This window comes from Nicotiana sylvestris, chromosome 12 (assembly GCF_000393655.2).
Source record: "Nicotiana sylvestris chromosome 12, ASM39365v2, whole genome shotgun sequence".
NCBI classification, from domain to species: Eukaryota; Viridiplantae; Streptophyta; class Magnoliopsida; order Solanales; family Solanaceae; genus Nicotiana; species Nicotiana sylvestris.
In genome coordinates, this window is record NC_091068.1 from 132217616 (window position 1) to 132289704 (window position 72089).

General features: G+C 37.9%; 4 protein-coding genes across 4 annotated transcripts; all 4 read right to left on the reverse strand.

Moving 5' to 3' along the window:
• Positions 1-18648: 18648 nt before the first annotated feature.
• Positions 18649-19197, reverse strand: LOC138883759 (protein FAR1-RELATED SEQUENCE 5-like). Its single transcript, XM_070164470.1, has 2 exons — positions 19087-19197; positions 18649-19038 (listed from the first exon to the last, which is right to left on the reverse strand). Exons 1-2 carry the CDS (start codon positions 19195-19197, stop codon positions 18649-18651), a joined length of 501 nt encoding a protein of 166 aa, XP_070020571.1.
• A 398-nt stretch (positions 19198-19595) lies between these two features.
• Positions 19596-20009, reverse strand: LOC104227500 (protein FAR1-RELATED SEQUENCE 5-like). Its single transcript, XM_009779748.1, has one exon. The coding sequence runs from the start codon at positions 20007-20009 to the stop codon at positions 19596-19598; it is 414 nt and encodes a 137-aa protein (XP_009778050.1).
• Positions 20010-28411: 8402 nt separating this feature from the next.
• Positions 28412-31448, reverse strand: LOC104227497 (probable protein phosphatase 2C 4). The gene is made up of 4 exons (XM_009779745.2): positions 30013-31448; positions 29678-29791; positions 29187-29451; positions 28412-28918 (listed from the first exon to the last, which is right to left on the reverse strand). The coding sequence occupies exons 1-4, from the start codon at positions 31225-31227 to the stop codon at positions 28803-28805; spliced, it is 1710 nt and encodes a 569-aa protein (XP_009778047.1). The 5' UTR covers positions 31228-31448; the 3' UTR covers positions 28412-28802.
• A 4283-nt stretch (positions 31449-35731) lies between these two features.
• LOC138883760 (uncharacterized mitochondrial protein AtMg00810-like) lies at positions 35732-36588 on the reverse strand. Its single transcript, XM_070164471.1, has 3 exons — positions 36295-36588; positions 36053-36130; positions 35732-35860 (listed from the first exon to the last, which is right to left on the reverse strand). The coding sequence occupies exons 1-3, from the start codon at positions 36586-36588 to the stop codon at positions 35732-35734; spliced, it is 501 nt and encodes a 166-aa protein (XP_070020572.1).
• Positions 36589-72089: the final 35501 nt, after the last annotated feature.

Here is a 72089-nt window from a genome sequence, read left to right on the forward strand (position 1 = left end):
ACGATCCAAAATCTACTAAGGGTCGTGATGGCGCCGGACACCATTGTCAGACAAGCCAACAACAAATTAGTAACTTCTCGTTTTAAATATTTCTGAAATCACTTCTTTTATTCGTTTAAACAATATATAATAAATTCCACTCAATAAATAATGAAATATTTAACAATTTTAAATTTCTAAATAAACCTATAGACATCCCAGAACCCGGTGTCACAAGTGCATGAGCATTTACTAGGGAATGAAATAAAATACAGTAACTATCCGGTATACAAAGTGGACAGAAATGAAAATACAGTACAATACTCTAAAGGAGACTCTGCTGGCTGCGGGTCGTCTTGATAAGTGAAGCTCACCTAAGTCTCTGTATCAACCATACCGCTATGCCACTAAGCCACTAGTCACACATAAACCTGTACAACAAAAATGCACAACAAGTGTAGTATGAGTACGAAAACAACGTGTACTCAGTAAGTATCTCGTCTAATCTCGAAGAAGTAGAGATGAGAGGTCGACTTCGACACTTACTAGTGGTCCAATAATATTATATCAAGAATATATTAAATCGTGGATTTTTATAAACATGATTGTAATTCAATAGAATGAAGCAAGTAACCAATTCATTCTTTTATAGGAAATTTTCAAATTCCTTTTCGTTATTTATATATTTATTCTCAAGCCGGGAAGGAACAACATCACTTCAATAAATTTCAAGGCAAGCAATACAAGCATGCGCAAATCATGCCGAGGACGTACGACCCGATCCAATAATATTTAAATTGTGCACTGCCAGAGGGTCGAATGGCGCAGACCATAGATGCATCTATTTAATCTACCAAGGCGTTCGGCCCATTCCACAATAGATAAACACATTCAAACAATCAAATCAATAATTCATCAAGGAGCAAATATTCAGGAAAAGGCAAATTTCTCTTTTAACAGTCAAGAAATGATATCTAGCCTTTTTTAGAAATTCATTCACATGTTCGATATGTTTTAAGTATTTTAAGTTTGTCAACAAGGTTGCAAGTATTACAAGAAAGCATGCCTTTGGGCCCTAAACCACCCGGACTAAAGCATAATAATAGCTACGCACGGACTCTCATCACCTTGTGCGTACGTAGCCCCCGCAAATAGGAGCACATAACTAATTAACTCACCTATGGGGACAATTCCCTCTTACAAGGTTAGAAAGGAGACTCACCTCACTCCAAAATTTTCATAACCGGCTTCCAAGCCCTTCCAACGACTCCAATTGATGCACAACGCCCCAAAACTATTCAAACAATGGGTAAACCAATAAAAATTCACTCTAATACTTGTAACAATTCAAATTATATAAGTTCCCAACTCTGCTCGAAAAGTTGACCAAAATGCCCTCGGGCCTACGTGCCTGGATTCCGAAATTTCTCGAAGATAAATTCTACCCATAGCTTTACTAACTCAAATATACAATTTGCTCTAATTTTCATGCTCAAATTCAAGGTAAAAGTCCAAAATTCCAAATTCTAAGTCTTCCCCAAAAATTCCAAATTTATACTAATTTTCCATGTCTAAATCCATGTAAGATCACATATTTAACTCAAAAATAGGAAGAAATGACTTACCTAGTGTTGCTTGGTGAAAATATCTCCTTGACCTCTCCAAAATCGTCCTAGCCAAATGAAAGAAATGGGCCAAAACTCGTGTTTAAAACAATCTGCCCAGGCTTCATCGAGTTGTACCTTGCGTTGTGCAGGTTGTACATCCTGTTACAATTTTCCCCTGCTGTATACCTTCTGTTAAAATGCTCATAACTCCTTGTAGATATATCCAAATGACAAACGGTTTGAATATTTAGAAACTAGACTCGAAGATCTTTCATTTGATGGGTTGCACACCATATAACACTATATATATTCCGAGATATGAGCTTCTAAATTCGGCTCCATGCATTAGAAAATTCTGTCAAAACTGCTCCACCAGCCATCTTCAATCGATCATAACTTTCTGATAAGTCCAAATCATGAATGGTTTAACTTTATGGAAACTAGAATGCAAGGGCAACAACTTTTATGTTTTGCAATTTTTCAGATTAATTATAGATTTCGAGATATAAGCTTCCAAATTCAGCTCCGCGATTGCACTAGTTGCTATCAAAACAGCTTTCTGCAGAAAATTTCAGCAACTCTTTGGTCCGAAATTCATTCCGTTAACCTTCCAAAATCCACCCGAGGCCCTCGGGACCTTAACCAATTATACCAACATGTCCCAAAACATGATATGAACACATCAAACAACGTTGAAATCATGAATCACACTCCAATCAAAACTTTATGAACTTTGAAATTTCAAACTTCTACATTCGATGCTGAAACCCGTCAAATCACGTCCTATTGACCTTAAACTTTGCACACAAGTCATATTCGACATTACGGACCTGCTCCAACTTTCGGAATTGGAATCCGACCCCGATATCAAAAAGTCAAACTCTCGGTTAAACTTCTCAAAAACCATCAAATTTCTATCTTAAGCCAAATGACTTCAAAATGACCTACGGACCTCCAAATTCACTTCCGATCTTGCTCCTAACTCCAGAATCACCATACGGGGCTACTCCCAGACTTGGAATCCCAAACGGACATCGATAACATTGAAATGTACTTCAACCCAAACTTATGAAATTTCTTCCAAAATGCTAACTTCCACAATAGGCGCCAAAACGCTCCCAGGTCATCCAAAACCTGATCCGGGCATACGCCCAAGTCCAAAATCATCATACGAACCTTCTGAAACCTTCAGATCTCGATTCCGAGGTCGTTTAATCTTAAATCCAATCTTAGTCAATTCTTTCAACTTAAAGCTTCCGAAATGAGAATTCTCTTTCCAAATCAACTCCGAATTCCCCAAAATTCAATTCCGACCACACGTACAAGTCATAATACCTGAAGTGAAGCTGCTCATGGCCCCAAACTACTGAACGACGCGCTAGAGCTCAAAACGACCGGTCGGGCCATTACACTTAGTCGGTGGACTTTTATGGTTGCCATTGGCCGATATGTATGAGCTTAATGAATGAAATTAATATAAACGGCTATTATATAACTGTGAATCGCAACGATGTAATTATCATAGGTCATACGACAACAACCTTAGTCGGTGGACATTTATAGTTTCCATTGGCCGATACGTATGAACTTAATGAATGAAATTAATATAAATGACTATTATATAACTGTGAATCGTAACGATGTTATTATCGTAGGTCATATGACTACAACCTTAGTTGGTGGACTTTTATGGTTGCCATTGGCCGATACATATGGGCTTAATGAATGAAATTAATATAAACGGCTATTATATAACCGTGAATCGCAACGATGTAATTATCGTAGGTCTTATGACTACAACCTTAGTCAGTGGACGTTTATGGTTGCCATTGGCCGATACGTATGAACTTAATGAATGAAATTAATCTAAACGGCTATTATATAACTGTGAATCGCAACGATGTAATTATCGTAAGTCATATGACTAAAACCTTAGTCGGTGGGCTTTTATGATTGCCATTGGCCTATATGTATGAGCTTAATGAATGAAATTAATATAAACGACTATTATATAAACGTGAATCGCAACGATATAATTATCGTAGGTCATATGACTACAACCTTAGTCGGTGGACATTTATGGTTGCCATTGGCCGATACGTATGAACTTAATGAATGAAATAAATATAAATGTCTATTATATAACTATGAATCGCAATGATGTAATTATCATAGGTCATATGACTACAACCTTAGTCGATGGACTTTTATGGTTGCCATTGGCTGATACGTATGAGCTTAATGAATGAAATTAATATAAACGACTATTATATAACTGTGAATCGCAACGATGTAATTATCGTAGGTCATATAACTACAAACTATTCGTAAAAATAATTTTCGAGTATTCTTCAATGTATTTTTGTATATCTTAAAAATATTGATAAAAATATTTTTGTATCTTTTTTTTTTAGCTTTCTGTTAAAAAAATATGCATTATTCTTTGAATATTCATAAAAATATTTTACAAACATTATTCTTCAATATGTTTTATTTTCCATGTTTAATTCGTAAAAAACTAGAGTGTTTCTTACCTCTTTTCTTGTTTTTTTATATTAATATTTGGTCGTGTATATATATATATACACACACAAATTCACACACACAACTCTCAATACAAAAAACTAAACGACCCTCCCTCTTACCCAAACCCTAGAAACCAACCATGAACCCCTCTCCCAGTGCTCCTAAATGATCCCCATCCGCCTCCTATTCTAATGATAATGGTGGAGAGTGAAATCCAACATTTGAAGTGCTTCTGAAAGATTCATACATCAAACAAGACTATATGGTAAATGAGATCCTTTTCTTTTTTTTTGGAAAATTTGGCTAATCAACAATCTGCCTTTTTTTTACATGGGTAAGTTTACATTTCATTCAGTTAGTATTGTAAATACTGTTATAAAACAAAGTTGTTTCTTTGTCCTTGTGTTATTTTGCCAGCATATTCCAAAATGCTTCTACGAGCACATTCCTGAAGCACATACCACCGCAGTTCTTCAATATGGTGGCAAAGAGTGGTTTATGGGATTGCAAGTTGGTGAGCATAGATGGCTCAAAGACAGCTGAAAAAGTTTTGTGATGAAGAATGATATCAAGTGGGGTTGTTTGGTTAAATTTGAGTTAGTTGAAATTGCACAAATCCTTGTTGTCTTAAAAGTTGAAGTGAAAAGACAAGGAACTCACGAAGATCCTGTCGAGATTAATTAGTTTTTTTTAAGAACTCATGAAGTGTTTGAATTGTTTCCCCTATTGTGGCACTTTGTTATTTTTTCCCTTTGTTAGATGCACGTTTTAATTTCATCCAGTTATGCAATGTGTTTTTTTTATTTTCTGTTGATGTATTAATGTTATGAAATTCAATCTTCATATTGGTCTTATTTACTATAATTGTTTTTTAAAATTATCATTCAAAAAAACTAAAATGGAAGAGATGGGTTGGTATGTTATTTGTATTCAAAGAGGAACGGTTTTGAACTCTTGGGATGTTAATGTAGTGTAAGAGTAAATACTACATAGGAAAGTTAAAACATTAATTAGCACTATTTAATACACCCTTTTTGATTAGGAGGGTGTTTGAAATATTTTTTTGGACTGGGTTGGCCCCATATATATGGTCACATACTCTAACCTAAAGACCTAAAATGCACTCACATACTCAAATCCTAAACTATGGATGCCTCTCCTACCAAACAAGCCTTATCTTGCTCTTCTACTAGCACTATTGCCCTATCTTACTCTTCTACTAGCAGTGATAATGAAGAAGAGAATCCTCTGTCATTTGAAGTGATTTTGACTGAATCAGACATCGACTACAACGATCTGGTAAATTGTTATGTCTTTTTAAACTTTATTTCTTTGATTCAATTTCATATTTTCTAGGATGAAGGGAGAAGGAACTTCATACGGTTGAGATTGAATAGTTTCTAGGATGTATTTGTGTTGATTTATCCTTTTATTATTTTCTATTTTCATGTATGTTGCTTTAGTTATGGTTGTTGTGCTTTATTTTGTTGATATTATGTTTAAAAATTTCAATCTTCATATTGATCTTGTTTACTATAATATTTTTCGTTTTTAATTATCATTAAAAAAACGAAATTGAATCATATTGGTCTTCTTTGTTTTTTTCATTTCTTCCGGATGAAATTATTTTCAAAGAATATTTTTAATTTTTTTAAAATCAATTCTTCTCTCGGATTCTTTTGGAATGGAGAAGACAAAATAACACATTTATTTCATCTAACACCATTTATTTCAACTAACACCATTTATTTCTACCAACACCATTAATTTGCCAAACGGAATTTGCCAAAATTGAACCAAAAAAAGCCGCTCAAATTTGAAATATTTTTTGGACTGGGTTGACCCCCCATATATAGTCACATACTCAAACCCTAAACTATGAAAAACACACTCACCTACAAACCCTAAATTATGGATGCCTCTCCCTCTACTAAACGCGTCCTATCTTACTCTTCTACTAGCAGTGATAATGAAGAAGAGTGCCCTCCAACATTTGAAGTGGTTATGACTGATTCATACATCAACTACGACGATCTGGTAAATTATTATGTCTTTTAAACTTTATTTCTTTGGATATTACAATAACTTCTTGAGTTAATCCTAACTGATTTTGTTTTTACATAAAACACTTTTGTTTTTATACCTTAACTCCAGAAAATATATATGTGTCAGTATTGTATATGTTGATTCAGTTTCATATTTTCCGAAACTTAATAGTAATGTTTTTTTAAAGTATATTCCAAGAAAAATCTACAAGCATCTCCCTCCAACAGTAGACACCGCGCTTCTTCACTATCATGGCAAGAGTGGTATGTAAATATGAGCGTTGGTGATAGAAGAAGGTTCAAGGCAGGCTGGAAACTTTTTGTTTTGGACAATTATGTCAAGCGAGGTTTCATCGTCAAATTTACGTTGGTTGATGTTGCACCACTATATGTTGACTTCAATGTTGAATTGAAGGGAGAAGGAACTTCTGATAATAATTCGGTTGAAATTGATTAGGATTTGTATTGTTTTTTTCTATCCCTTTACTATATTTTATTTTCATGTATGTTGATGTGTTAATGTTATGAAATTACAATCATCATATTGGTTTTCTTTACCATAGTAATTCTTTTTTAATAGAATGTTTAGTAAATACTTTTGTTTTTTGTTAATTCTGCCTTATGGTGGCAGTGTCCTTTATATCTACCCTTTCAATATACAAAAATATTGAAAGGGGAATAAAGAGCAAAAATACATAAAATAATAATAATATAAAATAATAGTAAATGCTTCATAGGGAAGTTAAATAGGTTAATGTATTGTAAGATCTAGTAAATGCTACATAGGGAAGTTAAATGAGTAGATTTTGTATTTAAAGAGGAACGGTTACACTAATTTTACAATAAACTCATGGAGTATTTGGTTGAAGTTAGGGTTAGAAATTGGTTGCAGTTGAATGTTGAAATTTTCTGGGGGGAAAACGTGCAATGTAAGGGTTGAAGGTAGGGATAGATAACTGTTGAAGGTAGGGTTTTAAGTTGAATGTTGAAAGTAGGGTTGAAGGGTAGGGTTTTAGTAACTGAATGTGAGTATTTTAGTTCTTAGTTTGAACTGATTATAATGTTCTGAAGTCTTTCACAATCTGTACTAGTTGCAACTAATCACATTTTGTTAGTCTAGTCCTTCAAACTAAAATGAAGTAACAATAAAATGATTTTTTTTACAATGATAATTATAATACCACACGTTTAAATTATTACAAAACAAAGTCAAAAAATTCAAAAAAATTTATCTCAAATCAAATTAAATATGATTCAAACTTAAATCATCTCAAACTAAACGGACAAGTCTTCTATTTCCCAGTTTGCTTCATCGTTTAGATCAGGCAAGCTACTCTGTGATAGTATTATTGCATCATCTTGCTTTATAAAGTAAATAACACTAATAAGCAATGTATTTTTCGAAAAAAATATAATAATAATTTATTATACTTTACCTCAATTCCTTCGCTATCCCGGTATTTCCACCACCTCTACCACGGCCTCTACCACCACTTCTACCACGACCTATGCCACCACTTCTACCACCACCTTTGCCAACTTCTCTACCACCACCTCTACCCCTCCTATTACCTCTAACTCCACTTCCACCACCCGTTTGTGAACTTCTAAAGTATGAATCAATTCGCCCTCTATATCTATTCAACCTTGGACGTCCACCAGAAGCTGCATATCTAGGATCTCTTATATTTCTTCCTTCACCCTCGCCCTTACCCTCATCTTCACTCCGACCCTCACCCTCACCCTCACCCATACCATCATGTGTATCTTCCAATTCCCAATTTGGAACTATCATATGATCACCATCCCAATTCAAAAGTTCATGCTCCAATCTGTTCAAATGATACTTAATATATCGCCTCATCACTTCAGTGACAAATGCAATATCACAAACCCGTTCAAAATGCTTTAATAGTTCCCTGTACATCATGTATTCAGAAGTCATACGTTGGTAACCTCCAAGAAAGAAACATTTCAAGTGCGGACGAACAACTTCTTTTCTCCACCTTCTCAATATATACCTCTCATTACCGTTTTTAATCCTCTTATGAGACAACACCTTAAGTATATTGTAACGACCCGACCGGTCGTTTTGGGTTCTAGCGCATCATTCAGTAGTCTGAGGCCATGAATAGCTTCATTTTAGGTATTATGACTTGTACACATGGTTGGAATTGAATTCCGGGAAGTTCAGAGTTGATTTGGAAAGAGAATTCTCATTTCGGGAGCTTAAAGTTGAAAGAATTAACTAAGATTGGATTTTTGAGTAAATGACCTCGAAATCGGGATCTGAAGGTTCTAGCAGGTCCGTATGATGATTTCGGACTTGGGCATATGCCTGGATCGGGTTTTGGATGACCCAGGAGCGTTTTGGCGCTTATTGTGGAAGTGAGCATTTTGGAAGAATTTCATAAGTTTGGGTTGAAGTGCATTTCAGTGTTATCGATGTCCGTTTGTAATTCTGAGTCTAGGAATAGCTTCGTATGGTGATTCTGGAGTTGGGAGCGTGATCGGAAGTGAATTCGGAGGTCCATAGGTCATTTTGAGGTCGTTTGGCTAAAGATAGAAATTTGAAGGTTTTTGGGAAGTTTGACCGAGAGTTGACTTTTTGATATAGGGGTCAGAATCCGATTCCGAAAGTTGGAGTAGGTCTGTAATGTTGAATACGTCTTGTGTGCAAAATTTGGGGTCAATCGGACGTAATTTGATAGGTTTAAACATTGAAAGTAGAAGTTTGAAATTCTAAAGTTCATAAAGCTTGGATTGGAGGTCGATTCGAGATTTTAGCATTGTTTGATATGATTTGAGGCATCGAGCAAGTCCATATGTGTTTTGGGACTGATTGCTATGATTGATTGGGGTCTCGGGGGCCTCGGGTGGATTCTGGGTGGTTAACGGATCGAAAATGGGATTTTTGAGAATAGCTGAAGGTTGCTGCTTTTGTCATAACCGCACCTGTGGTTGGTGGACCGCAGGTGCGATACCGCAGAAGCGGTCCTAGCATCCCAAAAGCGGCCCAAGCAAGCTAGGCTAGGAACCGCAGAAGCAACTCCTAAGCCGCAGATGCGACTCCGCAAATGCGGTCTCCAGACCGCAGAAACGGTCCCAACCTTCTCTCCCCATTTCGCAAATGTGGTCATCTTCTCGCAGATGCGGGACCGCAGATGCGATCCCCTGACCGGAGATGCGGTCCCCTGACCGCAGATGTGGAAATCGCTGAGGCAGTGAGGTTCATTTAATATGGGTTCTTAGGCATTTTTTATCACTTTTACACTCTTCCATTGGAGATTTTGGGAGCTTTGGAGAGAAGACTTCCACTTAGTATTGTGAGGTAAGTTACCCCACCCATCCTTAGTTTAATACTTGCATATTAGGTAGATTAAACACTAGAAATTAGGTAAAAATCAAGGGGGTTAGAGCAAAATCTAGAGTTTTAATAAAAGTTAGATTTAACTACGAAAAGGGTTATGGAATTGATTAGAAATCATATATTCTTGATCCTTAGATTATAAAGAACAACTTCCTTTGGAAAATTTTGGAATCCGGGCACGTGAGCCCGGGGATGAATTTTAGGAACCTTGCACTTAAGGTTGGGAAATTGGTTTAATAATTAGAATACTAACTTTTGAACATGTATTGATTAGTTATTACCCTATTTGAATAGTTTTGGATCGTTCGGTCCCAAATTGAAGGTTTGAGCGCGTTCTTGAACCGGAGCATAGGCTTCGGAGCGAGGTGAGTCTCCTTTGTAACCTTGTAAGAGGGAATTGTCCCCATAGGTGAGTTAATTGGTTATGTGCTCCTATTTGTGGGGGCTACGTACGCACGAGGTGATGAGAGTCCGTGCGTAGCTACTATTATGCTGTAGTCCGGGTAGTCTAGTACCCAAAAGCATGCTATACTTGGAATATTTGTAAACTTATTGACAGCTTGAATTGCTTAAATCACATCGAATTAGTAAATGAACTTCTAAGCGGGTTAAACTTCATTTTTCTTAAATTATTAAAAGAGAATTTGCTTTTATTGGAATAAACATTTCTCGATAAACTCTTAATTAGTTGTTTGACTGTATTTATCTATGTGTGCCCGCGTCGCATTACGATTCGCGAGTGGGGTATTTGTTTATTTAATGTTGACCGCGTCGCATGTATGTCGCGCGAGCGGGGTAATAGATGCATCTATGGTTCGTGCCGTTCGACCCTCGGCAGTGCACATTTTACATTTCTGTTGGATTGGGCTGTACGACCTCGGCATGATATGCGCATGCTTGTATTGCTTGCCTGAGAATGTTATGTGATAATATTTGCCTTCCCTGGCCAGATATAGATGATATGCATAATGAAAAGTAAACTTTCGAAATCCATACTTATTTGAGATGTTGTTACCTGTTATCTGGTTTTTTTTACGAGTTTATAATTGCTTTATAAAAATCCATAATTTCCTCACATTTTCACTATATTGTTATTGGACCACTAGTAAATGTCAAAGTCGACCTCTTGTCTCTACTTTTTTGAGATTAGACGGGATACTCATTGAGTACACGTTGTTTTCGTACTCATACTACACTTCTGTGCATTGTTGTTGCACATGCATATGTATCTCTAGTGGTCTACTGGGCGTAGCAACATGGTTGATACAGAGACTTAGGTGAGCTGCACTTCTCAAGGCGACCCACAGCCAGCAGAGTCTCTTTCAGTTATCTGTATTCATTTTTGTCCAATATTGTATTCCGGACGATTGTTGCATTTTATTTCCTTCTTAGTAAATGCTCATGCACTTGTGACACCGCGTTCTGGGATGGTTATGGGGTATCTTGTATTTACTCCCAAACATTCTTTTATTTATATTGTAAAGATTGTCTTTTACTATTAAAATTGAAGGAAAACCTTTGTTTTCAAATTGTTAAAATGAGAACTTTATCAAGTAACTTGGTTGGCTTGCCTGATAGTAGTGTCCGGCGCCATCACGACCCTTAGTGAATTTTGGGTCATGACAACATGGTATCAGATCACTAGGTTCCCTTAGGTCTCACGAGTCATGAACAAGTCTAGTAGAGTCTCGCGGATCGGTATAGAGACGTCTGTACTTATCTTCGGGAGGCTACAGGGCTGTTAGAAGTACTTCCCTTCTTGATTCCTCATCGTTCGATTTCATTCCTTGAGGCTTATGCCTTTGTTTCTTTCCTACTCAATCTTACGCGATGCGAACCGCTTTTTGTAAATCGAGAAATGAAGAATTGTAATGGTACTACAGATGTGGTGCAGGGTATTTCTCCCGACATAGTTGATTGGACTAATATTGTCGTCTTGTGGAAGGATATTCTATTGTTTCAGCTCAGTAGCGGTACTTATGAGAGCTCTGAGGCTAGGCACAAGTCGCCATGATTCCTATGAACAATTGTTCCGCGGTATTGTTATGATGGTAGGATGTTTACCTACGTGTTAGGGCAGTGAATGACTTGAAGGGAGGTTTACTCAGTGCATGATCTAGAGGTTCGGTATTTTATTCCTGGCAAGGGAAAGGCAATCGGGCTAAGAGTGTTCCAGTTTGGGTTGATGGGTAACGGGACTTGGCATTTTCGAGCGTGGTGGAATGTTCATCTACGATGTAGTGTCGTCGTCCTTAATGGTATTTGTTAAGTTCACCGGTGTTATGATCTTCTACAATTCGCCTTGGATTAGGACATTATGAAATAATATTGGAGAAACGACGGTTAGATATCGCGGGGTAAGGTGGTTCAGGGTTGAATCAGTGTTTCTAATATTGGCGGCTCGAGAAAGATGACCTTCAGAAAGGTTTAAAGTTGGTTGCGATTGTGGGTTCAAGTGCTATGAAGAAAGATTTTATTTAAGGAAACAATTGAGCAGCAAATGATGAGGAAAGATGGGAAGTGGCAGGCGGTGGCTAAGATTTATAGAAGGCTAGGTGTAAGAAGCAAAGGTCGAGTGGTCGATTAAAGGGATGAGTTCCGCCAAAGTGGGAGAGTGGCGGAGTTGGATATGGGCATTGTGGTAGGATGACTACGCACCTTAAGGAGAGTTTGGAATGATTTGAGAATTTTAGAGGTTAGTGATTGGGGCCTACAGAGTTAATTTGAAGCATGGGGACATTATGCGGCAGAAGATTTGATACAATGCTTGACATGAAGAAGGATACAACATAACTTTGAATTGGAAGGATATTGCCGCACATCTAATTGATGTCCACGAGGGGTGAATGGACTTGTGCAGCTATAGAGTGAGCTCGGACTCAGGATGGGTTATTGATGTCGTAGTGATTGTGCCCCGTGCAGCAACGTTGGAAGATGCCGGGAAGTGATTTCCACAGGTGGGTTATCTCCAGTGAGCAGATCGGTGGTGGCAGGGTTGGCGAAGCTTCTACGAAGAATTCTATTGGTTATACAGCAAAGAGATCGGTTGTGTGAATATGATTGATGATTCAGAGTATAAAAAGGGGGTTCTACAGAAAGATTCCAAGAATTTGGGCGATTAATTGCGCAAGGTTATGTCAATAAGAGATAAAGAATCTTGGTGAATTCCAGAGTTGTGTAATGGTGGCTTCAAGCTAAGTGGGAGAGTCTCATCGCCTATGATGTATTGCATGGTTAACTACTTGCAAGGTTTCTGGTTAGTAGCATATTGATAAGTTATTTCAATTATGGGAAGAGAACATAAGTGGTAATTTGAACAAAGGAATTGTTAAAGGTGTGCGATAGTTGGCCTTATTGGCTCATGTTCAGACTTGGGGAAGGATTCCAGATTTATGCCTTGTATAGATGCGGGTTTCAAGGGAAGTGATTCCGCCGGGTGCTTCGCCGTGAGGGTATTCATGTGCTATAAGGTTCGTAAAGTTGATCATATTCGAGGCCAAGTCAGAGCGGGTGGCTCTCAACTACGGTCCTAGTGAATTCAAAAGTTAAAATGTAATGCCTAATGATTTTGAGCCTACAAGTATGGTTAAGAATCAAGATTTTGTAGCAACTTATGAGAAGAGGCCCAGAATGCTCTATGATGTTTCGGGTTGCAGTGTAGCATTTGGGAGGTATGAAATGGTTCGTGGGATTTGAGACAACATGGTCTCGTGATTCAAGGTCATTCAGGGTGAGTGTGAATGGAGTGTGTTATGTGTTGAATGGAGTTATTGTTATTTCTAAGGAAATCAAGGTAAATCGAAAGAAGATAGATTGTTTAGCCATAGTTGAGTTGGCATGTTGGTGGTAGAGATCAGTCCCTTCAGCGTGATCAAGTTATGCATGTGATTTGTGGCATGTTCAGAAGTATTCTTCTGTTATGGTCTGTTATGTGTAGGCGGATCCCGGAAGTGCTATGGTGGCTTAGTCCACTACTTAGATATTTTCATATTCTATGGTTATGAGAATTCACCTGTGCGTTGCCATGGTTCTCCTGAAGGGAGTTAAGTGAAAAGTTTTTATATGGTGAAATGTTAACCTATTAGTGGTTCCAGAGTTATGATAAAAGGCGTGTTCTATCGTATATTGGCATGTTGGGTGCAGTGAGTGGTATGGAATCTGAAGTGGGATCAAGGTTGCAATTCGATGATGGCAAGGATGTCACGATCTCGGACGAGCAGGAAAGGAGTTTCGATGTTTAAAGAAAGTGGGTATTGTCTTCAGCATCACCTGAGATCGGTGTTTTGTGAAAACGACTTTGCATCCTGGTTAAGGATTCTTGATCGCTTTTCAGCGTTAGTGCGGCTGGGTGGTTTGGAGGTACAGCCCTGTTATCTGTTACGGAAGGTTTTAGGAGCGAGCCCCACAGGAAGGTTGTATAAGTGTGACATGTAATCACTTGATTGATTGAAGAAGTTAAACTGAGTGTGAAGATTGCAGTAATGTCGTTAAATTGAGAATTTGATGCCTGGAGGGCACTCAGCTTGTTGTGTTGTGGACCGTGGGGGATCACTCCGGTTGTGATAGTTGTTCTTGTGTGTTATGAGAAAAGGGAAGTTATTATGGGCCTTTGAAAAGTTATTGGCCTAGTTTGGTACGATCAGGATCGACTTGAGGTCGGTGGATGGATTTAAATGTGAATCTGGGCTCTATATCAGGCCAGATGTGTTTATCTTAGCAATGCTCTCCTTATGGAAGAGTAGTCGGGGTGTTATTTCATCGTCAGATATCTCATGTAATGATATATTGCGACGTATGAGTTGTGAGACGGCTTGGTGAATTTCTTATATGTTAAGGTTCCGCGTAGAGGTGAGGTTATATGAGCAGGCTAGCTCTTGAGATTCAGATCGTATATCGCACCTCAGTTGTGCTTGAGTTTGTAACTTATAACGCTATATGTCTCCCTAGGGAAATGGTATTATGCACCTAGCGTGCTTATGACCGATATTCGGTATCTTGCCGTAATGAGCAATTTAGCTCGATGTATATCTCCTTATGTGAGTTCTATGTGTAGATCGGGTGGCACGCCGCCATGGGTATGTATTTGAATAGGGTTGCATGCCGCAACAATGTCATGCTGAGTACAGTTCTTCGTATCTGTTTTTATGTGTTTTGTTTCCTATTTTATGAGGAAAACTCATATTAGCTGTGTGCCCGCGTTGCATGTATGGTTTGCGAGCGGGGTGTTTGTTTAGCATGTTGACCGCGTCGCATGTATGATTCGTGAGCGGGGTAATTGGATTTTCCTTTCAGAGTTCGTTTTCCTTTTGTATCGCGTTCGAATTGGTAGCCTATTGGCACATGGTGGCGTCATATGAGACTTTTAGTCATATCCGGTGTGACTTATTGCCTGAGCAGTTCGTACTGGGTGAGTCGAGGTCATCGGATTTAGGATCAGTGCAATCTGATCATATGAAGTATATTAAGGAACTATGACCATTATTTGGCTTAGAATGAGGTAAGGGTTCTTGTCAGGGGTATAGACCCAATGATTTGTTGATTCAGCAATAAGTTATGAATTTCTATGCCTATCTTCCGTCGTGGCGGTATTGTAAGAGTTAGAGTAAGAGCTATGTATGTCATGCGGTGCAATGGGAGCATCAGATTCGTGGAATTTTGATTAAATTGATCATAGAATGTTATTGTGGTCCTATGAGTAAAATGGTGCAAGGTGTGAGTTCAGCTAAGGTATGCAATCACGTCTTGGCGCTACGTGTAGTTATTGACATGGTGAGCGTATGTTGGAAACAGGTCTGGCATAGAATTCCGGATGTTGGAATTGGGCTCTAAGGCTTATTTGCTTGAATAAAAGGGAATATCTTCAGAATTGATCGAGCTAATGTGCTCAACTGAGTTGTGGTAGCACGGGAAGGTGCATGAGGTGTTAAACAGTGATGTCAGACTACTTCAGTGTAGTTCTCAACACGTTCGAGGACGAACGTATGTTTAAGTGGGAGAGAATGTAATGACCCGACCGGTCGTTTTGAGCTCTAGCATGTCGTTCAGCCGTCTGAGGCCATGAGCAGCTTCATTTCAGGTGTTATGACTTGTACGCGTGGTCGAAATTGAATTTCGGGAAGTTCAGAGTTGATTTGGAAAGAGAATTCTCATTTCGGGAGCTTAAAGTTGAAAGAATTAACTACGATTGGATTTTTGAGTAAACGACCTCAGAATCGGGATTTGAAGGTTCTAGCAGGTTCGTATGTTGATTTCGAACTTGGGCATATGCCCGGATTGGATTTTGGATGACCTGGGAGCGTTTTGGCGCCTATTGTGTAAGTTAGCGTTTTGGAAGAATTTCATAAGTTTGGGTTGAAATGCATTTTAGTGTTATCGATGTTCGTTTGGAATTCCGAGTCTTGGAATAGCTCTGTGTGGTAATTCTGGAGTTGGGAGCGCGATCGGAAGTGAATTTGGAGGTCCGTAGGTCATTTTGAGGTCGTTTGGCTAAAGATAGAAATTTGAAGGTTTTTGGGAAGTTTGACCGAGAGTTGACTTTTTGATATAGGGGTCGGAATCCGATTCTGAAAGTTGGAGTAGGTCCGTAATGTTGAATACGACTTGTGTGCAAAATTTGGGGTCAATCGGACGTGATTTGATAGGTTTAAACATCGAAAGTAGAAGTTTGAAATTCTAAAGTTCATAAAGCTTGGATTGGAGGCCGATTCGAGATTTTAGCGTTGTTTGATATGATTTGAGGCCTTGAGCAAGTCCGTAATGTGTTTTGGGACTGGTTGATATGATTGGTTAGGGTCCCGAGGGCCTCGGGTGGATTCTGGGTGGTTAACATATCGAAAAGGGGAATTTTGAGAAGAGCTGAAGGTTGCTGCTTCTGTCATAACCGCACCTGCGGTTGGTGGACCGCAGGTGCGAGACCGTAGAAGCAGTCCTAGCATCGCAGAAGCGGCCCAAGCAAGCCAGGCCAGGAACCGCATATGCGGCTCCGCAGATGCGGTCTCCAGACCGCAGAAACGGTCCCATCCTTCTCTCCCCATTTCGCAGATGCGATCATCTTCTCGCAAATGCGGAAATCACTGAGGCAGTGAGGTTCATTTAATACGAGTTCTTAGCCATTTTTATCACTTATACACTCTTCCATTGGCAATTTTGGGAGCTTTGGAGAGAAGACTTCCACTTAGCATTGTGAGGTAAGTTACCCCACCCATCCTTAGTTTAATACTTGCGTATTAGGTAGATTAAACACTAGAAGTTAGGTAAAAATCAAGGGGGTTAGAGCAAGACCTAGGGTTTTAATAAAAGTTAGATTTAACTACGAAAATGGTTATGGAATTGATTAGAAATCATTTATTCTTGATTTTTAGGTTATAAAGAACAACTTCCTTTGGAAAATTTCGGAATCCGGGCACGCGGGCCCGGGGATGAATTTTAGGAACCTTACACTTAAGCTTGGGAAATTGGTTTAATAATTAGAATATTAACTTTTGAACATGTATTGACTATTTCTTACCCTATTTGAATAGTTTTGGATCGTTCGGTTCCAAATTGGAGGTTTGAGCGCGTTCTTGAACCGGAGCATAGGCTTCGGAGCGAGGTGAGTCTCCTTTCTAACCTTATAAGAGGAAATTGTCCCCATAGGTGATTTAATTGGTTATGTGCTCCTATTTGTGGGGGCTACGTATGCACGAGGTGACGAGAGTCCGTGCGTAGCTACTATTATGTTATTGTCCGGGTAGTCTAGCACCCAAAAGCATGCTATACTTGGAATATTTGTAAACTTATTAACAGCTTGAATTGCTTAAATCTCATCGAATTAGTAAATGAATTTCTAAACGAGTTAAACTTCATTTTTCTTAAATCATTAAAAGAGAATTGGCTTTTATTGGAATAAATATTTCTCGATAAACTCTTAATTGGCTGTTTGACTGTATATATCTATGTGTGCCTGCATCGCATGTATGATTCGCGAGCGGGGTATTTGTTTATTTAATGTTGACCGCATCGCATATATAACGCGCGAGAGGGGTAATTGATACATCTATGGTTCGTGCCGTTCGACCCTCGGCAGTGCACATTTTACATTTCTATTGGATCGGGTCGTACGACCTCGGCATGATATGCGCATACTTGTATTTCTTGCCTGAGAATGTTATGTGATAATATTTGCCTTCCCTGGCCAGATATAGTTGATAAGCATAATGAAAAGTAACTTTGGAAATTCGTACTTATTTGAGATGTTGTTTACCTATTATCTGATTTTTTTTACCAGTTTATAATTACTTTATAAAAATTCATGATTTTCTCACATTTTCACTATATTATTATTGGACCACTTGTAAATGTCAAAGTCGACCTCTCGTCTCTACTTCTTCGAGATTAGAAGGGATACTCATTGAGTACACGTTATTTTCGTACTCATACTACACTTTTGTGCATTTTTGTTGCACAGGCATATGTATCTCTAGGGGCCTACTGGGCGTAGCAGCATGGTTGATACGGAAACTTAGGTGAGTTGCACTTCTCAAGGCGACCCGCAGCCAGTAGAGTCTCTTTCAGTTATCTGTATTTATTTTCTGTCCAATATTATATTCTGGACGGTTGTTGCATTTTATTTCCTTCTTAGTAAATGCTCATGCACTTGTGACACCGGGTTCTGGGATGATTATGGGGTATCTTATATTTACTCCCAAACATTCTTTTATTTACATTGTAAAGATTGTCTTTTACTATTAAAATTGAAGGAAAACCTTAGTTTTCAAATTGTTAAAATGAGAACTTAATCAAGTAACTTGGTTGGCTTGTCTGACAGCAGTGTCCGACGCCATCACAACCCTTAGTGAATTTTGGGTCGTGACATATATGGAAGCATAGAATACCTCTTGTTTCAAACCATTTGCAGCTGCAACTTAGATATTCGTCAATACGTGTATATTCAACCGTGAATACAAATGGATCTCTAGTGTTAAAACTCCTGAACGAATAATCTGCGATGATGTAATTCTCCACTCCAGTTGTTGGTTAATGGTCTTCAAGGGTGCTGATTTCACAACGGTACAATTTCCTTAACTTTACTTGAAAAAATTTCAAACACTTCACGAGTATAACGTGTTTGAAATTTTTCCTCCTATGCAAATTCAGATAAACATTTTGGTTCAAAGCACCTTGACCTATATTCAGCTTCCAATTCTTTCTCGAGCTTAGTTCTTATGGCTAACTCATATTGCTGAATAAATAGCTTCAAAGTGCTTTGGCGGGTGATGAATCCGTCAAAGAAAGCATGCATTCCTTCACTTCTTTGTGTGGACAACATCCCAGCCCAAAAGTGGTCATTGAGGTATACAAGAACCCATTTCTCTTTCTCCAAATAAAGCTTATAAAACCAATCCCTTCCATCTAAGTTATATTTTTCAATATAATCAGTCCACCGTCTCTCAAACTCAGCAACGTTAATGCTATCAAGGACTAAAGCCTTAAATTCTGCCTTTGCAATCTTACTATCAAGAACTCCGCTTAACTTCGTAGGCAACTTTGCGAGTATGTGTCATATACAATATCTATGTACCGTATTTGGCATCAATGCATTGATGGCAGCCTTAATACTATCACATTGGTCAGTCATGATAGCTAATGGATGAACATTGTTTAGATCCCCAAGCCATGTAGATAGCACCATTTGTAACTTGTTATATCCTCACTAGACATAAGAGCACATCCCAAAAGTATGGACTGCCTATGCTGGTTGACACCAACAAATGAAGCAAATGGCATATTGTATCGATTCACAAGATATGTGGTATCAAGGCATATTACATCATGGAACTCCTCATATGCAACCTTAGAGTGTGAATGAACCCATACGACATTACGAAGTCGACCAAAACCATCCACATCTACGAAGTAGTAAAATTCCCTATCTTTTTGTTGCATGTCACTGAAGAACTTGAGTAATGATTGTGCATCCCCTTCTTGCAACTGAAGCTTTCTACTCTTCAAAATTTAATTTCTACAGTCTTTTGGTGTACAACCCAAATTTTCGGGGCCAGCAAGTACTTCAACGACTCTTATATTTTTTTAGGGTCTTAAGCCAGCAATATATTTGGTTGCAAGAGTTCTCTTAAGAGACTTATTAAGCGATATGTGTCCAGCCATCAATCGCGATAGTGCTGGTTCCAATTGATGATTATGTTTTTTAACCACCTTTGAAACACGCCACGAACCATTCTCCTCCAAATTTCCATTTATTCTAGCACGACAGTTCCTCCTCTTGGTAACATGCTTATTCCTTGGTTTCCTAGACCTACCACAACCATATTGCACATACCTAACGATATCACCACCTTTTTTATTTGATGTTCTTTTGACAATGCAAAACCCCGATAATCTTGCATGTTCTTTGTAAAAATCAAACATAACATCCTTACTACTGAACCGCATCCCAGTAATTGGACCAATTATGAGATCTTCTTCATTGAACTCATTAGGCATTTCCCTGTCCTCTCCAACTTCTCCCTCTTACTCTAATTAATGGCCGCCATCATCATGATTATCACCATTATCATCATCATCATCAGTAGCAGCAGCAGAAACATCGTCAACATGATTTTCTCCATCATTGAAGTTGTCATCTGAATCAATGTCGATCAACTAATCTTCATTCATCAAACTGTCGTCCGAATTCAACCCCAATGATATGTGTAATGCATTCCTTAGTTGTGCTGACCTAGTTTCTAGGCCGTTATTCGGGTTTAATGGCTTCAAACTAGTTTCTAGGTTAGCATTCATGTTTAGGTTTAGGGAAGGGTGGTGAATTATGTGTTTAATGAAAGCTCTCTTAGCATAAGTATATGGTATGACAAGGAATAACGTATAAATGAAAAAACAATATTATGTATACATAATAGACTTTTGATCTTCCCATCCATATAAATTGCATTTAAAAAAAATGTAATGAGAGAATATACGAAGGCTGTCATCCGTATATACGAAGGCTTTTTATCTTCCCATGCATGAGAGAATGATGATTTATGGGATCAATGTTTTGGGATAATCAAAATTTATTAACTAATTTTGGAGGGAAAAATGGCCATTAAGTCAAATGTGAAAATAAGGGCTTTACTAGTTGTAGACATGTGATTTTTGACCCTCCCCAAGATCTTTTATATATTAGCGTAAAATATTTAATTTAGGCATAATATAGATATTTTAAGTAATTTTGACTCTTTTACTTTATTTTAGTACAAGAAAACAAAAATTACAAAAAATAAGTTCATTAATATTTTGTAGTCATTTTTAATCTAAAAAATATATATATAAAAATAGTATCGTATTTTTATTTTTAATATAATGTTTGAAAATACAAAAAATAGGTTTGTTTAATGGTTAGTTTTGTTTTAATAATTATTTTAATAGTAGGACTAATTAATAGATGGGCGCGTATTTTTAATCTCATTCGCGGCAAAGGAATAGAGCTTGGGCTCGAGCAACCCATTTTCTGGTCTAATTTTGGACCTAGCCCACAATTGTCAAGCCCATAATTCCTAGGCCTATACCCCTTAACCTAAAAACCCTACCCAAAAACCCTAGAATAGATACTATATAAAACACGGATGAAAAGAAACGAGGGGGATAGACATAAAAGCTGCGCAATTTTTCAGAAGAGCCGGACCCTTTTCATCGTCTTCTGGACAAAATTAGAAGAAGTAGCGAACAAAAAGCGAAAAATACCTAAGACAATGGAAAATCAGCCGCAATACACATGCTAGAGACCCCAAGATCTTCATCTTCTTCATGGAACTTTAGACAGTCCCTAGCGCCATTGTTCCTCCACCATTGAACCACCCAATACCGTCGTCTTCTCCGGCGAGCTGGCAGGCTGGTAGCCATGCTTAGCCATTGACCACTTCTCTCTTCTCCCCCAGCCCAACTCTCATACCATATCCTAAAACAACCCCCCAGCTGCGGTGAAAATAGTTCAAAACGACCACCTTCCACTCCATTTTGACGGCAGGGATCCAGCTAAAGAACACCATGTAAACCAGCTGTAAATCACTCTTATACCTGCTGAAAAACACCATGAAAAGCAACTCCAAAATAACTCCAGCAGTCAAGGTTTAGCTAAGGTCGATCGAGATTGCCGTTCAAATTTCCGGTCAAAGGCGTCCAAGCCATTTTTGTTGTTCGCTGCTCAAGTTTTGTCGGCTTTATTCTGCTGTAAATCTCACTTGGAGTTGTCTACTAGATCAAGACATGGAAAATTATTTGGCTTAAATGTTTTGTTGTGCGCTTCTGAGAATGAGAGATTGTGATGACACTGGAATAGAAAGTTTTAATGCTTTTGCTATGGAATCTACGTTATCAGGTACTATGGGTTTCTTCCTAATCCTGTTGATTAATTATTTTATGGTTTGTTTCTGTATGTTTATCATGCTAATAGTTGGATGGTTTTTTTTTACTGTTATTTAAGTTGGGCTTCGTATGTTTTTTTATCATCTTTTTGGTGCAATGTTATTTTTGTTTATGTAAGATTAATTCCTTAAAAATATTTTTTTTACTTGGCAACATAAGTTGTGTTTTAGACTAGTCGTAGCTTGTTTTAGGTACGTTAATTAAATAAATCATCATAGCTACGGGTACGGTTCCTGTGACGTAGTTGTGATATTAAATTTCGAATTAGCTTTAAATATGAATATCTTCAATTCGTTTAGTTGAGTAGATTTCGAGGCGTGCCATTTAGCAAATTCTCATGGCCCTCACTTAATTAATTTTAATCCTTTAGAAGTCGAGGTGTGTCATTAGTTGAATTCTCCCTGGCATGCACAAATTTAAAAGGCGTAGTTGCTTTAGGTACGATTTTAATAAAATTACATTCTTAAAACTCGGGTGCGCATTGATGCGACCCAAATCCAAATCTCAACGGAGTCAAAATGTATTAACAACCACGGGTGCATTGATTGCGACATGGTTCGAGACACATTTCACGACGTTGCAATTCTTTTTTTAAAAAAATAATTATAATAAAAGCGGTTCAAAATTAAATAAAAGGCACATAAGCTAGCATGTGTTAAAATCAGATAAAATCAAATACAACAGTTGAGCGACCGTGCTAGAACCACGGAGCCCGGGAATGCCTAACACCTTCTCCCGGGTTAACAGAATTCCTTACTCGGATTTCTGGTTCGCGGACTGTTAACAGAGTCATAAATTTCCTCGGTTCGGGATTCAACCGGTGACTTGGGACACCATTAATATCCCAAGTGGCGACTCTAAATAATTAATAATTAAATCTCATTTCGATTGTCCTTTAATTGGAAAAACTCCTTTACGCCCCTGCGGGTGTAGGTGAAAAAGGACGTGTGACACTAGTATTTCACGAGTATGGTCATTGTTGGGCCACGATGAGTTTGGCCGAACAGTAGCACTCTTTTCTTTTATCATGTAAATAATCTCATATTTATCCTTGATTTTAACTCTTCGTGAACTAAGTGAAATCTAATATCAAAATACTCCCGAAAAAAAATAAAAATTACCTCCGTTCTTACCTATGATTTAAAATTATCTTTCGTCGTACTTCAGATTGGAACTTGGAGTCAAAAATAAATATAAAATGATTTTTCTATCAATATGGGCTCGTTTGATACAGGGGATAAAAGATAATTAGTCCCGAAATTAAATTTGAGATGAGTTTATCCCACATTTGGTTGGGATAAAATCGTGGTATACCTAATCCCAAGATTAGTTATCCCAAGATTGTAGTATTTTTTTAATTCCTATGGGAGGGTGGGATAACTAACCCCGAGATAATTAATTATGGGATAATTTGTTTCCCAACCAAACGCCCCCAAGGGTACAAATGGTGCCAAATTGCAAAGGAAGGAAAAATTACTCCCTCCATCGCATTTTATATGGCCCGGTGTTGCTAGACACAATGTTTACGAAAGAAAAATAAAATAGAATTTATAATGTAAAACAAGTCATTGAATAACAACTTATCTCATTTATACTAAGCCAATTAATGCAAGATATATGTATTTCATATATACATTTTATTACTTACTCATAATTAATTAAAATATATTTACTCTCATTTTGATTTTTAATTACAACAGTTAAATAGTTTAATTTGTTTAGGTGTAAATACATTGTTTTAAAATATTAAAATATATTATTCTCTTTTGAAACAAACTAAGAAGAAAAATATGACATATAAATTAAGATAAAATGGTTAAGATATGTGAAGTAGTAGATGAGTTATGAATGTTGACCCTTTTTTCTCTCATTTAATCATTTTCTCTTTATACTAGTTCAAGGCTTCAAGCAGTAGTTATTTCCATGGGTGATGGTGATGGTCCAAAATTCAAAACCAACTCCTTACGGGGCGGAGGCAGAAGTTGAGCTATAAGTTCAATTGCATTTAAGAGTTTTTGTTCAAATAGTGTATTTTGTGATAAGAGATTCATTAAATATGTACAAATATTAAATGTAGAACTCAATCATTAACACTTGAAGTTGTCATTCTATAATCCAGAATCTATATGTCACGATCCGGATTTCTTACCCTCGGGAGTCGTGATGGCGCCTACTAGTGAAAGCTAGGCAAGCCGACCATTTGCACAAATTATCTTTTTCCCATTTTTAATTCTTTAACAAGTGTGAATCAACAGTTATAAACAACAGAAATTTAAAGCAAGCGGAAGAAACGATAAACCATTAGAATAAATATCCAATACAACATCTTAAGCAAAATCTACCCAGAACTGGTGACATGCTTCACAGACAGTCTAGAATTTACTACAAACAAGGTCTGAAAGATAACTAATGCACTGTTTCTGAAATAAGTATATGAAACAGGATGAAGGGATAGAGGGAGACGCCAAGGCCTGCGGACGCCTGCAGGACTACCTCGGAATCTCCAACTGGACTGAAGGCAGCCACCCAAGCTAAGGTCCGAATGTTGCTGCTCTGGGATCTGCACACAGTGCAAAGTATAGTATCAGCACAACCGACCCCATGTGCTGGTAAGTGCCTAGCCTAACCTCGGCGAAGTAGTGACGAGGCTAGGACCAGACTACCAAATAAACCAGTACAGTTATATAATATACAGCGGAAAACAACACAGAAATATGCAATTAAGGATGGGAGAGGGAAACATGCTGCGGGGGAAGTTCATTTACCAACAGTAACTCAGGAGAAAAGCATAAGGAACAATTTAAAACTTGCAGCAGAAAGAATAAGGAAAATCGTAACCAGTCAATAACCACTTCTATCATTATTGTTGCGGTGCGCAACCCGTTCCAAATCATAAAAATACTGTTGCAGCGTGCAACCCGATCCAAATATAATATTACTGTGGCGTGCAACCCGATCCAAATATATATTGTTGCGGCGTACAACCCGATCCAAATATAATATTGTTGCGGCGTGCAATCCGATCCAAATATAATACTGTTGTCGCATGCAACCCGATCCATATCATTATATACAATTCAACACCAATCACTAAAAGACTCCTGGCAAGGGAACAACAAGAAAACAACACTATCCCGGCAAGGGAATCGACTATACAAGTAAATACGTCCCGGCAAGGGAGCCAGCTATAACCAAACTTGTCCCAACATTTAACTTTACAAGAAACCTCAACTAGCATCAATACTCAACCATAAGCAACCTCCACGAGAATAACCGTAATTCTTGCCCAACACAGAAAATCAACAACTTAGACATTCGTATTACTTATTAAGAACACAACAATTTCAATTTAAGACTCACGGGCATGCTTGACACCAACGTATAGATACTCGTCACCATGCCTATACGTCGTACTCAAAAAATAACACATAGAAAATAGGACACACTCCTAATACCTCAAGCTAAGGTTTGACCAAACACTTACCTCGATGCCACGAACACAATTCAAGTCTCAATTATCGCTTTACCTCTTGATTCCACCACCAATTCGCTTGTATCTAGCCACAAGTTACTTAATTACATCAATAAATACTAAATGAATCAATTCTAATGCATGAAAATAAGTTTTCTAAAGTTTTTCCCAAAAAGTCAAAAATTGCCCCAGGCCCACATGGTCAAAACCCGAGGTTCGAACCAAAACCAGATTACCCATTCTCCCACGAACCCAAATATATAATTTGTTTTGAAATCGAACCTCAAATCGAGGTCCAAATCATCAAAATTTGAAAAATCTAGGTTTTACCCAAAACACCCAATTTCTCCCATGAAAATCATTGATTTTGAGTTGAAATCATGCGAAAAGATGTTAAAGATTAAAGAAAACGAGTTAGAAATGACTTACAATCAATTTGGAAGAGAAGTTGTCTTTGAAAAATCGCCCAAGAGTGTTTTGGTTTTGAAAGAGTTTGAAAAATGGAAGATTTTCGGCTAAGTTATAAAGTTGCAGGTCGCAGATGTCGCATTTACGACTAGGGTTCGCAAGGAACCTGCTACCTTCGCATTTGCGATCATATGTTCGCAATTTGCGAACTCGCATTTACGAAGGTGGTGTCGCATTTGCGACCAATGGCTACAACTGGGGGCATCACATTTGCGGGGTAATGCTGGCCTGGGCTCTTTTGCATTTGCGAGCCAGGCTTCGCAAATGCGAAGCCTGCAGGCCTGCAATATACCAACTAAAATCTGCAACATCCTAAGTCCAAATTCCACTCTGTGACCTATCCAAAACTCACCCGAGCCCTCGGGGTTCCAAACCAAACGTGCACACCAACCTTAAAACATCATACGGACTTGCTCGTGCATTTAAATCACCATAATAACATCAACAACTATGAATTTAGCATCAAAATCATGAAATCACTCAAAAACATCAAATTTTCTAATTTTCTCAAATAAGGTCCGATTCACATCATTTCAAGTCCGTTTCTTACCAAATTTCACAGGCTCGACTCAAATCATATATAACACCTATACCGGGCTCCGGAACCAAAATACGGGCCCAATACCAATGGTTTCAAACATAAATTCTTCTCTTTATTTCATAATTAATTCAGCAAAACAATTTCTTTCAAAAGTTCATTTCTCGGGCTTGGGACCTCGGAATTCAATTCCACATACGCCCAAGTCCCATATTTTCCTACGGACCTTCCGGGACCATCAAATCATGGATCCAGGTCCGTTTACCCAAAATGTTGACCGAAGTCAACTTAAACTCATTTTAAAGGCAAAATTCATTATTTTTCACAAATTTTCACAAAATGGCTTTCCGGCTACGCACCCGGACTGCGCACGCAAATTGAGGTGAGACAGAAAGAGATTTTTAAGGCCTCGGAGCGCATACTTTATTTTTAAAACAAGTGATGACCTTTTGGGTCATCACACTATAAGACCGAAATCATAGCTTCGCCTTTGCTGTCTTATACAATAACAAAAAACTCAGTATAATCTTATAAGTGAGGTCTGAGGAGGATAATGTATACGCAGATCTTACCCTTAAGGTGACGAGATGTCAATACCACAAGAAAATATCCAATATTTTTAGCTTTCACGTAGCTGACTTAGCCCCTCCATGCATATGTATCTAACTGGTCTAATTTTATTTATTTTTGTTTTATTCATTTCCTTTGACATCATCAGATAACTTTCCATCCAATCAATGTCGTGAACAACCTTGGCTAATGCAGTCTTTTTGTCCGCTAGCCTTTCAGTCAACTGCTTGTAAATCTTTTGGCTCTTTCTTGATTTGTTTGTAGAAGTTGTAGTACTATATATAAGTTAATTAACCGATGCTACCATATTTCTAACGAAACTAGACCACCAATATGCTGCTCCTTTCTGAATATTTCATAAGGTCACGAGCATGAAATTTGTCAAAGGGCGAAAAGCGTTAGTAAGCGCTCCCTCTAGCGAAACAACCACTGGTCGCCCTTAGTGATCCAAAACATCCTTTCGCTTACGTGAGCAACGACCCCTAGCGCCCAGAGCAAGCGCCTTTAGTATTTCCGACCGCCTGCCTTTCGACCTTGACATTCCAAACAACCAATAGTGCTGTGTTAAAAACAACCGATAGCCCTAGTGACGACTCGTGGGGGAGCTAATGAAAGTCATCTCGCTCATCTAACTCAATAGGCACTGGTGCATATTATGTTCCCAATCTATGAAAGAAGAGTTGAATTCCCCGGAAGAAGATAGGGTTTTAGGCGCAAAGCACAACAGCTCAAAGGTCGACCTCTTCCGAGTCAAAGCTAAAAAGGAAGTCGGAGCTTGGTCCACATCGAGAAAAAACGTTTGTAATGAACGGATCTCTGATGGTCGAGCCTGCCAAGGACACGGAACCCAGCACCACCTACCCGAGCCAAGGTACTCAACCTTTGGATAGTGTGATCTTTAGCTAAATAAGGTGCAACGAAGAACAAAATAAAAAACATATATGTAACGCAAGGAAAAATCATAATGATTTTCTTAATAAATAATATATGTTTTAGCCAATCATATTTTATGTTTAGTGCCGTTCTATTCAAAATAGAACTTGTGGGCAATAAGGTGCACACCTTAGTGTCTTGTCTACTAAGTGATGCGAATCGCCTAGCCTGAGCTTCTATGAGCTTTACGGCTTAAGCGCACCTCAAATGAGCCTTTGACCATATTGGCATGATTATGATGGCTGAATTTTTTATTATTAGCTTTAATTGACTCTCTCCATTTTCTGCCAACTGCCTCCTTTTAAAGAACGCTAGATGATTAATTTGTAAATTCTTCAACTGCAGATTTCTAATGGATTCTTGAAACTTGAAAGTCGAAAATTATATCACCATTTCGTACCTTAAATCCTTTTATTTTACGAGGCCTCTGAATTTCAGAAGTTGTTGAACTCCAAGACCAAGACCACTTATCCTAGTTATTTTACTGCGGTGCAGCAAAAAACTGTCTTTTCGGCATTGAAAAAGGCAGCTCGGTGCACTAAGCTCCCGTTATGCGCGGGGTTCGGGGAAGGGCCGAAAGTCCTCCCCTCTCTAAACTGACCAAATACTGACATGTAACAACCAATATTAAACAGTGTTAGTTAGGCAACCTGGACTACGCACTGGAATCACAATGTCAAAAAGAAGCAGGAGTTAAATTTATCGGTAGCTTTTCAATCAGCAAGCAGAAGTCTTAGCCTCAATCTTATGTAAAAGCCTAACTTGTGTACTATACACACTACAGGCAATAATGGGGTAACAAATGTTAACAGCAAAAAGTATTTGATCTTTCCTATGGATTTTCTTTCTTTTCTGATTGTAAGAGTTCAAAATTTCTCTTAGTATAGCTTATTTAAGCAGATGATCGCCATAGTTTTCCTTCGAAAGATATAATGATAATTGAGACATCATCATGGTACTGTCGACGATCTCCAGGTGGTATGTCAAGTAATTCATGGAAATTCATGCCTGCAAAAATCCAGAAACAAAGCTCTCGAGTTGAATGCCTATGAAAAATTAGTACTTATAGATCAAGTACGAACGAAGGGGAGCTTTGGAGCAACAGTAAAGTGGTCTCCGTGTGACCTATAGGTCACAGATTTGAACCGTGGTATCAGCCGCTGATGCTTGCATCAGGGTAGGCTGCCTACTCAGGACCCACGTGAATGTGGGATGCTTCATGCACTGGGCTGCCTTTTTTATTGATTTAAGTACAAATCTGGTGTTATGCAATTACCAGCTTTCTTAGCAGCTCTGAATAATACTTCTTCAACAAGATGCTGAGATGGATCTCCCTCAGGGAATATAGACATGAAGTTTTCAACTTCAGAGACTGCTTCTTCGTTGGTGAAGTATTGGTAAAGTCCATCAGAAGATAAGATCAAAAATCTGTCTCTAGGACCAAGCTTATGGTGGTAAAGTGATGGCAAACAGTTGATGTAAGGGGAATTTCCAATATAGTCAATTCTGAACATCTCTAGTAGTGCATTGTTCCATTTGGCCTGTATAATCACACAAGTCGAAAAGACATCAATATTAGCGAGAAAACTTAGAAAAATGGATTTAGTTCAGATGAAATGCAGTAACAAAACAGTAACAAGTTTAAAAGTTTTGGACATTCAAGGTATTTTTATGAGCATAGATGCAGAAAGTTAATAACAACATCAACAACCTAGGGAGGGTAGAATGGAGGCAATGCAAAACGTGTAACATTAAGGTTAAAGTTACCTCTTTGAGATAACCTGCCCCGAAAGCTCGAGTAACTTTCAGGGAACCCTTCACTCTATCATTTTTAATTACAGAAACATCATCAGGATGCTCACTTCTAATCCTGAGAACTTCCTGCAATAATTCATAAGACAAGTCCAAGAATTAGTATATGAAACAGGGGAAAACAACAACAACAACAACGACAAACCCAGTATAATCCCATAAGTAGGGTTTGAGGAGGGTAGTATGTACGCAGATCTTACCTCTACCTGGTAAAGGTAGAGAGGCTGTTTCCGATAGACCAAAACAGAATCTTGAATTATATGTTTACGTAGAAAGGCTAGAATTTGTACCTCTTTATCAGATGTGGTATGATCCATGGTGAGTTGACAAGAAGTAAGATTAGATTCAACTCTACATAGTGCATCAATGCTGTTTAGATTTAGACTTTCCTCGTTTATCCGTCCCAATTTGCTATCAAAAGGATCGGATTCAGGATTTTGAGCTAAAAGTGCTCTACTATCTCCAACATTCATGAAGTAAACATCCTTACCATTCAACAACATTACTAAAACACAAGATCCCATTAAAGCCAACTCAGGATTCTCCTTTAGCATCATATCAGCCATCTCCAAATACGACGCCTCAGTTTTCCTTAACGCCTCTGATAACGCCTTCAAGATATCGAATTGGTCAATACCCGCATCTCCATTTGTTCCCAAATTGTTCAACTTCTCATCAAATTCTTGACTCTGATGTACCAATCGAACAATGTCATTACCCGTCGAATCCTCAGAAATTTCTAACTTGTCATTCCAAGGAAATCTCTTGAGCTCTTTGATGACATTTGAATAGAGATTGTTTAACAGAAAATCTGTAGCATCAGGCCCATTAAATCCATCATAAATCCCAACAAAAACCCAACCATGTTCTTCAGAAACCACTATATGTACTCTGTCTTCCCCTGCTTTTCCCTGAGCCCACTGAACATTTCCCTCAACGTCATCAGCCAAATTAATTTTATTCTTCTTCTCTATAAAACTCATTTCTTCAATCCCCAGAAAGGAGCTTGACAAAACTTTCCTCAAACTTCTAACTAAATAGCCCCGCTCGATTGGGCCAGAGACAAATCCCCTCTCGGTTGGGCCAGAGCCCGAGCAAGAAACTCGGGAGATCGGGCCCGACCGAATAGAGGCTACTGATCTTCGGGGGATAGGTTGAAGAGGAATAGAAGAGAATAAAGGTGAGCTTTCGAAAGCTGAAGACGATATGTCAGTATAAGTGTAGAAGTCGAAAAGTGCAGTAGAGAGAGGTGTGGAAGCGTTAGCCGATATGGAAGCGCCGGAGATGGTGCGAAACACCGTCGTTTGGCTGCTGTTAGTAGAGGAGGAGGAGGAGGAGGATTCATCGGAGAAAGAAGGGTCTGGCCGGATGTAGCAAAATGAATGGCCTAAACCGACGTCGTCGAGATGATCGGAGAGATTCACGGCGATATCGTGGTGTCTTTTCGAGATTTCTCCAACATCTCCGGCGAAACAAAGCTTCAATTTTCCCATCCCATTACCCATTTGGAGAGAACGACACTATGTTCTTTTCAGATGTTTATTAAAGTGATATGATTTATTTTTGGTTCCTACCGATATAAAGCATACTGCATTTAAAAGAAAGGAAATCCTCATTAACAGAATCATAAAGACGGAGATATCTGAAGCTGGTTGTCATTAATGGTTTTACTCATTGAGATTTAAGAAGAAAGAAAGAGCTAAAGTTTGAATTTAAATAGGGAGGAGTTAGGAATATATAGGTTGAAAATATCAGGTGGTTTAAGTTTTAGTACAGTAGTAGTATTTTAATTCAGAAAAGGGAAGAGGAAAAGGTAGAAAGAGAGAGTGGAGAGAGAGATGGAAGAAGGTGGTTGACTTTCGAGTTTTGATACAAAAGTTTATGTATATGTTTCTTGGGGTGGGCGTTAACATTGATTATTGACAAAAGTAAGAGCTAAAGCTGTGCGATTTTTTAAATATTTGACAATTTTTAAAGTCAGAAATGGAACTTGGAGCCACACTCGCAAAGGAGGCTGGCTTATTCGCATGGTGTGCTTTTTTATGAAACATCAACTGGAACGAATGATATTGGTAAATATCCATTTTTCCGGTCCGTTATTAGAATTTATTCATATTTTAAATTGTTTTGATAACGTATTTATGCGAAAATACAAATTTGGATATAAATACTCCTATCTAAAATACAGAACAAACTCCAGGATTGGACTTTGAATATTCATAAGTTCAAAATCCAATAATTGTTCCCGGAGTTTAAATGACCTGAAGCAGTAGATTTCAATTGTTAAAGTATAATGTGAATTAAAAAATCATGAATCGTTCCTAGATTTTCCTGAATTTTGCACTAGTAAAATGTACAAACACCAATAATTTTCGTGAATTTTGTATTTAAAGGTTAAAAATTACTGACGTATAATGTAAATTCAAAAATCATAAATTGTTCCTAGATTGTCCTAGATTTTGTACTACTAAAGGTTCAAAAATCAATAATTTTTTCTGAATTTTGTATTTAAAGGTTAAAAATTGTAGAAGTATAATGTGAATTTAAAAATCATGAATCATTTCTGGATTTTGCACTAGTAAATGTTCAAAAACTAGGAATCGTTCATGGAGTTGGGATTTTGTACTAGTAAAAGTTAAAAATTGCTGGATTTTGAAAATTTTAACATTGTTTATTGGGATTTCACTTGTCAAAATTTCGAATTCTAGTACCGATTATTGGAGAACGGTTCTATATTTTAGTTGAGGAAAATACGTCAAGTTAATAAATCAGCGATTACTTTATCATTACAATTTAAAATCTGGCTAAACTCTAATAGCCGCTCCAAAATATGGACAACCTAGCTAATTTTTACTGTCTATATATTTGCATACATTTCAACTTATTGTATCACGTAGTATATTATCATCACTATATTTGCATACATTTCAACTTATTGTATCACGTAGTATATTATCTTCACTAGCACAGTATTAATAAATTTTTCTATCAAGTCTTAAACAGATAAAAAAAAATCACAAAGTTTTTTGTTTTTGTTATTTAAATAAAGGACTCACAATTGTTTTTATTTATTTTATTGATTGTTAGACCACCTTTAAATACTTAGCCTGCTTCTCCTCTTTATTACTCATCTTGAATAGCTCCTCCTCAAAAAGTTGTTTTTATTGAATTGATCAACTCCGTCTCTATTTGTTTGCCAAAATAATTTTTACTGTTATAATTTACTAACAGATGTATCACGTTAGTATTTACCGAATGTAAAATCTATTAGAGTATCTTAATTATATGCTTGTCCATACTAATTAATTTTAATAGGAAATATGATATTTCACTTGGGATTGTTGTATTCCTACCTGTTCGGATGAAAGATAAGAACATTGGTACATCTTCTCCCAAATATTAGTCGTTTTAATAAATTAAAATTATTTTTAAATGTTTGACTTTTGTTTCTTTCAAATCGGGACATTTGCATCTATACCCGCTTTTTGGATTACGTTTTAACTTGTACCCGCTTTGCAAAATAAATTGCAAGCGTACCCACTTTTTTCGCGTAACTTCAGCATACGGGGCTGAAGTAGCAAAGACAATCACGCAAACTTCAGCATTCTAGTAGACGAGCCTGAAGTAGCGAAAATTGCTGAACCAGGTGTGCCAAAGTTTTTGTTTGTAATTGCTGAACTTATGCATGTTTTAACTGAAGTTTTTCACGTAAACTTAGTGTTGGCTAATTTTTTTTTTTTTGTAATTGCTGAACTTAAGCATTCTAGTAGTTGAAATTTATTTTGTTTACTAATATAAGGAATCAGATGGGAAAAGTTTATTCACTAGAATATAGAGAGAGAATGAGGTTCGTTAGAAGCATACAGAGAGAGAACAGTAACTTAAAACTTATCTTGCAAATTGTGGAAATTGACCGTTTCAGCTTTCTTAATTGAAGTGTAACAATGCCTTTGAGTCTTTGAATAAGTCACATGATGTGTGAAATTATACCAATAAGCTTTTTCACGTAAATGTCTACTTTTCGAAGGTTCTAGGACTAAGTTTGTAGCTAGCAAAAAGGATTATAGGAGTATTTGTTTTGAAACGGAAATGGAAGTGGAAGCAGCGTGAGGAGAATAAGGTTCGTTAGAAGCATAAATCAACTAAAGTTCACCAAATATAGAACAAAATTTCGACTAAAACATGTTGAAGCTCAGCAAATAGAGAACAAAACTTCAGCTGCTAGAATGCTTAAGTTCAGGAATTACAAACAAAAACCTCAGCCAACACTAAGTTTACGTGAAAAACTTCAGCTAAAAATGCTGAAGTTCAATAATTACAAATAAAAAACTTCAGTAAATAGAGAATAAAACTTCAACTACTAGAATGCTTAAGTTCAGCAATTACAAATAAAAACTTCAGCTAACACTAAGTTTACGTGAAAAACTTCAGCTAAAAATGCTGAAGTTCAGCAATTACAAACAAAAACTTCAGCAAATAGGGAACAAAACTTCAGCTATTAGAATGCTTAAATCACCCGTGGTTGGGTGGGTAAATCACCAGTACGTTCCGCTGCAATTCAAAGTAATCTTTCACAGTATTATTGCATGTTGCTGGTATGGACCGTTTCCCTGCTTGGTGTTGTTTCTGCTACAGTCAAATATATTCCCATCTTTATGATTTTATTCACAGTATTATTAATGCTCTCTGTTTTTTAATCAATTTTCAGGGGAATATTTTTGAATTTACGTGCAAGGTTGATGGTATTAAAAAAGGCTTGAAATCGTCAAAGTTGATATATGAACATGACAACATCTCCTTGTGTAGTTCAAAGATATTGAAAATGGGTGCTTAATTTGTTTTGATTCACTTTTAATAAAATGGCATGTTTGTCATAGAGCATTTTGTCACTGTTATTCCATTTTTACATATTCTTGGCTTCTCTCAGAAGGGGTATACGTATCACTATAGAAGAAGAAAAAAAATGAAGGAGAAGAAGGAGGAGGAGAAAGAGAGCTGGAGTTGTTTAAAAAGTGGGTACAAGTTAAAACTTTAAAAAAATAGGTATAGGTTAAATGGGGGCGACCAAATAGAGCGTCCCGTGCAAATTTTTATCTCAAATCTACCTTTACGGTTCTAATTAATGGAGTGTTAATTAAATGAGATATTTAAGGAGACGTAAATGATCTTAGAAAAATAATTTAGTAATTAGGGTTATTAAATAATTTTATTAAGAAATGTGCAAAACCTTGAAAGATAAAGAATATTGTATATAGGTAAAATCGAGCCCATTGAATACCTCGATTTCCCGGTAAGACAAACAGAGCAGAGACATGATCGTAAGGAACTGGAATCTGGGGGAGGAACCCCTCGTATCGGGGTTCGAGCAAAACACCTATCCTCGGAGGCATCGGAACCACGTCCTCTGGGTCCGGTTCGAGTCTTAAAATTTCGAAGAACATCATAGGTTAATTTGAGCTTTAGATCCGATTGTTAAAGATTAAAATCTCAAAATCGTAGGTCTCAATTTCACACTTTTATCAGTTTTTTTCTTTACATCTTTTGACCGGAAAAAAAGAAGAAGAAGCAAATCATAACAATTTCTCGTATTAATGTGAACTACATTTTTTTCCCCATAAAAACATCATAAATCGAATGAAGTAAAGGGAATTTTCATTAGGGTTCTATGTTTGAGAGAGAGAGAGAAACAGTTCTGCCATTGCAATTGAAAATGACCCGATGGGTCTTTCTATAACTTTATCCCATTATTTATATAATGAGCGTGATACTAAATGGGACAAAAATGGGCTAAACATGAAAGTGGGCTAAAAATACAAAGTTACCCAAAATAAAAGAGAAGACTAATTAAATAAACTTTACAAGAGATCAGTGTTTATGTTTAAGCTTAGATGCTAAATAAGCCATTAGCTCAACACCCCTCCCCCCTCAAGTTGGAGGGGGAAACCACCTTCAACTTGCTCAAAAGATCATGATGAAGAACTCCAGGTAAAGGCTTGGTGAGAACATCTGCTAACTGTTGAGAACATGAGAGAGAGAAATCAGCCCATCAGAAAGTTTAGTCCGAATAAAATGACAGTCAACCTCAATATGCCTGGTCAGCTCATGGAAAACTAGATTCCTGGCTATGTGTAAAGCAGCCTGATTGTCACAAAACATAGAAAAAGGAAGAGAGACAGAAATACCAAGGTTAGTGAGCAATCTAGATAACCAAGCCAATTCAACAACCACCTTACTAAGGGCCCTATACTCGGCTTCAGCAGAGGATAAGGATACAAGTTACTTTTTGGACTTCCAGCTGATCAAACTACCCCCCCAAAATCACACAGAAACCAGTGACAGATCTGCGAGTATCAGGGCAGGCTGCCCAATCACTGTCTGAGAAAGCATGTATAGAAAAATAAGGGGAGTCTGAATAAAAAAGTTCCATATACACAGTTCCCTTAAGATATCTAAGCACATGCAGGGCAACAGACATGTGAGGAACTCTAGGAGATTTCAAGAACTGGCTTAAATGTTGAACAACAAAACAAATGTCAGGTCTGGTATATGTAAGGAAGAAAGAGCTTGCCTACCAGACTTCTATACTTGTCAGGAGAAGGAAACAAAGCATTAGAATCAGCATGCAATTTACTATTGAGGTTTAAAGGACAAACCACAGAGGAAACATCAACACAATCAAATTGTTGCAACAAGTCAGACACAAACTTTTTCTGATTAAGAAGAACCCCACCAGGAATAGCAGACACTTCAATGCCTAGAAAATAATGCAAGGACCCCTGGTCCTTAATCCTAAACTGTTCATCCAAGAATTGTTTGAGTGCAGAAATTTCAATTGTATCTGTCATGACCCTAAACCCGAACCCCATCACGATGGCGTCTCTCGTGAAGACAAGGCCAGCTGACACATTCCCATTTCAATATTAAGCAATTAAGATAATAAGTATTAAGTCTTAAACATGATAAAATCCCAAAATAAGCAATGAACAGTACAATTTGTGGAAATAAAACCAACACAGCCCGATATCGGGGTGTCACCAGTCATGAGCATCTATAATAATACTACAAGTCTGAAAGAGTCTACTCAATTTATTACAGAACACTAATAAGAGACAAGAAATGAGATAAGGGGAGAAGCACGGGGCTACGAACGCCGAGCAACTACCTCGTGAACTCCAGAATCTGTTGGAAGCTCTCAACCCTCGCCAGCAGGACCTGAAACGTCTGAATCTGCACATGGGGTACAGGGAGTAAAGTGAGTACTCCAACTCAGTGAGTAATAATCATAAATAAAGACTAAGAAATATAAAATCATGTAAGGCACATCACAGGCTATAAGGAAGCAGTAAAAACCAGTAAAAACAGTGAAAATATATAAAGTCATTTTAGTTTAGTTTAAACTTAATGAAATGCCTTCTAAAACTTAAGCAAGTAAATGATAGGCAACAAGGAAAGATAAACACATAAAGGATCTCCCCTCGGGAACAATGTCAACAAAATCCGCCTCTCAGGCAATATCATAGAACAACACCAGCCCCTCGGGCTATATCTCACATCACAATAGGTACCCGCACTCACTGAGGGTATGCATACTTCTGGAGGGGCCCCTTACGGCCCAAGCGCAATAGCAAACCATCTCGTGGCATCATCACTAGGCTCTCGACCTCACATCAACAAGCCACCTCGTGGCGTACAAATCTCAGGCCCTCGGCCTCATAATCATAATCAGTGTTTCCTCACAACATAGGCCCTCAGCCTTACTCAGTCAGAATCTTACAAGCCACTCGGGAAACAGTCAAACATGATGCTTAGCCCAGAATATCATTTAAAATATCATTTAAGTGTTAAAACAGAGTAAACATAACTGAGTTATGAAAACAGTAGAATATAGCATGACTGAGTTCAAGTATAAAGTCAAAACAGTGAGGAAATATCAGTAAAAATTCCTAAGGGTTAAAATAGTTGGCACGAGGCCCAAATATGGTATTTAGCCCAAAACATGATGATAGCAAATAGTTTTCAGTCAAATACACAGTAAAATAGTCATTCGGGACGGACTAAGTCACAATCCCCAACAGTGCATGATCCCACGCTCGTCATCTAGCATGTACGTCACCTCAATATAGCACAACGATGTGCAATCTGGGGTTTCATACCCTCATGACAACATTTACAATCATTACTCACCTCTATCGGTCCAAATCTCTAGCTCGCGATGCCTTTACCCCTCGAATCGGCCTTCGGATGCTCCAAATCTAACCAAAATCAGTGCAAAACCATCAAAATATGCTAAGGGAACAAAGCCCACTCGAAAGAAATCAAATTACAACACAAATCCCGAAATTTGCCAAACCCGACCCCCGGGCCCACGTCTTGGATTTTGATAAAATTTACATCAATAGACTCCTTATCACTCCCCGAGTTCATTCATACCAAAAGCATCAAAATCCAACCACAAACGACCCCTCAAATACCAAATTCTAGGTCTCCAACTATAAGCCCTAGTTCTTCAATATTAGGCTTAATTTCCATGATTACTTAGGTAGAATTCACATTAGAATCGAGTATTAAGTCCATGAATCTTACCTCCAAGTGTTTTCCCTTGAATCCCTCTTCAATCATCTTCAAAAAGCTCCAAAATCGCTAAAAAATGGTGGAAGTTAACCCCCAAATCGCGGACAAGATGACTATTTAAACATTCTGCCCAAGCCTCAATTCCTTCTTCGCGAACGCGGTCAACGCCTCGCGTTCGCGAAGCACAAATTAACTTTGACCAAAAAATCCTCTATGCGAACGTGACCAGCCACTCGCAAACGCGATGGATCCTCAGCTTGATCCTTCGCGAACGCGCTCCCTCTCTCGCGAACGTGATGAACAAAACACCCTAAAACCCACCTGCCCAACTTCCTCTACACGAACACGCTCCCTTTCTCGCGAACGCGATTCATAATCTCCCAGCCCTTCGCGAATGCGGAGCCTCCCTCGCGAATGCGAAGGTTAAATCCTCAGCCTCCTCAACTAACCCTTCGCGAATGCGAGGGCCTTCTCGCGAACGCGAAGGTCAAATTTCTCTGCAACACTTCAGCAGTTTTCTGCAATTCTCAACAATATGAAATGGTCCGATTGATTACCCGAAACTCACCTAAAACCCTCGGGAACTTAACCAAACATGACAACATATCCCATAACATCATTCAAACTTGTTCCAATCTTCGGAACACTCAAAACAACATCAAAACACCAAATTCGCATCGGATTCAAGCCTAAGAATTCCAAAATCTTCTAAGTTACGCTTTTGATAAAAAACCCAACCAAACCACGTCCGGATGACCTAAAATTTTGTACACACATCCCAAATGACACAATGGAACTACTGCAACTCTCGAAATTCCATTCCGACTCCAATATCAAAATCTCACCTATCAACCAGAAAACGCCAAAAATTCAATTTCGCCAATTCAAGCCTAAATCTACTCCGGACCTCCAAAACACAGTCCAATCACGCTCCTAAGTCCCAAATCACCTCCCGAAGCTATCCGAACCATCGGAACTCACATCTGAACCCTCTAACATATAAGTCAATATCCGGTTGACTTTTCCAACTTAAGCTTCTTCAAAAGAGACTAAGTGTCTCAAACATTACCAAATCCTTTCCGAACCCGAGCCAACCAACCCGATCATATATACAACTGATAGACAAAGCAATAAGAAGCAGAAATGGGAAAAATGGGGTGGTAACTCATGAGACAACTGGTCGGGTCGTCACAGTATCATCCCCAGTTATAATGATATCATCCACATAAACTGCCAAAAAAACAAGATACCCAGGTTGACCCTTAATGAACAAAGAGTAATCATTAAGAGAACGTGTGTAACCTCTAGATTACAAGGCTTGAGATAGCTTGGTATACCATTGCCTTGAAGCCTGCCTCAACCCATAAAGAGACTTTTACAATTTGCACACAAGAGGGGTAGAAACAGAGGGAGCAGGAACACTAGAGACACTCAACCCTTGGGGAAATTTCATATACACCTCCTCATCTAGGTCACTATGCAAAGAAGCATTGTTGACATCTAGTTGAAAAAGATCCCAGTGTTTCTTAACAGCCACACCAATTAAACATTTGATAGTAGACATCTTAATGACAGGAGAGAATGTTTCTGTGAAATCAACCCCTTCAACCTGAGTATCCCCACTAATGACAAGCCTAGCTTTATATCTTTCAACTCTCCCATCAGCCCTGTATTTGATTTTGTAGACCCACTTGCAACCTATAAGTTTTTTACTAGGAGGAAGAGGAATAATGTCCCAAGTGTGATTGGCATCCAATGCATCAAACTCCTTTCTCATGGCATCCTTCCATACTGGAACCAAAGCAGCTTGAGAGTAATATAGAGGTTTAGATTTGAAAGGAGAAGTAGAACAAATGGATCAAGAAAAGGAAAAAAGTTGACGTACATAGTCTGTCACGACCCAAATCCGAACCCGGTCGTGATGGCGCTTCTCGTGAAGACAAGGCCAACCAACACTTCCCCTTTTTCCAATTATTAACAGTTAAGCATTAAGAAATAGTCAAAACATGATAAAATAATCCAAAGTAGCAGATAATGTCATAAATACGCGGAAGAACAACCCAACACAACCCGATACCGGGGTGTCACTAGTCATGAGCATCTATAAGTCATAATACAAGTCTGCTAAGTCTATAAGCTAGTACAAATGTCTGAAAAGAGATAGAAATGATAAAGGAGGAGAAACACAGGACTGCGGACGTCAAACAGCTACCTCGTGGACCCCGATATCTGCTGGGAGCTCTCAACTCGTACAAGCAGGATCCGCAATGCCTGAATCTGCACACAGAGGTGCAGGAAGTAAAGTGAGTACTCCAACTCAGTGAGTAACAAATGTAAATAAAGACTGAAAGCAAGAAATCACGTAAGACACAAAGCATTCTATAATGATGCAGTAAAACAATAAAAACAGTAAACCAGTGAAAGATAGGTAAAATTCTTTAACTCAAACGTAGTGTCATGAAAATCCCTTTTCAATAATTAAGCAGGTAATTGACAGTCAATTATGAAAAGTAAACATACAAAGGTTTTCCCCTCGGGCACAGTATCAACAAATCTGTCCCTCGGGCAACATCTCAGAATAGTACCAGCCTCTCGGGAAATCACATAGAATAATACCAGCCCCTCAGACTCAATCTCACATCACAATGGGTACCCGCGCTCACTGAGGGTGTACAGACTCCTGGAGGGGCCCCTTACGGCCTAAGCGCAATATCAAGCCACCTCATGGCATCATCACTAGGCCCTCGGCCTCATATAAATCAAGCCACCTCATGGCGTACATATCTCAGGCCCTCGGCCTCATAATCAGTATCAAATGTTTCCTCAAAACATAGGCCCTCGGCCTTACTCAGTCAAAAATCCTCACAAGCCACTCGGGCATTAGTAAAACATGTTTCTCAGCCCAAAATATCATTTAAAAGATCATTTAAGTGTTAAAACAGAAAGTAAACATGGCTGAGTACGAAAACAGTGAAATATAACATGACTGAGTTCAAGTATAAAGTCAAAATAGTGAGGAAATACCAGTAAAAATCCCCCGAAGGGTTCAAATAGTTGGCACGAAGCCCAAATATGGCATTCAACCCAAATAATGATAATAGCAAATATATTTCAGTCAAATAAGTGATAAAACCATCAATCGGGACGGACCAAGTCACAATCCCCAATAGTGCACGACCCCACGCTCGTTATCAAGCATGTGCCTCACCTCAATACAGCACCACGATGTGCAATCCGAAGTTTCAAATACTCAGAATATCATTTACAATCATTACTCACCTCGAACTGGTCAAATCTCTAGCTCGCGATGCCTTTACCCCTCGAATCGGCCTCCTCTCGCATCGAATCTATCCAAAATCAGAATGAGGACGTCAAAATATGCTAAGGGAACGAAGCCCAAGCAAAAATAATCAAAATACGACACAAATCCCAAAATTACCAAAACCCGACTCCCGGACCCACGTCTCAAAATTCAATAATTTTTACATCAATAGATTCCTTATCTCCCCACGAGTTATACATATCAAAAGTTCTTAAATCCGACCCCCAAATGGTCCTTCAAATCCTCAATTAAAGGCCTAAGTTTCCAAGCCCTAGTTTCTCCAATTTTCACCCTAAATTTCCATGATTTCTAGCTCTAATTTGTGTAATAATAGCATAGGAACGAGTTTTTAAGTCCAAATTCCTTACCTCAATGAAGTTCCCTTGAAATCCCTCTTTCAAATCGTCCAGAAAGCTCCCAAGCCGAGATGAAAATGGTGAAATTAGCTAAAATTCGTGAAGGCCACAATTTATACTTTCTGCCCAGTCATTTTCGCATCTACGGCCTTTCAACCGCTTCTGCAGTACCGCATATGCGGTTAGTATTCCGCTTCTGTAGAAGTCACTTAATGGACCAAAACCGCTTCTGCGATCAACCTTTCGCACCTGCGCCTTCGTAGGTGCAGTCCATCAACCGCATCTGCCTTCACTGCCTTTCCAGGCATTTTCGCTTCTGCGATCTATTATCCGCATCTGCGACTTCGCAGATGCGGTCCCATTAGCTGCTTCTGCGGTTCCTACTTCTCAAGTCCTTTTCGCTTCTGCGACCGATCTCCCACACGTACGGCATCGCACCTGCGGTCCCCAATCCGCAGGTGCAGAAATACCAGAAGCAGCAAAGTTCAGCAGCTGCAACAAGGTTTCCAATTCCCCGTCAACCATCCGAAATCACCTTGAGAGCCCTGGAACCTCAACCAAAAGCATAAACGTATCCTAATACCTTATTCAAACTTGTATCAATCTTCAAAACACCTCAAACAACATCAAATCACCCAAAATACGTCGGATTCAAGCCAAACTTTCAAAAATCTTCCAAATTCCACTTTTGATCAAAAACCCAGCCAAACCACGCCCGAATGACCTGAAATTTTGCACACATCCCGAATGACTCAATGGAACTACTGCAACTCACGGAATTTCATTCTGATCCCTATATCAAAATCTCGCCTACCAACCGGAAATCGTCAAAATACCACTTTCGCCAATTCAAGCCTAAATCTACTCCGAACCTCCAAAACTCATTCCGATCATGCTTCTAAGTCACAAATAACCTCCCAAAGCTAACCGAACCCTCGAAATTCACTTCTGATCCCTCTAGTACATAAGTCAACATCCGGTTGACTTTTCCAACTTAAGCTTTCTTAAAAGAGACTAAGTGTCTCAAACCTTACCAAAATCATTCCGGATTCGATCGGAACAACCCGATACCACAAAACACGTATAAACAAGGCATAAAGAAGCAGAAATAGAAAAAATAGAGCGGTAACTCATGAGACGACTGGCCAGGTCGTCACATAGTCCTTGAGGTAAGAAGGAGTGTTGTGTTGTCTAGTAGATCTCCTAATATCAGGTTGTGAGAAGGAAGAATGCAAGGATCAAAGTTTAGAGTAGAAGCAGAAGGAAAGGAAGCTTCAGCTTGAACAGGTTCAAGAGGAGGTGAATTAGAAGCAGGAGAAAGAACAGAAAGACCGGCAGGGACAGAAATAGATGTCCCAGGATCCTGATCATCAGGAGATGGAATAATTGGAGGTGGAAAAGGAAAGGTAGTAGAAATAGTGGTACTATTAGAAGGTGTGGCAAAAGGAAAACATGTCTTATGAAACACAACATCCCTGGAGACAAAACATTTCTTAGAAGCTAGATCATACAACTTGTAACCCCTTTTTGGCAAAAGGATAGCCCAGAAAAATACATGGAATTGCTCTAGGTTGGAGCTTGTCTCTTTGGGGAATAGGTACAGTAGCATATGCAAGGCAACCACTCTCAAATGTGAGTAATTAGGAGTTTTACCATACAACACTTCATAAGGGGATTTGATTTGGAGTATCCTAGATGGAATCCTATTGAGCAAGTGTGTAGCAGTCAATAGACAGTCCCCCCAAAAGGAAACAAGCAACTTGGACTGGAAAAGTAAGGCCCTACAAGCCTCAAGAAGTGTTATATATTTTCTTTCAACTACACCATTTTGTTGAGGAGTGAGGGGGCAGGTAGTTTGATGGATAATACCATGTTGACTGAAGAAGGAAGAACCAACAAGGCTGGAACCTAACTCCAAGGCATTGTCACTTTTAATAGTTTGGACATTAGCATTAAATTGAGTTTTAACCATTGCCAAGAAAGATTTATCATGGAGAAAGCATTGCTCTTAGAACCTAGTAGATGTGTCCAAGTAGCCCTAGAAAAGTAATCAATAATTGTAAGGAAATATCTTGAACCAGAAGAGGTTGGTGTGTGATAAGGTCCCCAAGTGTCAATGTGAATTAGTTGAAAAGGTCTGGTTATACTAATGGAGCTATCATGGAAGGGAAGCCTTGTTTGTCTAGTCATGGGACAAATAGAACAAGGAAATGATTGTCTAGGAGCAAAAGAAAATGACAAAATAGAAATGTGTTTCATATTTGCAAAAGGAATCTGGGCAAGTCTTAAATGCCAAATGAAACTCATATCATTTACATCAGCATTATTACAAATGGAACTATTAACATTTGAAGACAAAACAACAGTTTCAGAATTAGAAGAAGAAACAAGTTTACATGAATCAGACAAAGAACATACAGGGACAATGCTGCAAGAAGTAGAAGGAGAATGTGAAGGTGGCACCCAAGTAAACTTGTACAGACCAGTCTCTTCTTTACCAAGATCCAGTGGCATCTTCAGAGAAGGGGCCTGTAACATGTGCAAAAAATAAGAAGTTACAGTAAACAAGACTATACAATGTAACTGTTTTATCAGCTTGTGGACAAAGATTAAGTTGTGTTGAAAAGAAGGAACAAATAGCACATTATGAAGAGTGATGAATGGAGTTAAAGCAAAAGATCATGTAGAAGTTACTTTCACTTTGTACCCATTAGGAAGAGTTACAAGATAAGGTATGGCTAAAGGTGTAATATTAAAGAGTAAGTTTTTATTAGATGTCATGTGGTCAGAAGCTCCTGAATATATTATCCAACTGATAGAGTTAATATGAGTAAGCATACAAAGTTTGGAATCAGAAATAGGACTCTCAGTTAGTAGAGTACCAGCAAAATTAGCAGAACACATGAGGTTAGGAGAATGAGCATTGGAATCTCCCAACTGAGTCTGTTGTAGCAGAGTTATCAGTTGATCATATTGTTGTTTGCTCAGACCTGAAATCACAGACCTTTGACCATCAACATTTAGAACAGACTGAAGATTCTCAGTGAAATTTCCAACAAGGTCAGATGTATGCCCCTCAGAAGGGTTGAGCTGAACACCAGTAGTGGCATGAGCAGCAGCTTTCTTTCCTTTGTTGAATTTAGGACCTTGTGGGTACCCATAAAGCTTGTAACACTTATCAACCAAGTGTCCAAACTTCTTGCAGTATTTACAGAACATGGAACCTTTATTCTGGTCAAAATTAACTCTTTGTGTATACTGCCTGAGAGGAGGATGATTAGGAACTGCAGCTTGATTGACCTCAAAGTTTTGACTGACTCCAAAAGGAAATCCAGGTGTATTGTTTGTATTAACATTGAAAGACATAGAGTCATGATTGAATTGGGAAATTGATTGAACTTGTCTTTGTTTTTCATCATTGAGGAGGATATTATAGGCATTGTCAAGACTAGGAGGAGGTTGCATCATAAGCAAGTTGCTCCTTACCCCCATATATGTCTCATTTATCCCCATGAGGAATTGAAATAACCTATTCTCTTCATCCTCCTGTATAATGCCAGGTTTGGCAGCACAAGTGCACCTTTGACCATGATTAGTACACACTACCCCCAATTCATCCCATAATCCTTTCAGTTTACTAAAATATGATGCTATGTCTAGAGGACCTTGAGAAGTATGGGCAAGTTCTCTTTTAAGCTCAAAAATTTTGGTCCTATTAGCTGTACCATATCTGGTTTGCAGTTGTACCCATATACTCTGTGCAGTTTCAGAGTACTGCACACTCTCAGCTATCTCTGGAGATAGAGAGGCAGTTAACCACGAAATCACCATGTTGTTACATCTGTCCCATAGTTTTTGTTCAACCACAGTGGTAGTTGGTCGGGGACAAGTACCATCAACAAAAGCTATTTTGTTCTTAGCTGATAAAGCCACTATCATCTTCCTTTTCCATCCCCCAAAACTACTGTCCGAAAAAGGAACAGGAACGAGGGATATACCAGGAATGTCGGAAGAGTGGAAAAAGAGAGGACTTGTGGGATCAGGGGAGAAGGTATCAATGTTACTCATATCTACTTCTCAAAGAAACGAATATAAAGATCGAGAATAATAGTGAAAAGGAGAATTGCTTCAATTTCTCAACACAACCATTCAACACACTAGATTTTCACCAAAAACACACATGCAAAATCCCTAATTAGAAAAGAGAACAGATTTACCCAACTTCTTCGCTACCGGAGAAGAACGACCTTCAAAATCAGTCGAAACCCTAGCTCCGAGTGACAAAGATCCAAAGCTTGTAGATCCGCCGGAATTAAGCTCAAAAACGTCGGAAATCCACCCAAAACGCTGAGCTGAGAAGTCTATCGACAGAGGCTTTCCTCGTGTGAACCAAAAACTTTGATTCACCAACCACCGGAGAAGAAAAACTCAACGAAACTAAACCGGGGTAAGATCGGACGAAAGAACGAGGGAGATGTCCCAGAATCTCTGCTATGATACCATGAAAACATCATAAATCAAATGAAGTAAAGAGAATTTTCATTAGGGTTCTATGTTTGAGAGAGAGAGAGAAACAATTCTGCCATTGCAATTGAAAATGACCCGATGGGTCTTTCTAGAACTTTATTCCATTATTTATATAATAGGCTTCAGTGATGAGCTGATACAAAAAGGAACAAAAATGGGCTAAACATGAAAGTGGGCTAAAAATACAAAGTGGCCCAAAATAAAAGAGAAGAGTAATTAAAGACTAATTAAATAAACTTTACAAGAGATCAGTATTTATGTTTAGGCTTAGATGCTAAATAAGCCATTAGCTCAACATAAAGACCCAAAGATTGCAGTTGTAAAATCTTCACCGCTAAGAAAAATGAATTTTAATGTCAGATTGCTACAATCCGTTTCTTAAATCTTTTCCATACTCAAGGAGATTCTATTAATTAATATCTCAACTGAAAAGAATATCAAACAAAAAAATTGACAACAAAAGGTTGGTTGGGGTGGGGGGGGGGGGGAGACAAAGTTAATGGCCTAAGCCCTAAAGTATGATAAATTAACAATAATCATTTCTGAACTACGTATTCCTTAGACTTGTATGTTTTGGCATAAATATCAAATTTCAAGAAATTGCCTCCATATTTCCAGCACTCATCGTAACTGCCATTGATTTTCCTAAGGATCATGCTTAGCATTACAGCAAATTAAGTAAAGGTTGAGAGGACATTATTGATGGATTAAAAATTTCACTATGAGCAAAATAATCTGAACCTAATGATATCAGCTTAAAGCTAAGGTAGCCCGGTTCACCAAGTATCTCGCGTCCACGCAGAGTCCGGAGAAAAACCGCGTGTGATATAAGTAGTCTACTCTAATACAAATATTCAGTAACTAATTTCACGTCTCAAACCCCTGACATATATCAACTAAAAGCTAAACTTATCAAAATAAGTTTGAAATTTAAGTACTTTTTAATTTGTTGACATAATAAACATTTCGTAAACTTATTTCCTATCAAAAACCTTAACCATTCAGGCATAGAAAGGGCTATAGAGTATTAAAAAAATGTAAGCCAAGTTCCAATAAATTTAATTATTTAAGATCTACAAAGTTTAAGCTCAACCGCTTGTCATTAGAAATCTGTCAATTATAATTATTCATACATATATAAATCTTATTTGAGACCTGGCATTCTAATCACAATTTTTTTTTTTTGAGAAAAAATAGGGACATAGCTTAGTGAAATAAAATTTTGATGGACTGGAGTGGCACTAATATTATTTCTCAACTACATTGTTGATTAAAAATAAAAAATCTAACTTTTTCTCCTATATTAATGATCAAATTAATGAAATTTCCTAACAATTTCCACCTCCTATTGTAATGATTCTCCCAAATTCGAGAGATCATGCTCAGCATCATACTAGTGGTCAATTTCCAGATGCACGTGAATACCATATAAATATATGTATATCTAGCGACATGTCTAATGATTTTCTAAATTATTATGAATATATTAAATTGTTGACTTTTGTTCATAAATTAAATTGTTGACCTCTTGTTTGGGGTGGGGCAAAACACTCCCAACTCTGCATTAATATGTATTTTTTATTTCTTTGTTTTCTGGCATAAAAACAATATTTTACCTAAGTTCAGATCTTCAGACACATCAAACGAATAAACCAAATTAGTCACTAAGGTTACAGTTAAAATTATAATATTACGAATTTGAATTAAGTGATCAACTAATCATTATTTCGGTTTGGTTCTCCTTTTACACAACTAATTGAAGGTTTAATTCGAAAAATTTGCAAGTTACATTCTGATCGATGAGTGAACCCAACAATATTATTATTTTCTTTCAACTGTTTATTTGGATATCTTTTTTGTGATAATAGATACTACTTAAGAGATAGGGACCAAAGTATAATTAGTGAAAGTTAGAAGACAAAATTGTAATGAAGAAGAAGTTAGTAACTTAGATTGTTAAAAGGGATCAGTTATTGATCCAACAGTGTTAACGATAATAATGAAGAACACCATTTTCTCTCTTCCTTCTCTCTAACTTTCTCTCTCTATAATTCACTGAAAAATTAGCTTTCTTCACTGCTTGAATCCTGTAAATTGTCATGGTATTAGAGCGGCGATCACTGTAATTGTGTAGATCTGAAGCTCGCTCCTGAAAGTTGAAGCTCAACAATGACGGACAGCAAGGTCGATCAATCACCTCATAATCATCCTCTATTCTTTCGAGATTCTGACATGCCTGGAACAACACTCATGTCGCTAAAGCTCACAGGGCCAGAGAACTATGCGCTGTGGAGTAGGGCGATGAAAGTCGCATTCTTGGTGAAGAACAAGCTAGGGCTTGTGGATGGAAGCTGCCTTAAGAGCTCATACAGAGGCGAGTTAGCTGCACAGTGGGACAAATGTAACGCGATGGTACTTTTATGGCTCAGTAGAACAGTATCAAGCGAATTGGTGCCGAGTATTATGTACGTTGCGAGTGCAAGGAAGGTTTGGGATGAATTTAAGGAGAGGTTTGACAAAGACAATTTGACTAGGATTTATCAACTCTGGGCAGAAATTGCGACACTTAGACAAGGTACAAATTCAATTACTTCCTATTTTTCAAAGATGAAAGATTTATGGGATGAATTGGACATACTAGCACCTTTGCCTTCGTGTGATTGTGAAGAGTTAAGGTCATATGTCGATCACTTGGTGAGACAGAGGTTATTGTAGTTCCTTATGGGATCGAATGAGAGTTATAGCCAAATAAGAAGCAACATTCTGCAGAGAAGGCCAGCACTCACCGTAAATCAAGCATATTCAACTGCAGTACAAGAGGAAAGTCAAAGAGCATTAGAAGTAGTTGAGACAAATAAGGATCCCTTGACTATATTAGCAGGTAGAAGACAAATGTTCAAAGGGAAGAAACTAGGCCTGATTTGTGAACATTGTGGGTATAAAGTCTATTTAAAGGAAAATTGCTATAAAATAATAGGGTATCCAGCTGATTTTAAGAGCAAAAGAAAAGGGAAACCAGGTGGATACAAGCCTTATGCTAACAATATGAATGCAGAAGGAGAAACATATGGCAAAGTGCAGATTCCAGGAAACTTCATGACAGAGGAGCACCACAAATACTTAGTCAATTTGTTGACCAAATCCTATATTGGAGAAGGATCTGTTGCTGCAACAAGTTCATAAAACATGTCATGTACAGTGTCATTGTTATCTAATGTATCCAATATCAGAGTATATGATTGGATAATAGATACAGGTGCATCACAACACATAGCATTCTGCAAAGAAGTATTAGAAAGTCTTAAAGAAATTGAAGGTGAGAACAACGATAGAGTAGAGATACATACATGAGATAAGTCAAAAATTACACACTCAGGAGATACCCTTATTCTAGGAAAACAAAAGATAACAAATGTGTTACATGTGCATATTTTAATTCAACCTACTTTTAGCATCCAAGCTAACTAAAGAGTTGTGCTGCTTGGCTGCCTTCTACCCTCATTTCTGTGTGTTTCAGGAGCTCTACAATGACAAGGTGCTGGGGATTGGTAAAGAAGATAGTGGACTCTACATACTTAGAAGGGAAGGAGTGGTAGCTGTCACACCTCCTTTTTCTGTCACACCTCCTTTTCCGCCCCCGCGAGGGGCGTATGAGTTTTTTCCAATTAAAGGACAATCGAAACGGGATTTGTTTATTTATTTCAGAGTCGCCACTTGGGAGATTTAGGGTGTCCCAAGTCACCAATTTAATCCCGAATCGAAGAAAAGAATGACTCTGTATTACAGTCTGCGCACGAGAAATCCGGATAAGGAATTCTGTTAACCCGGGAGAAGGTGTTAGGCATTCCCGAGTTCCGTGGTTCTAGCACGGTCGCTCAACTGTCATATTCGGCTTGATTATCTGATTTTATACAAATATGAACTTATGTGCAAATTTTAACTTTTTACCGCTTTCATAATTATTATTATTATTTTTACAGGGAATTGCAACGTTGTAAAAATGTATCTCGAACCGCGTCACAATCAATGTACCCGTGGTCGCCGACACAATTTGACTCCGTTGAGATTTTGATTTGGGTCACATAAATGTGCACCCGAGTTTAAGAAAATTAAATTATTAAAGGCGCGCCTAAAGTGACTAGCGTATTGTTATTTTGGGGAAGGCCGTAAAATTCGCTAAATGGCCTGTCCCGAATTCTAAGTATTTTAATATATACATTTAGAGGGAACCGCAGCTTGTGCATTTTTTGTTTGTCGAGGCTCGTCTCATTCATTATTTTAAAAAGAATTTGCAACGTCATGGAAATGCATCTCAAACCACGTCACAATCAATGTACCCGTGATTAGAGACACATTTCGACTCCGTTGAGATTTGGATTTGGGTCACATAAATGTGCACTCGGGTTTAAGGAAATAAATTATTAAATGCGTGCCTAAAGATACTAACGCGTTATTATTTTGGAGAAAAGCCGTGAAATTTGCTAAGACGGCATATCCCGAAAACTAAGTATTTAACACATATATTTTTGTGAGGGCTCCGCAATCTGTGCGTTTTATTTGGCGAGGCTGGTCTCATTTTTATTTTTTAAAAAAAAGGATAAGGCTAAAATAACTACATTTTTCTACTTTGCGAGGTCATGGACAATTCAACTGATGACACACCTCAATTTCTAAAGGATTAAAATTAATTAAGCGGAGGTCATGGGTTGTAGATTGAACTTATTTGATGGAAAGAGTATTTTTCGTGGAATTAAGCTTACTACCATAATTTTAAAATTATCACTACATGTATAAGCAACTATTAAGAAGAACTAAATAATTAAAATTTTCAAAATGTGTACAAACACCTATTGTGACAATATTTGGATAATCAACAACCTAAACATGAGGAAACGAATGTCAAATAACTGCTTAGAGTAACAAAACAAAAGAAAAGACATTCACGGCCAAATTTCAATGCCATACGGAGTTAGCCAGAAATAGCAATTCGCAAACATCATGTATATATGTCTCGCTCAATTACCTACGATCCACGTGAGCTAGGATTACATTTCAATATCATATATACATATTACCCAAAAGCAAATACGAAGGATATGGGCAGAGGTGACCTACTTGTGATTAACATTTGATACGTCGAAACTACGACGAAACCTCGGACAACAACCTCGACGTACCGGACCTCGACGAACAACGACGACCTCGATGGAAATAGAAAGCTCGAAGCAAGACTGTCAGCGACCCGAGATGCTGGCTGCTGCTGTTTGTTTTTCTTTTCGACGCAGCAAACTGGTACGTGAATATGAAGCAAAAGGGGTCGTTTGGATGTGAGTAAGGAGCAGCTATGGAGGGTCGTTTGGGCAGTGGTCGATGCTGCTACTGGTTGCTGGGAATACGAGGGGTCGTTTCGGCGTGAGTGTGGTCGCTTGGATGTGATGAAACGAACAGCAGCAGCAACGGTTGCTGCTCGAACGACGAAGCAACAGTGGCAGCAGTAGGGTCGACGGGGCTGGGGCGTGGATGGTGGTGATCGACTGGTAGAGTGCTCGTGCGTGACTTACGACGTGAGGAGGAAAACAGCAACCCAGGGGTTAGGGTTTAGACGACGAGGGGTGGTGACGTTGGTTGTTTGGGCGTGGATGAAACTGGTTGTTTGGACTGGTTATGGCTATGGAGGACGAAGCAGTGGTCGTTGGGTGAGGATGGAGGAACCTCGAGCTAGGGGTCGTAGGGTTTCTTCATTTTAGCTTCTTCTTCTTCAATGAAGGAGATGAACAACCAGCTCAAAAAAAAATTTCCCTTACGTTCGCTCCTCCTTCCTTTTCACGTTCTGTGCGTTTTCTTTTTCCAAATTTTTGCTTTTTAAAATTTCAAATTCCTTTTGCCTTCTCCCGTTAGCTTTTTTTTATCCCTCTTTTTCTTTTTTAAAAAATCCCCCCCATCCCCTTCTATCTGTTCTTTGTTACACTATTCCAAGAAATGGACCTCACGTGTGTAGGGGTCCAAGACTTGTGTCCCCCATGCGTGGTGGGGTTCCCCGTGTGTGGTGTTCCGTCCGTGTTCCCCACGCGTGTCCCCCATGTGTGGTGGGCTCGGATTATTATGGGCTAGGTCCGAAAATTAGGCCTAAAACGGGTAGTTTGAACCCAAATATTATTCTTTTACCCGGACCCGAGAATAAGAACACGACGTTGTTCAACTAATCCTATATAAGCAAAATAACTACCAAAATAAAACTGTCATTTAAAACAAAACTATTTTTTAATACTTTTTTCAAGATTAAAATAGCTCCAAAACATTAATAAAACTATTTTTGTAATTTTCGTTTTATATAAAGATAAATATAAAGTATTGTTTTTTTGTGTTTTCTAAAGATTAAATGACTATAAAACGTTAACGAAACTATTTTTTTTTTGTAATTTTCGAAATTATATGAAGATAAAAATATAAAGTACTTTTTTTGTATTTTTAAAAGATTAAAATGACTACAAAACATTAATAAAACTATATTTTTTGTAATTTTTTCGAAATTATATAAAGTATAAAAATAAGGTATTATTTTTTATATTTTTCAAGTTTATGAGAAATACATAAACTAAAATGTTTATATATATATATATATATATATTGTAATTTTTCCTTTTGCGACGAAATAAAGTAAAATAATCAAAATTAGCTAAAATAGCTATATTAGACCTAAATTAAAAATTCGCGCCAAAAATGTGAAAATTCTTGGGGAGGGTCAAAAATCACACGTCTACAGCTGCCCCTCTTTGACTGGAAACACGAAGAGTTTTCCGACAAAGAACGACTAGACATATTTTTGACCCGACCATTATTTGGAGGGACTACACTAAGGAAAGGAAGGGAATGTGACCGAGCTCTGGTATCTGAGCTGCCTACATATACTTGGCTATAAAGGAATCAGGCCACGTGTAGTTCAGAAATGAGCGAGATGGTAGAGTGTACCGAGGTGAAGATCCGATCGAGGTGTCATTCCGTTGAGGTTCCGGTCCGCGGTCCTGTTGTTACAAAAAATGAAAAATGAAAAAGACTAACTAAGCCTATCAGCTACTAGTTACAAGGATTCCTATCTATAAGTCTTCTGAAACTTGATCTTGAGTCTTGAATGGTGCTTCATACAGACTTTGGATTTGAACCTTGATACTTGCTAGTTGTAGGTACTAGTTCTTGAGCAGACCACATCTGTTCTCCACTTCCGTACTTTGGATTCATTTTTTTTATGCTTGCTTTTTTTCTTTTCTTGTTTTTGTTTTTGTGACTAGCTTCTGTTGATCATCTCAGATTGTTGACTCGCATTCTTGAGGCGAGATTTTGCTATTTCTAACTTGGATTGAATGCTGGGGATTTTTTTGTTCTAACCCTCCGCTCTCCGGGCGGGATCCTACAACCAAAACAAACAAAACAAACGAAATTTCCTAACCCAGTTTGCACTGAGAAGATTTGTGAGTCGTTAGCAAAATTGTAACCCACTTATACTACTGATGCAATGATGAGAGTAAACTAAAGACTAGACTAGGATGTGCATCTCCTACGAGTAAAACCAAAAACTCTTGCTAGCAAATGTGTCTGCTAAAATAAAACCCCAATGACTTAAAATAGGAAGTGCGTCTTCTATGGTTGAATCGGAATGAACTAAACTAGGAAGTGCGTCTCCTAGGGGTGAAAACTTCAGCGACTAAAACTAGGAAGTGTGTCTCCTATGAATAAAATCCCAGTTCAGGAAGTGCGTCTCCCGAAAGAATAACTTGAAAGACCTTGATTAGGAAGTGCGTCTCCTACAGGTAAAATCTCACTGACTCAAACTAGGAAGTGCGTCTCCTATGAATGAAATTTTAGTTCAAGAAGGGCGTCTCCTGAAAGAATAACTTGAAGGACCTTGATTGGGAAGTGCGTCTCCTCCAGGTAAAACTTTCAATGAGCCAGACTAGGAAGTGCGTCTCCTATGGTCGAACTTTAAAATGAATCAAGCTAGGAAGTGCATCTCCTAAGGGTGAAATCCCAAATCCGGAAGTGTGTTTCCTAAAATAAAATATAACCTGAAAAAGCCATACTAGGAAGTACATTTCCTATGGGTGAATTTAAATTTAGGAAGTGCGTCTCCTAGGACTGAACTATTGATTTAGGAAGTGTGTCTCCTATAGTGAAAATAACTAGGAAGTGTGTCTCCTAGGGGTAAAATAAATTTAGGAAGTGCGTCTCCTAGGGGTGAAATTTTAATGATTTTAAACTAGGAAGTGCGTCTCCTATGAATGAAAATAATTTAGGAAGTGCGTCTCCTATGCGTGAAATCTTAATTTAGGAAGTGCGTCTCCTATGGGGTAAAATTAAACTTAGGAAGTGCGTCTCCTATGGGCAAAACTAAAATTAGGAAGTGCGTCTCCTATGCGTGAAATCTTAATTTAGGAAGTGCGTCTCCTATGGGGTAAAAGTAAACTTAGGAAGTGCGTCTCCTATTGGTAAAACTAAACTTAGGAAGTGCGTCTCCTATTGGTAAAACTAAACTTAGGAAGTGCGTCTCCTATGGGTAAAATGAACTTAGGAAGTGCGTCTTCTATGGGTAAAATGAACATAGGAAGTGCGTCTCCTATTGGTAAAACTAAACTTAGGAAGTGCGTCTCCTATTGGTAAAACTAAACTTAGGAAGTGCGTCTCCTATTGGTAAAACTAAACTTAGGAAGTGCATCTCCTATGGGCAAAACTAAACTTAGGAAGTGCGTCTCCTATGGGTAAAACTAAACTTAGGAAGTGCGTCTCCTATTGGTAAAACTAAACTTAGGAAGTGCATCTCCTACTGGTAAAACTAAACTTAGGAAGTGCGTCTCCTATTGGTAAAACTAAACTTAGGAAGTGCGTCTCCTATGGGTAAAATGAACTTAGGAAGTGCGTCTCCTATTGGTAAAATGAACTTAGGAAGTGTGTCTCCTATTGGTAAAATAAACTTAGGAAGTGCGTCTCCTATGGGTGAAAATAACTTAGGAAGTTCGTCTCCTATGGGTGAAACTTTAATGATTTTGAACTAGGAAGTGCGTCTCCTATGAATGAAAATAATTTAAGAAGTGCGTCTCCTATGCGTGAACCATTTCCTTATTCCTGATTTATTTACTTACCTGTGTTGTCTTCCCTCGAAACTGCTGGGGATAACACTGCTGGGGATTCCTGTTGTAACCTTCTGCCTTCCGGTGGGGTTACTGATTTCAAAATCTGAAGTATAAGACTAAAAGTATTCCTCTCGTTATACAGGTGGGCGCCTGAGACATAAAATATAAAGACTGAAATGTATTCCTCTCGTTATACAGGTGGGCGCCTGATTCTAACAACAAATTTTTGAAAATAAAGTGCCATTCCTTCCTTTAGGTTTGCGAGATTTAAACAACTTTTACAAATAAAATGCCTTTCCTCTCTTTAGGCGGGCTCCTGACTTCAACAACTTTGAAAAATAACGTCTTTCCTCTCTTCAGGCGGGCTCCTGATTTCAACAACTTTGAAAATAAAATGTCATTCCTTTTTTAGGCTGGCGAGATTTCAACAACTTTAAAAAATAAAACGCCTTTCCTCTCTTCAGGCGGGCTCCTGACTTCAACAACAACTTCGAAAATAAAATGTCATTCCTTTCTTTAGGTTGGCGAGATTTAAACAACTTTAAAAATAAAACGTCTTTCCTCTCTTCAGGCGGTCTCCTGACTTCTTCAACTTAAAATTTAACAACCTCCGTTCTCCAGGCGGGCTCCTGACTTCTTCAACTTCAAAATGTCAGCCTCCATTCTCCAGGCGGGCTCCTGACTTCGACAACAACTTTAAAATAATTCAGCCTCTGTTTTCCAGGCGGGCTCCTGACTTCGACAACAACTTTAAAATAATTCAGCCTCCGTTTTCCAGGCGGGCTCCTGACTTCAACAACTTTGAAAAATAAAATCCTATTCGAGGGCGGATGAACCCAAAATATCCTATTCGAGGGCGGATGAACCCAAAATATCCTATTCGAGGGCGGATGAACCCAAAATATCCTATTCGAGGGCGGATGAACCCAAAATATCCTATTCGAGGGCGGATGAACCCAAAATATCCTATTCGAGGGCGGATGAACCCAAAATATCCTCAAAACTTGAAAATGTGTTACCTCAAAACTTGCATGGGATTATTTACTTACCTGTTGGGGGATGGTTATCTCCTTTGAAAAGCTCGTGTTGTCTTTCCCCTTTTCTCACTCAACATTGCTGGGGATAAAATGTTATCAGCCGGGGATAACGCTGTTAAAGATAACACTACTGGGGGATTTTGATTCCTTCAAAACTAGTGTTTCACTCTTCTGAAGGTTGCTGGGAATGATACTGGCCTTTTGCTTTTTCCGAGCACAAGTTTCATCCTTTTGTTCTGTCCGCTGGGGGAACAACTTCCTTTATTAAAACTTGTTATGCTGGGGGTAAAACTGGTTCAAAGACCACTTCCCTTGATACTGGTGCTATCTTTATTCTTCCCCAACTGGGTATCTGATTCCAGAAAATTTTCTAAATGAAAGGAAAGTTTTCTGCCCCAGTTTGACAATCTCCCTTATGGCATGCATTTCCGTCATCAATGCCATTTCCTCTACCTGTTTCAAATCAAACAAAATTTGTTAGTTTAAAACGCGGTGGTTGGTCATGATACTCCTACTGGGAGGGCTTTTCCCTTTCTCCTTCCCTGCTCTGCGTTCCAAAACTTGTTGGGGATGATATTATTTGCTGGGGATAATCCCTTTCTGCTGGGGATATCCCTCTTCTTTCGTGGCATAGCTCAGAAACTGGCATTTCCCCGACCTTTTAGTCTCACATGAATTTCCCAAATCATGCCCATTGCTCTTCTTGATTTGTCCACAGGCCTTGGCCTTGAGATTTATAACCCTTTATTTCGGCAAGGGTATCCCTCTTAACACTCGTCAATCCTTTTGTCAATTCCCTTCTGCTGGGGATATCTTTCTTGACACTGGCCTTGCGCTTGTTCCTTGCTGACTATACCACTTGGATGTACTAGTCAGATCTCATCTTGCATGATTGGAAAGTTGATGGCCTATTTTGAAGTCATTTCCCACTGGTTTTGACCAAACAGAATCTACTGGGGAATGTTTATATGAAAGGAGAAAGATAAACAAAAGGGGAAACGAATAAAGGACAAAGGAAAAATATGACTCTTTAACAAGAGAAACTATAAATAAAAACCTATCAAACGCAGATACCGACTCTAATGGTCATGACATGCACATGTGGTCTATCCTCCGCCGTCAATCGTCTTTCAAGATCTTCACTTGGCGATTCCCCATCTGATTCTCAATCTTATTCGACTTGTAGTGCCCGAAGGGTTTTCACTATCAAGCCTCTCTCATTTTGGTTTTTCTCTCAGCTTTCATCGCCTTACGGTGTCCGTAAAGATTTTTACCGATAAGACTCTCTCATTTGTATCACTTTCTAGCTGGGGATTTGGAGTGTTGCCGGTATGACTCTTTCTGCTGGTGATTAGAGTCCTTTCTGCTGTGGAACAGAGTGTTATGTTCACCGGTAAGACTCTCATTTGTATGACTTGGCATCTTTTGAAGACTGATCAGAAGGTCTTTCTTTGGACCGTAATGTGGGTTTTTGGATAGGGCTAGAAAGAAAGGGTATTAAAGGCTCGACAAAAACAAAATAAATTTGGGGTTCAAAATTACAACCTTCGGAACCATATTTGCTTACAACAAGCGCAACCCTTGCCCCAGTTTCTTGCTTGGGAATTATTTATTTATTATTATTATTATATTACACTATGCACACTATGACCATTATGGCCCCTATGCACCCTATGCACATTATGCACCCTATGACCGAGCCGTGAAGCACCTACGTATCCTCTTTATGGAATCAGGTCAAACGTAGTTCCCAATTCCTCTTTTTCTTCTGACTTTCTTTTATTTTTGGTTATCATTTTTCTTTTCTTTTCTTTTCTCTTTTTTTCTTTTCTCTTTTTTTCGTTTTGTTGTTTTTTTTTCTTTTCTTCTTCTTTACCTTCCAGACTCGTATTTTCTAGTCGTTGCTATTGATTCCGAACGAGGGGTACAAAAGAAAAACAAATAAGGCTCAAAAGGGTAACAAAGGATAAAGTGTTTAGGTAGCAGAACAAAATGTCTTCGTCATCCCAGTCTTCAAAACATGCCAAGTGCAAACAACACAATTAAACAAAGATTTGCAGTCTCTTCAGATGGTGCTGGACTTGACAATTATATTCACATTTGCTTTTTCATTTGTCATTTCTAAAGCACCGTTGGGCGACACTCTCATATCATGAACAACCCTCATGCCAATTTGGCGAATCTTGCTTTTAACGGTTTTCTTTATGTTTCAAACTGTCCTTATTTCTTTAAATGTTCTGATCACCTCTCCAGGGTTTTATGATTAACTTTTAAGATTAGACCCAAACTGTGTGCGCATGTCATGTCACTAGAATCGGCGTTGAATAAAAATGATGAAAGGACTAAACAAAAAGATGACTGGAAATAATAAAAGACCGAATTTGCTTTAGACTACCGGTGGAATGGTTTGAATAACAAGACAAACAAAACAAACCAGAATAAAATCCTAAAACAAACTGGACAAAACTTAAACTGCTATGACAAAACAGAAAGATAAGAAAGTTTGACACAAGACAACATCCGGATTACAACCCTAAAAATAATCTGGACAACAGAAATGACAACAAAATAAGCCACCAAAAGCTTCTCTCTTGCTAACCAAGGAACAGAGCGTCCTCCCACTTTATCAAAACTGACATCTTAGCCACTGAGCTTCGCATCAGTATCGCCCAGACCATTACCAACTTCAATATCATCAACCTTAGTCAACAAGTTCCCAATAGGACTCGAATGCTTCTGTCATCAAGCCTGATCCCCGCAAAGTGTGCTTTTGGATCTTGTATTTCCGGCTTACCACAAACCAACCACCTTCTTTCTTTGTGATTCAAAACAAAACAGGTTAGAATGAACTCAGTCGGTCCTCATTATTAACAACATCTTTTCCCTTTTTTCTTTTTTTTTTCTTTTTTTTCGATTTTTTTTTTCCGATTTTTTTTCGATTTTTTTTTGTTGTGGTCGAATCTTATGGAGATTGCCTACGTATCATGACCCCGCATGAATCAGACCTTGCGTAGTTCGGACCGATAAAAGGTAAACAACAATAAAATATTATTTTTTTAATAAAACCAACTTTAATTACGATGGTTTAAAAACTGACCAAACTACAAAATTTGACGAGAAGACAACATACGGACTCGAAAATCAAACAACCCGCATACTCTAACCAAAGAGTTACAACTAAAAAACAAACAGATAGATTCCTTTCCCTATTTGTCAATTTCGACCAAATGACTATTTTTGTAAACGTGGCCCCTTCTCAATTCCACACGAATTTTGAGGCCGGGAAGGATTATTTTAAAAGCTTTGTCCGTTCTTTTACGAAAATAGCCTTTCGACAACTGAAAGATACTCTAAGGCTGTCTCGGCAAGAACGGTTTAATACATTGCCGAAGCTGGCTCGGCTTATTTTGACCAAAATCCAAACGGCATTCACTTGCATGCTGACTTTTTTTCAAAAATGAAATAAGAGACCTAGTTTTGCAAGCACGGCCTTTCAGCGCCTCGAGGACGCAAATTTTAAGGCTGCGTGGGTCAATCGGTCAAAAATCTAAAAATGACCCAAAGGTGGCTGTTTATGCAAAGTCAGCCTTCCGGCATCCCATTCGGGAACATTCGGCTATGTTTTGACAAAAGCGGCATCACCCGACTCATTTATGACAAAAATTAAGATTTTGACACTTTTTTTTTCAAATTAAAATAAAAATCCGATATTGCAAACACGGCCTTTCAGTGCCTCAGGGATGAAGCTTCGAAGGTTGTGTGGGTCAACTGGACCAAATCTAAAAAATGACACAAAGGTGGCTGTTTATGCAAAGTCAGCCTTCCGGCGTCCCTTTCGGGAACATCCGAATATGTTTTGACAAAACAACGTCACCCGACTTCTTTTGACATTTTCTTTGGACTATTTTAGCAAAAGGAGAGGTTGGACCCGATTAGGGTTGCCTACGTATCTCACGTCCGGTGAGAATCAAACCAGCGTAGTTCGTGCAAATAAACTATTTTTGAGAAGACCCTTTTCCATTTTCTATTTTTTTCCACAACAAACAAACAAACTATTATTTTTCATTCATAACAAACAAACAAACTAACGTAAAACATAAAACATTCCTTCTTTTTCTTTTTGTTTTTTCAAAATTTTGGCAGAGTTTCGACACTACTTGGACATTGGTTTTTTTTTCTTCAAAAATAAGTAGTTATATCTCTACACTGTTATTTTCTCCTCTTTTTCACGATTTTCTAATTTGTGGAAAATGATGACAACATACAAAATCTTTTTGAATTTTCAATGCTCCTTTTTTATTTATTATTATTTTTGTTATTATTTTCAAAAATGTAGCATAGGGAGATATAGGGAATTCCAAGACTTCTTGGATTCCACAAATGGTTCCCATGTGCTTTTCCCAAAAAATGAAGCATGAGGGACATAGGGGATTCCAAGACTTCTTGGATTCCACAAATGTTCTCCATGTGCTTTTCCCAAAAAAGAAGCATGGAGGACATAGGGGATTCCAAGACTTCTTGGATTCCACAAATGTTCTCCATGTGTTTTTCCCAAAAATGAAGTGTGGGGGACATATGGAATACCAAGGCTTCTTAAATTCCACAAATGTTCCCCATGTGCTTAATTAACATAATATCATGCTTATCTAAAAAAATCGTGCAACTTTCCTATTTAACGTGATCAGCATGATAATGAGTGCTATTTGTCCTCAACTATCATTGGTCCGCCAAATGACCCTTTTACCCTTGAATAAATACAACATGTAGCACATAGGATGCCTTAAGATGGTCTATTATTTTCAGGTTGCTTGTCCTAGACGGACCCAACCCCTGTGTTGAGTCCCCTAAGTCAAGTGCACATGATGCAAATAAACATTCCTACTAGGGATCCGGCATGAAGCTGAGTTATTCTAGGTTCAAAACCTGGGTATATGTTCTAGACAGTGTACCCGAGCGGACAACTCGAATCGAGGAGGGGGCTACGTACCGGGGATCTGCGAGATCATCCGGCTTTGTAACTTGTCTGGCCTCTTTCTTATTTCAGGGTATGACACTAACAAAATAGGGAGTCTCGACCAGCAAGCACATCCCCGAAGATGAGAAGAGAAGGGTTTCATCACAGTTTATATACAGTTCATGCAATATCAAAGCGGTAAGAGCAACATTTAGCACATTAGGCTCAACAGGTAAAAATCAGATAATAGACAAAGCCAAATACAACAATTTATCTAAGCTCGAATTCTGAACCCTGAACCAGTGGTTCTGGGTTTTGTTCCCCAGCAGAGTCACCAGAGCTATCACACCTCCTTTTTCCGCACCCCCGCGAGGGGCGTAGTAGTTTTTTCCAATTAAAGGACAATCGAAACGGGATTTGTTTATTTATTTCAAAGTCGCCACTTGGGAAATTTAGGGTGTCCCAAGTCACCAATTTAATCCCGAATCGAGGAAAAGAATGACTCTGTATTACAGTCTGCGCACCAGAAATCCGGATAAGGAATTCTGTTAACCCGGGAGAAGGTGTTAGGCATTCCCGAGTTCCGTGGTTCTAGCACGGTCACTCAACTGTCATATTCGGCTTGATTATCTGATTTTATACAAATATGAACTTATGTGCAAAATTTAACTTTTTACCGCTTTCATAATTATTATTATTATTTTTACAAGGAATTGCAACGTTGTGAAAATGTATCTCGAACCGCGTCACAATCAATGTACCCATGGTCGCCGACACACTTTGACTCCGTTGAGATTTGGATTTGGGTCACATAAATGTGCACCCGAGTTTAAGAAAATTAAATTATTAAAGGTGCGCCTAAAGTGACTAGCGTATTGTTATTTTGGGGAAGGCCGTAAAATTCGCTAAACGGCCTGTCCCGAATTCTAAGTATTTTAATATATACATTTAGAGGGAACCGCAGCTTGTGCATTTTTTGTTTGTCGAGGATCGTCTCATTCATTATTTTAAAAAGAATTTGCAACGTCATGGAAATGCATCTCAAACCACGTCACAATCAATGTACACGTGATTAGAGACACATTTCGACTCCGTTGAGATTTGGATTTGGGTCACATAAATGTGCACCCGGGTTTAAGGAAATAAATTATTAAATGCGTGCCTAAAGATACTAACGCGTTATTATTTTGGAGAAAAGCCGTGAAATTTGCTAAGACGGCATATCCCGAAAACTAAGTATTTAACACATATATTTTGTGAGGGCTACGCAATCTGTGCGTTTTATTTGGCGAGGCTCGTCTCATTTTTATTTTAAAAAAAAGGATAAGGCTAAAATAACTACATTTTTCTACTTTGCGAGGTCATGGACAATTCAACTGATGACACACCTCGATTTCTAAAGGATTAAAATTAATTAAGCGGAGTTCATGGGTTGTAGATTGAACTTATTTGATGGAAAGAATATTTTTCGTAGAATTAAGCTTACTACCATAATTTTAAAATTACCACTACATGTATAAGCAACTATTAAGAAGAACTAAATAATTAAAATTTTCAGAATGTGTACAAACACCTATTGTGACAATATTTGGATAATCAACAACCTAAACATGAGGAAACGAATGCCAAATAACTACTTAGAGTAACAAAACAAAAGAAAAGACATTCACGGCCAAATTTCAATGCCATACGGAGTTAGCCAGAAATAGCAATTCGCAAACATCATGTATATATGTCTCGCTCAATTACCTACGATCCACGTGAGCTAGGATTACATTTCAATATCATATATACATATTACCCAAAAGCAAATACGAAGGATATGGGCAGAGGTGACCTACTTGTGATTAACGTTTGATACGTCGAATCTGCGATGAAACCTCGGACAACAACCTCGACGTACCGGACCTCGACGAACAACGACGACCTCGATGGAAATAGAAAGCTCGAACCAAGACTGTCAGCGACCCGAGATGCTGGCTGCTGCTATTTTTTTTTCCTTTTCGACGCAGCAAACTTGTACGTGAATATGAAGCAAAAGGGGTCGTTTGGATGTGAGGAAGGAGCAGCTATGGAGGGTCATTTGGGCAGTGGTCGATGCTGCTACTGGTTGCTGGGAATACGAGGGGTCGTTTCGGCGTGAGTGTGGTCGCTTGGATGTGATGAAACGAACAGCAGCAGCAACGGCTGCTGCTCGAACGACGAAGCAAAAGTGGCAACAGTAGGGTCGACGGGGCTGGGGCGTGGATGGTGGTGATCGACTGGTAGGGTGCTCGTGCGTGGCTTACGACGTGAGGAGGAAAACAGCAACCCAGGGGTTAGGGTTTCGACGACGAGGGGTGGTGACATTGGTTGTTTGGGCATGGATGAAACTGGTTGTTTGGACTGGTAATGGCTGTGGAGGACGAAGTAGTGGTCGTTGGGTGAGGATGGAGGAACCTCGGGCTAGGGGTCGTAGGGTTTCTTCATTTTAGCTTCTTCTTCTTCAATGAAGGAGATGAACAACTAGCTAAAAAAAAAATTTCCCTTACGTTCGCTCCTCCTCCCTTTTCACGTTCTGTGCGTTTTCTTTTTCCAAATTTTTTCTTTTTAAAATTTCAAATCCCTTTTGCCTTCTCCCGTTAGCTTTTTTTTTTATCCCTCTTTTTCTTTTTTAAAAAATCCCCCCATTCCCTTCTGTCTGTTCTTTGTTACACTATTCCAAGAAATGGACCTCACGTGTGTAGGGGTCCAAGACTTGTGTCCCCCATGCGTGGTGAGGTTCCCCGTGTGTGGTGTTCCGTCCGTGTTCCCCACGCGTGTCCCCCATGTGTGGTGGGCTCGGATTATTATGGGCTAGGTCCGAAAATTAGGCCTAAAACGGGTAGTTTGAACCCAAATATTATTCTTTTGCCCGGACCCGAGAATAAGAACACGACGTTGTTCAACTAATCCTATGTAAGCAAAATAACTACCAAAATAAGACTGTCATTTAAAACAAAACTATTTTTTAATACTTTTTTCAAGATTAAAATAGCTCCAAAACATTAATAAAACTATTTTTGTAATTTTCGTTTTTATATAAAGATAAAATATAAAGTATTGTTTTTTTTTTCTAAAGATTAAATGACTATAAAACGTTAACGAAACTATTTTTTTTGTAATTTTCAAAATTATATGAAGATAAAATATAAAGTACTTTTTTTGTATTTTTAAAAGATTAAAATGGCTACAAAACATTAATAAAACTATATTTTTTGTAATTTTTTCGAAATTATATAAAGTATAAAAATAAGGTACTGTTTTTTATATTTTTCAAGTTTATGAGAAATACATAAACTAAAATGTTTATATATATATATTTTTTGTAATTTTTCCTTTTGCGACTAAATAAAGTAAAATAGTCAAAATTAGCAAAAATAGCTATATTAGAACTAAATTAAAAATTCGCGCCAAAAAATGTGAAAATTCTTGGGGAGGGTCAAAAATCACACGTCTACAGTAGCAGCTAAGACTTCTAAAGAAGAGACAACATATATTGAATTGTGGCATCAAAGGACATGCACCACCAAGTACTTTACAACAACTAGAGGAACTGAAGAATAAAGTTGATGCAGGCTTACACAAGCTATGTGAAGTCTATACACTAGCTAAACAAAGTAGACTCAAGTTTTCAAATAGTAGTAGTAAGTCTGATAGTATTTTTCAACTTGTGCATGTTGATGTATGGGGTCCATATAAGGTCCCAACTTATGACATAAAGCATTATTTTGTGACAATAATTGATGACTTCAGTCGATATACTTGTATTTGTTTGTTGCATTTAAAGAGTGAAGTAATAGTAGTGTTGAAAGATTTCTTTGCCTTGGTTAAAAACCAATTTAACACAATGATTAAGACTATAAGATCAAATAATGGCACAGAGTTTTTCAATACTCAGTGCAATGATTTGTATGCTTCTCTAGGTATTGTGCATCAAAGCAGCTATCCATATACTCCATTAAAAAATGGAGTTGTGGAGAGGAAGACACATTCTAGAGGTAGCAAGGGCTTTGAGATTCTAAAGTGGTATACTAGTAAAGTTCTGGGGAGACTGTTTGAAAATAGTTGTGTACTTGATCAACAAATTGCCTTCAGAAGTCTTGAAAGGGAAATCTCATTTTGAAATGTTGCATAAGAAGCCACCAAAGATGGATCATTTAAGGGTGTTTGGTTGTTTGTGCTATGCAAGCACATTACTTAAAGGTGACAAATTTGCACCAAGAGCAAAAAGAACTGTCTTCTTAGGGTATTTAGAGACTCAAAAAGGCTACAAGTTGCTTGATTTAGATAGTAACATCTTCCTAGTTAATAGAGATGTCAACTTTAGAGAGAATGTGTTTTCCTTCAAGACTGACCACAATCACTTGGAACATGAGGATCTATTTCTTCTTAATACCACAGACACGGTTGAAGTTATGGAAAGAAGTAGCAGGGCTATGCCACCTGATCATGCCAGTGATCACAATACTAATCAAGCTGACCAAGCTGAATCATCCCAAGAACATGAAGTCATTCCAGAACTTGAGACTTCAACACTTGAATCAGGAGAAATGACACAGCAAGAGACACATGATCAATTGCATTATGCACTGCTAGAATCTATTGCAGATTCCTCAGACTCAGCTCAATGATCAATTGTCTCAGACTGCACCTATAGCAAATCCTCCTGCACTTCAACCTGCACCAACAGTTGCACTTCGAAGATCAGTTATAGGGGTCAAACCTGCTATTTGGATGAAGGATTATTATACTACTAGGAACTCCTCCAGTCATAGTTCTTGTTACATCCCGTACATTTGATATGGTATTCTGAGTGGAACATTTTTGTAAAAAAAGTTTAAAAAAATAAATAAATATGATTTTATATAATTATTAATATTACTACTTTCAATTATACACATGATATGAGAAAGTTTATGAGATTTTCTTTATTGTAAAGATAGAAATTATTTTCTCACATGAAAAGAAAGTTACCTTTTTACTATTTTTTTTAAAAAAAATTTAAGCGTACGGAAATTTTTACTCTTTATCTGAGATTATGAAAATTAGAAGTTGAGAAAATATATATATTTTTACATGGATGTTTTAATAAAATAATAGTATATGTATTTATTTTGTCTGATACCATATGACCATGATAGTAAGTTATATAAAGTGTATTAAAACTGAGTATTATTTTAAGTAAGTTGAGATAATTCTTAATTATGCGGGTAATTGGTAATTATCCAAAATATTTTAGATAAAACATAACGTGGCAGATTTTGCCTTAAACAAAGTGTGACTCATACATTAATTAATTTATGTGGCGTTTCATTGATAAATTTTCACATATACCACACAACCTATGGTATCACTTATTCTACATATAACCGACAAAGTGAACAAACTCGGTTGGACATGTTTCTAAGCAGATTCTACGGTACTTCCGATAACTTTCTTATGACTAGTTGACTTTCATGTATTGTAAAAGGTTAAGTTAATTCTCTAGATGCACAAGTCATGTGGAGGAATCATATTGAAATATTTGCAGGGATTGATTTTTGAGTTTGATTCATGAGCAAAGGCTACGACAGAGAAGCAAAGAAAATCATTGCACATTTGTGAATCAAATTTCATCTTTCCATAGATCCTAGACATCTGTTAGTTCCTTTTTTCTTGTGATTCTAAGGGAGTACGATACAATATTTCTCAAGAATATCATAAGAATTTTTCCCTACTTTGATCCTGCGTTACGTGTTCTTCGCAAAAGATGTATGCTAAAGGGATTGTCAAGAGAATTGGTCCAGGTATGTTAAGGCTAAACTCTTCCTTTATTTTGCATGATCTCGTAATTACACGAGTTTGATAATGAGACACAAAGAAAAATTCATGTACCGGAATTTACATATATTTTTCTAGTCTTATAAGTGATAATATTCTTCCTTATCGCGACTATGTGTAGAATGTGTATGTGAGATATCGTCTGCCATTTAGGATCAACAATAACTGGCATAAAGTAGTTTAGTAATGCTCCAAAACCAACAAAACATCCGTCCTTCCCATGATTGATGACTGATGAGTGGTTCTGAGGCTCTTACATATATGATTTACTCTTGGGAGTCTGAACGTGATGTTGCTTCAATGTCATGGATATATTTAGTAGATTCTTATTGCAAAAAGTAATATGACAACATTGTTTCATGGGAATGGAGTCATTCCATTAATAGTATCATGGAGAGCTAGAGCGACTTATTCGGGGCTAAAGATACAATGTTTCATAGCTTACAATCTTTAACATTTTTAAAGTTGTGCCATATTGAGATTATAATGGCTCTAGATGGATTATTGAATTTCTACTGTTTCTATTTTTCCCATTAAGTATTTGCTATAAACGTACTTCTCATACATTGCATTCATTCACATGTGCATTTACCCATAACTCAGATGGCGTTATATACATGTATATATGTATATGAAATATGGAAAAAGGTTATGGCGTTATATACACACCACCACCTGATCAGCTGGTATACGTTGATGATTTGCCCACAGTGGCCGAGATGATATGATGGGACGCCCTCAGAGGCGTGATGATGTTATGGCGTTATATACACGTATATATATATATATATATATATATATATGGGAAAGGTTATGGAGTTATATATACGAACCACTACCTGATCAGCTGGTATACGATGATGATTTTGCCCACAGTGGCTGAGATGATATGATGTGATGCCCTCAGAGGTTTTATGATGTTATGTACATATAGCCCTATGCATTATATGACATTTCTATGCATATGCATGATACTATAAATATTTCATGATTTACAGAGCTATTCAGATTTACAGGTTGAGTCATTTACTCTATATTTCTTCTATGTCCTTAATTAATGTTGACTTACTGTTATGTTTTAGTTCTGCCTTACATACTCAGTACATTATTAGTACTGATGTCCTTTTGTTGGGGACGCTGCATTCATGCCTGCAGGTATAGATAATCAGATTGACGAACCCTCATAATAGACGAGATCTACGTTCAACAAAGGATCAGTAAGACTCCACCTCATTCGGAGTGCAGCCGAGTCTATGAGTCATCGTGTTAAAGTTTTTCTATAGACTTATGGGTAGGCCGGTACCCTATCCAATTTGATGTTGAATAATCCTAGAGGCTTTGTAGACAAATGTTCATTTTGTACAGTATGTGAGAGGCCTTGCCGGCCCATAGGTATTCATGTTTTAAGAAAAATGGTTTAGTGAAATAGTGTTTTTCAGTTACAGTTGTACATTCCGAGTTGCGGCCATGTTGGACCATGATAGTTACAAAAGGAAGGAACAAGTTACAGAGTGGTTCGCTCGGGCCACTACGGTATCGGGTGCTAGCCACGCCTCCCCAGGTTCGGGGCGTGATAGTTTCTACCCTATCTCACAATATGTATCCCATGACCATCTTTCAACCCATTACCAAGCCTATCTAACAGTCATTTCAATAGAAGTAGAACCACGATCCTTCTCATAAGCTTCACAAGATGCTAGGTGGGTTGAAGCTATGCAAAATAAGATCAAGTCCTTAGATGATTACAACACTTGGGAAGTAGTAGACTTGCCCTGTGGTAAAAAGGCCATTGGGTCTAAGTGGGTATATAAAATCAAATACAAGGCAAATGGAGAGATAGAAAGGTTCAAAGCAAGATTTGTGACAAAGGACTACACACAGCAAGAGGGCCTAGACTACCATGAAACTTTCTCACCAGTAGCAAAGATGGTAACAGTCAGAATAGTAATTAGCCTGGCAGCTTCAAGAATTGGCATCTTTTTCAAATGGATGTCAATAATAATTTTTTTCAGGGAGATCTTTATGAGGAAGTTTACATGCATTTGCCCCAAGATTTTCATAGGCAGGGGGAGTCCAAGGTTTGCAAATTGTCCAAGTCACTCTATGGTCTTAAATATGCATCTAGGCAACAAAATATTAAGCTAACTGATGCCTTGACAAAAGCAGGTTTTTTGCAAAGTGCCAATGACCATTCACTCTTCACCAAGAAGAATGGTGCAGATGTGGTGATTATATTGGTCTATGTTGACGACCTATTGATAACAGGCAATTGAGAGCTATGATACAAGCAGCAAAAGAAATATTGCATTTGAATTTTAAAGTGAATGATCTAGGGGAGTTGAAATACTTCCTAGGTATATAGATCATGAGGTCGCCAAAGGGAATTCTTCTTAATCAAAGGAAATATGCCCTTAGTCTGATATCTGAAGTTGGGCTGAGTAGGGCAAAACCTGCAAGTTATCCACTTGAACAAAATCAAAAGTTGACTACGGTAGACTATGACAAGCATGTAGGGGCAATAGGAGATGAAGAATTACATGATATAGGTGGATATCAAAAGCTTATAGGAAAGCTGATATATCTGACCATAACCAGACCAGACATATGCTTTGTTGTTCAAATGCTGAGTCAGTTGATGCAACATCCAAAATAGTCACACATAGAGGCAACATTAAGAGTTGTAAGATATATTAAGGGGTGTCTAGGCAGAGGAGTATTGTTGAAAGAGGAACCTCTAGAACAAGTCACAATCTACTGTGATTCTGACTGGGCAGCCTGCCCATACACAAGAAGATCTGTTACAGGGTATGTAGTGAAAACGGGAGATTCCTTGATCTCACGGAAATAAAAAAAGCAATAGACTGTGAGCAGAAGTTCAACAGAAGCTGAGTATAGAAGCATGACAGCTGTGGTATCTAAAGTAGTATGGCTCATAGGGTTGATAAAAGAGCTTGGAATTGGAGTTCAAACACTTGTGAGGCTGTTTTGTGATAGCAAAGCAGCTCTACAGATTGTTGCCAATCTAATCTATCATGAAAGAACTAAACACATAGAAATAGACTGCCATTTGTGATGGAAAGAATCAAAAGTGGACTGATTGCAACAGAACACATCTCAACAAAAGAGCAAGTTGCAAACATGATGACTAAAGCCTTTGGTACTGCACAACATCAGATTCTTGTGTCCAAGCTGGGAGTATTGGATGTTTTCCACTCTCCATCTTGAGGAGGAGTTTTGTGATAATAGATATTACTTAAAAGATAGGGACTAAAGTGTAATTAGTGAAAGTTAGAAGACAAAATTGTAATGAAGAAGAAGTTAGGAAGTTAGGTTGTTAAAAGGGATGAGTTATTGATCCAACAATGTTAACGATAATAATGAAGAACACCATTTTCTCTCTTCTTTCTCTCTAGCTTTCTCTATAGTTCATTGAAAAATTAGCTTTCTTCACTGCTTGAATCCTGTAAATTGTCAATCTTCTAAGTCAAAACATTTCTAAGAATTCATTTGCAATGGGTGCATAGAATAAGAATAAGTCTTGAGCATTATTCATTTCAACAACAAAGGTTGAAAATTGAGAGGCGGATCTAGGATTTGAAGTTTATGAGTTCCTACAGTAAATCCCAAGTAAATATACAATAAGTAACTGGGTTCGCAATCAAATATCTATGAATATTTAGTAGATTTTTTAACACATATACAAAGTATGTGCAAAAGCTACTGGGTTTACAAGAACCCACACCTACTAAGCTGGATCCGCCCTCGGTTGAAATATCAAAATAAATAAAAGCATTTTTTGGCCTACTTTACATAAACTTTCTGGCTTCAACTCAATTTGTTGAATTGATAAAACGTACCATTAATTAGGGGTGTTCATGGTTCGGTTTGGATCGGGTTTTCCCTAAAAAGAAACCAAACCAAGTAATTCGATTTTTCAAATATTAGAACCAAACCAAATCAAACCAAACCAATTAAGTCGGTTTTTTCTCGATTCGGTTTATGTTGGTTTTTCGGTTTTTTCGCTTATTTGTCGGTTTTTTCTTAAATATAAGATATACACTACCAAACACACATTTCGGCGACCACATTTTCAACGTAACACTATCAAATTAATTGCCCTTTGAAAAATCTATTATTTACCAATATATATTGATGATAATTGAATCAAATAGTGATGAATAATTTAAGGACTCAATTAAAAATATATTATTTTTAACATGAAATAGATTCTTACTCTTAACAAAAGAAAACTATCAATTAAACTAGAATGTAAAGGTAAAGGACTGTACTAAAAGTGCAAACAATTAATATTTACTATAATATTTTTAAAACTTTGTATAAAAGTATACATATATATAGGTGTAATAATAAATTTAAAATAGCTACTCCTATATTCGGTTTGGTTCGGTTTTTTTAATTAAAACCAAAACCAAACCAAATTTGCTCGGTTTTTAAATTTCAAAACCAAACCAAACCAAACCAAAAAATATAAGTTTTTTGATCGGTTTGGTTTGGTTTTCGGTTTGATTTGGATTTTCGGATTTTTATGAACACCCCTACCATTAATGTTTAAAATTTGAGAATGAGCTAGTGACGACGACGAGGAAAAATAATGTGCAGTTGATTACATTTCATAT

Coding starts and splice junctions, on each gene's coding strand:
- LOC138883760 (XM_070164471.1), bottom strand. CDS start 36,588: ATGGGGTTCGGGTTTAGGGTCATGACAGATACAATTGAAATTTCTGCA. Junction 36,131..36,294: donor CTGACAAGTATAGAAGTCTG/GTAGGCAAGCTC, acceptor TTTTTTATTCAG/ACTCCCCTTATTTTTCTATA. Junction 35,861..36,052: donor TACTCGCAGATCTGTCACTG/GTTTCTGTGTGA, acceptor TGTGACAATCAG/GCTGCTTTACACATAGCCAG.
- LOC138883759 (XM_070164470.1), bottom strand. CDS start 19,197: ATGGTGCTATCTACATGGCTTGGGGATCTAAACAATGTTCATCCATTA. Junction 19,039..19,086: donor ATGCATTGATGCCAAATACG/GTACATAGATAT, acceptor TTGCCTACGAAG/TTAAGCGGAGTTCTTGATAG.
- LOC104227500 (XM_009779748.1), bottom strand. CDS start 20,009: ATGCCTAATGAGTTCAATGAAGAAGATCTCATAATTGGTCCAATTACT.
- LOC104227497 (XM_009779745.2), bottom strand. CDS start 31,227: ATGGGTAATGGGATGGGAAAATTGAAGCTTTGTTTCGCCGGAGATGTT. Junction 29,792..30,012: donor ATACCACATCTGATAAAGAG/GTACAAATTCTA, acceptor GAATTATTGCAG/GAAGTTCTCAGGATTAGAAG. Junction 28,919..29,186: donor CAGAGCTGCTAAGAAAGCTG/GTAATTGCATAA, acceptor GGATTTTTGCAG/GCATGAATTTCCATGAATTA.